The sequence below is a fragment of the Equus quagga genome, unplaced genomic scaffold (assembly GCF_021613505.1).
Source record: "Equus quagga isolate Etosha38 unplaced genomic scaffold, UCLA_HA_Equagga_1.0 73442_RagTag, whole genome shotgun sequence".
Taxonomy (NCBI): domain Eukaryota; kingdom Metazoa; phylum Chordata; class Mammalia; order Perissodactyla; family Equidae; genus Equus; species Equus quagga.
In genome coordinates, this window is record NW_025802777.1 from 13,399,290 (window position 1) to 13,471,378 (window position 72,089).

The 72,089-nt window shown below is 39.9% G+C and overlaps 1 protein-coding gene across 4 annotated transcripts; it reads right to left on the minus strand.

Annotated features, from left to right (window-relative positions):
- Positions 1 to 9,312: 9,312 nt before the first annotated feature.
- LOC124234334 (MAP3K7 C-terminal-like protein) lies at positions 9,313 to 45,135 on the minus strand. Of its 4 annotated transcripts, none has more exons than XM_046651656.1 (5): positions 45,030 to 45,135; positions 40,011 to 40,119; positions 28,290 to 28,351; positions 18,133 to 18,248; positions 9,313 to 9,809 (listed from the first exon to the last, which is right to left on the minus strand). In XM_046651656.1, the coding sequence occupies exons 1-5, from the start codon at positions 45,075 to 45,077 to the stop codon at positions 9,629 to 9,631; spliced, it is 516 nt and encodes a 171-aa protein (XP_046507612.1). In that variant the 5' UTR covers positions 45,078 to 45,135; the 3' UTR covers positions 9,313 to 9,628. The 4 variants fall into 4 exon arrangements, with proteins under 4 accessions (XP_046507612.1, XP_046507613.1, XP_046507614.1 ...); XM_046651657.1 differs by lacking the exon at positions 45,030 to 45,135 and adding an exon at positions 42,204 to 42,426 and having other exon boundaries at positions 9,316 to 9,809; XM_046651658.1 differs by lacking the exon at positions 45,030 to 45,135 and adding an exon at positions 42,084 to 42,165 and having other exon boundaries at positions 9,316 to 9,809.
- Between the last annotated feature and the right edge of the window lie 26,954 nt (positions 45,136 to 72,089).

Below are 72,089 nucleotides of genomic sequence, written 5' to 3' on the forward strand. Positions count from 1 at the left end.
TCCTGTGCAGCCCGCCAACTCTATAGTGAGAAGAATAATAACACTTTGTACAGCACGGTAAGGTTTTGTGCAGCTTTTCACAACATTACTTCATTTCTTTCCAGAAATAACCTCGTGAGGCAGAGAAGGCAGATGCTTTTATCCTCATTTTCCTCTCTGAAAAATCTAGGATAGTAGCTGCTTGGATGATAATTTGGTTTTAATTGATTCTTCATATTAAGCTAAGCAAAACTCGGCAATATCAAGTGGACAATCTAATATTTCATTAAATAGAATGCTATCACTTTGCAAACATTCTGGGGGAGATTTAAAACCTCTTTATAAGTGGAAATTAAGCCTTAAAGCAAGATTATGAGATAACAATAAAATTCTCTTTTAATGTGATGGATACCAAAATGACTTTGCTAAATGTAAAATGCATATCATGAAAGCCTATGGTCTCTGTGGAACAAAGGGCCTGTTATTTGTTGTGATCGTTTTTAAATAACCCAAAGAAACACTCTAATTGGTGTCACAATGCAGGTTAGCAAGAAATTCTAGGAGAAATCCTAAGCTGCAAGAAACTTTAGCTTTTTTAGACAGTGTTTCTCAAACTTATTTGACTATGAAACAGTTTTCTTTCTTTCTGTTTTTTAGGAATACTTAACATTTCAAACACTGGTGTTGCCAGGTCATGGTTTCAGAAATGCCATACCATATTCTACTCCTAGGACACTTGCTTCTCGCTAAACGAACTGTGGCAAAGGATGGATTGGGAGGGGCAGGGTTACACAGCTACACTTGCAGAGCCGTCTCCACACCACCTCCCTAATTGGGATTGCCAGATTTCTCCAACAAACATACAGGATTCCCAGTTAAAAAATGAACTTCAGATAAATAGCAAAATTTTTTTAGTGTAAGTATGTCCCATGCAATGTTTGGGACGTACTGAAACAAAAAAGTTTTTCTTAGTTTATCCGATTTCTGAAATTCAGTTTTAACTGGGCATCTTGTATTTTATCTGGCAACTTTACCCCTGATCGATCCCCAGGGAGGAGGAACTGCTGGTCCTCCTGGTTCACATTTCCAGATTTTCAAGGGGGCTTTCCATCTAGGAAGGCACACAGTATTCAAATCACAAGCCTGGCCCTCCTGCTTTCTTTATTAGCTTCGGAGGCATGTCCATCTCTTCGGCTTGTGGGTGGTCCATGCTGAGACTCTCCAGGTGCCCCTGCAGATCCGCTCTCTCCCTTTCCCACCCTGCTCTGTGCCCTGAGAGACTGGCTACATGGACCTTAGCAAGTAGGCTCCCTTGTCCTCTGGCTTATGGTTGGGTTTGGCCAGTGGGAGCCACCAGCAGAAGACGGAAGGACAGGAGGAGAGAAAGACTGAGGTATTTATCCTCCTGGCTTCTCCCTGCCATGCCCTGGGTAAGCTGTGGCCTCACTAGCCAACCAAGGGACAAGTTCTTGGGGAGTTTAGGGGGGGAAAGCCTCTCCCACAGACGCAGTTCCATTCAGGTCCTGGATCTGCTTCCTCCCACCTTTGCCCTCGAAGGTCTAGGAGAGACTGTCCTGAGGCTGCCAGTCCCAAGGGCTTCACCAGCCCTCCCCATTTCCCTTAACTCTGCCCCCAGCTTTGTAAATAGTCTCTTCATGAAGTTCTCTTTTCTTGGCCTCTTAGGAGTGTGCTCCTGTTCCCCGCCAGGCCCCTGATTAATACAGGGTCAGACTGAGATGTAGGGCAAATGGAGATTCCCTGCATGCACCTTAATCCTAAATCTCAAACTCCAGCCTAGGTTTGCAGAAAGTCTTGCTTTGGAGGTTTTAGCACCAACAATAAAGAGGTTCCTGGTTTCCCATCTCTGGATCAGCTAGCCAAAGATCAGTGATGCCATTCAGTAGGCTTAATAGAAGCTATGGCTACTCCCGCCACTGTTACTATTATTAGCACCCTAAATATCTACAATATTGCAGTGGTCATATAAGAGTTTGAGAGTGGAGGTCAGTGAATTCAAATGCCATCGACACTCATCTCTCTCTACTTTATAAAAAAGGAGGATGTACAACCAAATCAAGATTTGCATGCAGACCACAGTGACGCTGTGGTAAGTCTTGAGTCCTGTTTCTTGCCTGGGATCTGAGATCTGACCTCTGTGTTTACCGTGTTAGTTCCCAGAAATCATAAAACTCTGAAGTTTGGTTGGCAGACCAGATGTTCTCAGAATGCTTACGGCTACACACAATAACACATTAAATGAAAAACAAAAATGAAAACAAATTTTTTTTTAAAGAAAAGGAAAGAAACCACCCCAACTTACCCATGACCAATTTCTTGCTTTTTTCCAGCTATTTTTAAATAATCAAATCACCGTAGTATCTATGGCATTCTGGAGATTGCAGGGTTTGTGAGTCATATCCTTATTTACAGGAATGGTGGGGAAAGTCAGCATGTTCAGCATTTATTCCATTTTTGAGAAGTGAGCAGGCAATGAAGAAGCTGGGGAAAAAAGCTGTTTCACACATAATTTTACCTTGTCCTACCACCTCTTTGTCTTTCCCTCTTCAAGACTCAGACCTGAGAGAACAGCCACTGCCCAGACACGTTCAGTGACAGATAAAATGGGTTGCGTGTAGCAGATTGCAAATGCAAATTCTTTCTAGTTTGGCTATGGAAAAACTTGGTTCCTCTTTAGTCACACTGGCTCGGTTGTTCTGCTCAGAATTCTTGTCCTAAACTCCTTAGTCCAAAAGCAGCCAATACAAAGTTTTTAAAAGATGAGCTCCTTAGAGAAAAACTTTGTTTTCCGGCTTTCCTGGCTTAGGCAATAACCTCGTGGTCATTATCATTACCTCGATAAGCTACATTCATAAAACCTCCCCTTTCATCTACCTGCCCCAGAGCTGCTAAGCGTGTGCACGCATGATGACTGAACAGAGACGATTTCAGAGAACAAAATGAAATAGATATGATTTTAACACTACAACTTAAAACTCTGTCGAGTATAACACGTCTTTCCTTCAGGAAGCATTTGTTCATAACCAAGAGAACTAATATATTCCAGTTAATTAAAAAAACATAGGGAAAAAAAAAAACAAAAAACATAGGGACCCGTCCCAGGGCCGGTGGTTAAGTTCGTATGCTCCGCTTCTGTGGCCTGGAGTTTCACTGGTTCAGATCCTGGGCTCGGACATAGCACCACTGGTCAGGCGACGCTGAGCTGGTGTCCCACACAGCACAACCAGAACGACCTACAACTACAATATACAACTATGTACTGGGGGGCTTCGGGGAGAGGAAGAAGAAGGAAAAAAAAAACATTGGCAACAGTTGTTAGATCAGGTGCCAATCTTTAAAAATAAATAAATACATAAAATTTTTTTAATTAAAAAAAGTTAAAAAAACATAGAATGTTAGAACTGGAAAGATATTCAAAAAATCTGAAGGTTAATGCCATCAGCTTCATGGGCTATTTATTTATTTTTTTTTTGAGGAAGATTGGCCCTGAGCTAACTACTGCCAGTCCTCCTCTTTTTGCTGAGGAAGCCTGGTCCTGAGCTAACATCCGTGCCCATCTTCCTCTGCTTTATATGTGGGACGCCTACCACAGCATGGCGTGCCAAGCAGTGCCATGTCTGCACCCAGGATCCGAACCAGCGAACCCTGGGCCGCCGAGAAGCTGAACGTACGAACTTAACCGCTGCGCCACCGGGCCAGCCCTTCATAGGCTATTTAATCTCTGCCTGTGTACATTTCGCTTTCTATGTTCATGTGCGACGTGATTTGCACTCTAATCTCTGATTATTATCATTCTTTAAAAATAAAAAAGACAGGTGAAAAATATTGTCTTAAAAGTTCTAATTTCTTTAGGATATTCTCTTACCAGCTCTGGGTTTGGCTTTGAAACTTTGAAACATGAGAGAAATATTAAAAAACAGGTGGGGGCCGGCCCCATGGCCAGATGGTTAAGTTTGCGCACTTCCCTTTGGCCGTCCAGAGTTTCGCTGGTTGGGATCCTGGGCAACAACATGGCACCAGTTCGAGTCCTGGGCATGGACATGGCACTGCTCATCAAACCATGCTGAGGCAGCATCCCACATAGCAGAGCCAGAGACACTCACAACTAGAATATACACAACTGTGTACTAGGGGACTGTGGGGAGAAGAAGAAGAAAGAAAGAAGATTAGCAACAGATGTTAGCTCAGGAGCCAATCTTTAAAAAAAACAGAATATTTAAAAAAAGAACAGGCGGATCATAGGAATCTTCATAGAAAAGCAGGATTATTAATGTCACCCAATTAGATATGTTACTGGTGACAGTGGAAGTAGACTTAGTCTGTCTTTTCTTCTTCCAGCCGCATGATAAGGGTTTACTTATTCACTAAAGAGAATAATATTCATTAAAATGACTTCTCAAGTAAAATGTGTACAATATCCCTATATAAGTAAGCTAGCTAGCTATCTAAATATGTATAGTATAAATAACCCTATATAGCACTCTAAGCAACTTAAAATGCAGTAACTTAAAAAAGAAAACTCTCCAAACAAGTTACCCTAGAAGATAATGTGTTAACATTTTACCCCTGTGCTTCAAATTCTTCAATGGCTTACCATTGCTTTTAGGATTAAGGCCAGAATTCTTCAGGTGATCTTCAAGCTCCTGCCTTATTCTACAACCTCATCTTATACCATACTCTCCCAAACTCTTTATGCTCAGCCATACTGGCCTTCCTTCAAGTCTTTGAACATGCTCCAGGGCCTTTGCACATGTGTTCATTCTATCTGGATGCCTTCCTCCACCCGCCTTCTTTGCCTCCTTAGCTGTTATTCATCAGATCTTAGTTTGGTAGTCACTCCCTTAAGGAAACCATCCCAGACTCCTCATTTCAGTTAGATCCTCTTTCTTATGTGCATTCATAAACTATGGTTTTTTTTTTTTCTGTTTGGCACTTACCTCATTTATTTGGCATATTTTTTTATCTATTGCTGCATAACAAAGCACACCAAACTTTAGTGGCTTAAAACGGCAAAACATTTATCGTCTCAAAGCTCCTGCAAATCAGGAACCAGTAGCAGCTTGGTTGGGTGATTCTGGCTCAGAGTCTCTCACGAGGTTGCACTCAAGACTGTCAGCCAGGCTGCAGCCACGTAAAGTCTTGCCTTGGGGCTGGAGGATCTGCTCCCAAGTTCACCTGTAGGGCCTCAGTTCCTCACTACATCACCTCTCCCTAGGCCTGCTTGAGTCTCTTCAGAACATGGCAGCCGCCTCACCACAGAGCAAGTGATCCGAGGGAGCAGATGAGAGGGAGCTCCTGCGTCTCTTAGGACCTTGTCTTAGAGGTCACATACTGCCACTTCTGCTTTATTCCGTTTGTTAGAAACGAGGCTTTAAGTCCAAACCACACTAAAGGGGAGGGGAACTGGGCTCCACCTTTTGAGGGGATTTTTGGATATAGCATTTTAAGACTCCCCCGGTGGGTGTTTGGGTAAATGACTGCCTCCCTTACTAGTCTAAGGGTTCCTTGAGAACAGGACCCACATTCCCATTATTCATTGCTTTGTCTCTGGCACCTTCCGGAATGCCTGGTTAAGGTACAAGCATTCAATAAAAAAAAGAAAAAGAGGGAAAGAGAAAGAAAGAGAGAGAGAGGGAGAAAGAATGCAGGAAGGAAAGAGAAAGAAAGAAGGAAAGAAGGAAGGAAGGAAGGAAGAAAAGAAGGAAAGAGAAAGAAAGAAGGAAGGAAGGAGAGAGAAAGAAAGAGAGAGAGGGAGGGATGGAGGGAGGAAGGAAGAAAAAAAAGAAAGAAACTTTGTATTTGAATTCCAGCTATTGAGAACTTTGTACTAATTATGTAACCTTAGTTTCTGGTTTGGAGAAAGCGATAATTATAACTACCTCTCAGATTGTACACCTAAAACTAAGACAATGTTATGTGTCAATTAAATCTCATTTAAAAATTAATTTTTTAAAAAAGAATTAAATAATACAGCCTCTATAACGCACCTAGCATCGTCTGGCACAGACGGGGCTCTATAAATGTTACTTCTCCTCATCTTCCTTGCTGCAGTGACCCGTGCAGTCCATCCCAAGCCCTGTGCATTCCGCTTCTCAGTCTGTCCTCCCATCCCTGCGGGTCTGTTACTGCTTTTCAGTCGCTACCACTCTCTCTTCCTGCACGCTCCTTTCTACTGGCCTCCTAACAATTTCTCACGCCTCTGGTCTCTATCTAATATGATCCATCCCATGCTCTGCAACCATATTATCTTCAAGTCCAGTCCTGATTGTTCACTCCCCTTTGAAAATATTTATCTTGTCCAAGCTCCCCACAAAGCCAGGGCCTGGTGGAACTTCCCAACTTAATTTCTTGCTCTCCCTACACATACTCTACAGGAAGACCCTTTAGTGCCTCCAAGTGTGTGGCCGTCACTCTGTGCTTCCCAACCACGGTGTCTCTGCTCATGCCAGTCTTTCCTTCTTTGAACCCCTATTATAAAATTTATCTTACTGCACTTACGTTATTCTTGTCTCCCAGGAACTAGAAGGTGTGTGCTATTTCTGCTACTAAATTGGAGGCATATTGAAGACTGGGATTGTGTCATTCCTTTTTGCATCCTTTATTGTTGTTGCTCTGCCCTGCACTTGGTAAGTGTATAATAAACTTTTCTTTTAAGAATTTTTATTTATTTATTTGTTATTTATTTTTGTGGTGTGGAAGATTGGCCCTGAGCTAACATCTGTTACCACTCTTCCTCTTTTTTGTTTTTTTCCTCCCCAAAGCCCCGGTACATAGTTGTACATCCTACTTGTACATCCTTTTAGTTCTTCTATGTGGGATACCACCTCAGCATGGCTTGACGAGCAGTGTGTAGGTCTGTGCCTAGGATCCAAACCCAGGAACCCTGGACCACGGAAGCAGAGCATGTAAACTTAACCACTACGCCACTGGGCCAGCCCCAATAAACTTTAGTTAAATGAAATTTGAATTCCATATTCCTTTTAGTGCCTTAGTTGTGTTGTCTTAATGATATATCCAAGCCCAGGTGCCAGCATGATAGAGAAACGTGCTCTGCCAATACCAGTGATTAGAGATTTGACTGCTAGCCATGTGTAACCACATTCTTTTCATGTCTGCAAAAACTAAATGGCTCACAATAGCAAATTCTTTAGTAGAGCAACTGCAAAATATAATGTGGGTTACATTTTCCTTTAATTCTCTAAGGCAAGCACCCTTGCCTTAATAATATTAGGACCTCTGTGCTCTTTTTAATCCTCTATAACATTTTCATTATTGCTAATAGGAAGAATATTGTAAATATATTTGAAGACAGAAAATTCTTAAATGATTCTGTGTTATACAGATAATATGCAGTGGTAAATAAGACTGGGGGAAACATCAAATGAATGAAAAGATGAGTCCAATAATATAAGAAATTTTGCCTTTAGATTTCTCTGATAATGCTACAAAAGTAGATGATGTTTTCATATTTTTAATGAATAAAAGTCTGCTTAGAATGCATACACCTAGGGAAACGCTTGCTTTTGGGTCATGAATAGATATCTTTTGGAAACACAGCAAAATTTCAGGCTGAGACTAGCACAGATATGAGAACTATTTACTCTGTGTCTCCTTAATGTAATGCCAGTGGTGTGCAAACATTTTAACCCTGTTAAATTATTTTCATTCTGGTAAGCAGAGAGACATTGGAACTATATTTCCCTGCCCCTTATTTTCTATAAGGGGCATGACTGCTTGAATTCTGTAAATATATGTAACCCTCTCCAGATGGGCAGTGAGCAAAAAATAATCCATGTATTTAAAGGTTGGTAACTTACCCTTCTTCCTCCCATTCCATTAACCCTGGATTTATATAAATTTAGTGAACAACTCTCCTTTACATTAGTATTTATAAGTCTTGAGGTTGCTAAAAACAAATGTTCTTCCAGGATAATAGAGACTTTCTCTTTGGTCAAATGTTAAAACAGCTTAAGCGAGAATGGGCTCATATAACATTAAAACTCTGAGATCTATTGAAAAGCTTCATTTTACAAAAAAGGAAACTGAGGGTCAGGAAGCTTAAGGACCTCATGGACTCTGCACCACATGGCAAGAAACCCGTGGCCTTGCAGCGTGCTTCCCCTTGGCATTGCCCAGTGGTTAGCCTAGCCCAGAGGGTATCAACCTGGCACCATTGGCATGTTGGGCCAGACATGCCAATGTTCTTTGTTGTTGGGATGCTGTCCTGTGCATTGCAGGATGTTTAGCAGCATCCCTGGCCTCTATCCTCTAGATGCCAGTAGCAACCCTCATCCTAGTCCTGACAACAACAAAAGAAGTCTCTAGACGTTTCCAAATGTCCCCTGGGAATAAAATCACCTACTCCCACCCCCCGATTGATAACAACTGGTCTATCCCAGGCCATCTTATTGTTTTAATCAACTATTTATTCTCTTTTATGTTTCCTGGGCAAATACCTTAAGACTCTAATGCATCGTGTTCAGTATTAGAGCTCTGAGTGGTTTATATGAGAAACCACAGTCTTTCCAAGAAAAAGGACTTGGCTGCTTTTTTTTTGGCACATACAAATACAGCTAAGACAAAACTCTGGCTGGGGTTAGTCAACCCCAACTTTCAGCATCAGGGAGATTAAGACAGGGACAAACTACAGGCTGACCGTTTTGATCCATGTTTAATGAAAAAGAAGTTACCCGAATAGAAATTGATATAAAACAAAGAAATCAATTTGGGAAAATACGGTGGTAAATAGAAGTAGGGGAAAATCATTTCAATCTTGAATTTACTCATATATTCCTACTAGTTATTACTGACCACAACATCTCCTTAAATCCAAACCAAAGTAATAGTTATAATTATACTGATGTTTTCAGGGGAACTCACCAAAGTACTATCCAAATAATACTCTTCCATTTCTCCCATGTCCCAGAACACACACAAGCAAAGGCAGAGATGTTTACTGGGAGGTAACGTGCCATAAAGAAAATGCAGCCTTATCAGCTTTTTATTACACCGGCAAGTTAGCACTGGCAAATGTGCTATCGGCACCAACATCCTCTCTGTTAATATTTTCATGAGCAAGCTTTTGTGATATGCAACCATTTATTCTTAGTACAATCAATCATTGAGGAATTAAACCAACTCTGGTGAATGTAAATACATGCGGGGAGGTTTCTGACGGTTCAGATTTGAGCATGGTTGAAGTATCAAAGATGTGAAATTTAAAAATACAAGAGCTGGCACTGCAATGAGCATCTTTCTGCTTTATCTCACAGCTTCATTCCGTTCAGCTCCTGCTGCTTAATGGAGTCAGTCAATATTGTATTTTTATCATTTTCTACCCAGATGTACAACAGCATCATAGCTTCCTAAATAAGAAAAAAAATATCTTTGGAAAAGAATTATGATCTCTGAAAACATATACTGGTGATAAGTTCGCTTTAATTCTCTTATTTAAAATAAAATATCCCTTCTCTCAAACTAGATCTGGCCAGCATTAAACTCATTATAGACCTTTGCCATGCAGGTAATAAGAGAAGAAATAGATTTTATTCACCATCTCTTTAAAATAAAAATCTTTTGGCCAGTGCATGGCGGTCACCAACCTCTTAGGCTTACATTGAATAATTTAAAGTTAGGAGGAGCCCTGTCTCTTCTGATACTGTATTCTCAGTTTTTCCAGTTGCTCTACACATTGTGACTGGGCCAACTTCAACGTCCGGTTCTCCTCCGTCAGCGCCTCGAATTCCCGAGCCAGCTGAGCAGCATCCAGCTTCTCCTTTTCCGCCTGATCCAGCTTGGCAAGCAGCTCCTTTCTGAAGATTCAAGGGGGCAGATAAGGAAGAAGCACAAAACTGAATGCAAACAAATTCAAATATGCAGTAATAGCAGAATGGAAGCAAAATGTTTCATTCTGCTCTTCTAAATTTTGCCCATCTCTACTTGCCTCCAACTACTTTCTTTTATTTTTCCAGTTTCACAGGTTTTAGATCCCTTTATTTTACTCTAGCACCTTGACTAGGCACATCCAAAATACTAAACATACACAAAAAAAAAGCTCAAGAAGTCCTTCCACAGTCAAAACGGAGGATCCTTTTAGAAGCACAACAAATTGTAAAAATTACATATACACATATATATGCATATACAGATACGTAGATAAGTATGCCATCTCTCTGAGAGAGAGAACCTCAATAGTGTGTAGTGTTGGGGAAGGGAGACTAAAGCACACTGAGGAATGTTTTTAATAATTAGTGATATATGGGAGTTCTTTACACTATTTTTGCAACTTTTCTGTAAGTTTAAAACTATCAAAATAAAAAGTTACCCTGGGAAAAGGACAAAAAGCAAATCAGAACAGAAGTTCTAGTAGTTTCTTCCTGCACCAATGGACGGCCTCTAGTGACATCTCATTTGGTGACCACTGAGCAAAACCAGACATTGGAAAGGAAATACCCATCAGGGACAAAGGGAAGATAATCTGGAAAGTTGATATGCATATACTCAAAGTTCCCTCGGGCTCTTACTGATCTTTGAATCTTGCATGGTGTTTAGAATATAAAGGCTCCCAATAAATATTTGCTGAACGAATAATTGAAGAGTAAGTTATGTCAGAGACAAATAAGGTATATTTTAAAGATGAGGAAATAGAAACTCAAAGTGCTTAATTTAACTGAAGTTATACAGCTAATAAGAAAGAGCCAGCATTCAAACCTATCCTTCTGATGAAATGTTTAGGGCTTTTTGTCTCTAAGCATATTTTAAGGAATAAATGTCAACAATTAAATATTAGTAAATTTCCTATGTAACTATCTTAAAGAAATAGATGAATAAACTTATACAAATAAAAGAGACTTGCCTCTAAATCCTCCCCCCATCATATCATCTATTCCTGTTCTTTTTTTCCTTTCAAATTAACTGTGTCACACAAATAATTCATGTGGAAATAGATTTCTGCTTTCACATCATGGAACAGAAGTTGGCAGTATTGGGTATAACAATGACTATTGTCCTTGTTCCATATCTGAGTTCATTTAAAACTCCTGAGGACATCTGATATTAGTTTTGACTGCTAGGGAAAATAAATCACAAAATCAAGATTTTTCAACTAAAAGGAATGGTCAAGATTGTCTAGTCCAATCTTCTTGCATCAGAGAAAGTCAATAATAATTTCTTCCTTACTGGAATCAAGAAAACTCAACTGATAGGTTTCTAAATTAGTTTCATGTATTTGATAAGCAATTATACATGTATTCAGTGACTACTCAAGACATCTGTTGTCTCCAGTCTAGCACCTATTTATATAGACATATTTATGTTCCTCCATTAGCAATTCGTAATTAAACCCTGGCACATCAAGCTGCAGAGACAATCTTATAAATAGATGATCTGAAGAATAAATTAATGTCTATAATTGGCTAGAATGTGGTCTTGTCTTTGATTTCTCGTTTATCATGTCTCTCATTCCCTTCAACATAATGTAATATGGGGGTAGAAGACCACAGTTACAAGAATCTCATTCCTGAAGTCAAGAACCTGTAACATAGATTTCCACATGATGCACCTCAACAGTGAAAAGGCCATAACCTTGGGTCCACTGTACATCATCTCCTGTGCCCATCCTAAGCCACATGCCTGGAAAAGTTTTTATTTGCAAAGACAAATCGAGGAAGGGAAAGTCCAAGTGGGTTGCTAAAGAGAACTTTGAAACTTTCTGGAAACTAATTCCAAAATTAAGGAGATTCTTTATGTTGCAGAAGGTTGGGACATGGATTCATCATTAGAACAAATATTTCTTTGTTTCTGGAAAAACCACTACCATGGTTCTTGGGACTTTCAAAGTTGACTAAAGACTTTTATTTGGAAAAGACAAAATCCTAGGTTTCAATGAGCTAAAGAGTTTCAGGTAATAATGTAATAAAATACTATCTTCATCATAGGGAAAATTTTATTTTAAATAATGAGATAGACTGCACTGTGGGCGGTTCTTGAGAGATGTGTATTCTCGTACTAGCATTTATACACAGGAGAGAAGGAGTAGATGCCTCATGAGGACAAAAAGGAAGTGAAAGCCCACCTTCATTTTATACAGGTGGAGGAACAATAAAGGTCTCGAAAGGAAATTTCCGGAGCACAGTCTGGACTGTGGTGTTGGAGCCCTAAAAAGAATAACGCATGAAGAACAAATGTATTTCATCTTTTGGGAACCAAAAGGCAACACTATATCCTTGCAGGAAGAAGTGACATTTGCTCTAAAGTAGAGTTTCTCGCCTTGACACAATTGACCTTTTGGCCCAGACGTCTCTTTGTTGGTTGTGGCTGTCCTACACATTGGCAATATAGAAGGTTTAGCATTCTTAGCCTCTACTTACTAGATGACAGTAGCACCTCCCCCAAGCACACCTCCCACCCCTTGCATTCATTATAACCAAAAATGTCTCTAGACATTGCCCTTGTCCTTTGGCTGGAGGTTGGCAGGGGGAGGATTCAGCTTGGTTAAGAGCCACAACTCTAAAAGGAAGTGGAGTTTCCCACTATCCATAGCCTAAAAAGAGTTAACTCAGAGACAGGAATAAGGTGAAAGGCAAAATGTTTCCTCGGTCTGCTCCACCAGAGATTGGAGCCTCTTTCCTTAGCAAAGGAGACCTACTTAAAGCCATTCTCCTTGAGTAGAGGTAAAGATTCCGTCTGTTTTAATATGGTTCTTCAGACAGAGGGTTAGGTGGAGAGACACCTGGGAATGAGATTCCAGTTAAAAGACTGGACTGCATGTAGTCAGGTGGCATTAAAGGCCCAAATCATTATGATCGGGCATGAATGGAAAGTATGATCTCACAGCCTGATGACATTTGGGATATTGGGATTTCACATAAAACTCAATCCTAAAATGAAAGAATCCCTTTGGCTATGCCTCTGCCTCCTTAAGCAAAGAGAAGAACCGAGACAGTTCTTTGGTCCTTCCATTCATTCTCTCCACAACTATTTACTGAAATCCTATTGCAAACAAGGCACTGTCCTCAATTCTTGTTAGCCAAGGTAGTCTCGGGAAGCCTATCTCCACAGTTGAAAGATGAACTCAAATCCTACACCTTACCCATATCTTAGGAAAGAGGATGGAAAATTTCCCCCACGTTACTACAACCCTGCAAACACTTGTGGAAAAATATCTCCATTTACTTTTTTTTTTTTTTATGACAGTGGAAACCTAATTTCTGAGGACTGAGTAAATCCTTAAGAAAAATATGCTTGGAATAGAAAAGTGAGGTTTCTTTTTCAATGTTTTCTAGATGTGGGATCCTTTTTCAAAGAAAAGCATACCCTGAAGTGAAGTAAATAAAACAGATAAAGCTGGCCCTTCTCTGGTTGGTCCCTGTACACTGATACCTCTGATCCCAATCTTTGAGATGTTTCCCAGAACACAGTTTAAAACCTCTGCCTTCAGGAATGTCCTAATGAAATAAACGTTTCTGACTAAACATAAAAAGCTCTTGTTATTGGAAATTTCAGGATAAATTAAATACCATGACTAAAAACAAATCAAAACAGGGCTATTTTTAGACTATGCTTTTACAAATCACATATGCTCCCTTTTTCCCCATCCTGATATGTTCCCCTCAATGAGATGTTGCTCCATCAATCATATTTTATATATTTTTGAAAGACATGAAGAGATAGGTCTAACGTTGATTGTGGCATTCCCATAGGAAAACCCTTTCCAATGTTTTTCCTGAACCCACTAAAATTATATAAGGTTTTTTCAACTCAATAATAAATAGACAAATAACCCAATTAAAAATGAGTAAAAGATATAAATGGACATTTCTCCAAGAATACATAGAAATGTAAAAAAGCACATGAAAAGCTGCTCAACATTTTTAGCTATCAGGGAAGCATAAATCAAAACCACAATGAGACATTATTTTATACCCACTAGGATGGCTATAACCAAAAAGATATAATAAGCGTGGGTGAAGACGTGGAGAAATCGGAACCCTCATATATTTCTGGTGGGAATATAAAATTGTGCAGCCACTTCAGAAACTGTCTGGAGTTCCTCAAACGTTCACACATTGAGTTATCACATGACCCAGCAATACTACTCCAAGATACACACCGAAGTGAATTAAAAACAGGCATCTACACAAAAACCTGTACATGAATGTTGCCAGCAGCATATTCATCACAGCCAAAAATGCAAACAACCCAAATGCCCATCAACTGGTAAAGAGATAAATAAAATGTGCTCTATCCCTACAATGGAATATTATTTGGCAACAAAAAGGAACGAAGTCCTGATGCATGAGACCACGTGGAGGAACCTTGAAAACATCATGTTAAGTAAAAGAAGCCAGTCACAAAAGACCACATATTGTATGATTCTATTTATAAGAAATGTCCAGAATAGGCAAATCCATAGAAAGTAGATTAGGGGGTGACAGTGCCTGGGTGGGGGGAGGGAGGAATGGGCAGTGACTGCTCAAGGGTACAAGGTTTCTCTCCAGGATGATGAAAATGCTCTAGATTTGTGATAATGGTTACACAACTCTGTGAATGTCCTGAAAACCATTTAATTCTTTTTTAATTATGTAACATTTTTCAACTTGACTTTTCTGAGTTTACCTCTTTGCCTGATATTCTAAGTCAATCTTCTAACCACCACAGCACCTAGCACAACGTTTCATACATAGAGCAGACAAGTGGTTTTTCCTTTGGACAAGATCACTCTATCTGGAGCAAAGCAACCTTCACAGCTGATCTATTTGTAGTTTAATCATATACTTTAAAAACTTTCTGCCAAACAATTTGGCGATAAATTTCAAAAGTCATAAAATCACTATATTCCATTTCTATAAGTTTCTATTACATACACAAAAAACTGCAGGTGTTGCATAAAAATGCTTATGTTATAATATTTATTGAAAAACAGCCTGTACATGTTTCATGTTACTATATATGCAATTCTATAAAAATATCTATTCACATGTAAAAGGTCCAGAAAGAAACAGGCAAAAATGATAACAGGAGTTCTGTAAAGATGTCGGAATTCTTGGTAATTTTTTAAAGGTTTCAATAAAATTATCATTTTTTTTCAAGTGAAAAGAAAAAAAATTTTTCAATAAAAGCAGGAACAAGCTTTTCTTACATCATTGGTCAATAAGCCAGAAGTGATTCTTTAGACTAAATTCACCCCATGCTGAGTTTATAATCCTAGAAAATGTTTGACTGTATCCATCCAATAGAAATGATTTAGAATAATAGTTCTATCAACTCTTTTCCTCCTCGCTCCTCTGCGGCCTCCCAAACTTGATCCAGGGAGACCCCCTCTGGAGATGAGAGAGAAGTTCAGCTTAACCTACGTCTGCGTGACTCCAATAAAGAGAAACTCTTTAAAATACCTGAGTTAATGTCTAACTTACACTGGCCAATCACCAGAGGCAATGTGATCAGTCACACTCTATGAAATGATGGGGAAGAAATTCTCATCCAAATCACCAAAAAACAGAGGGCGAATTACTTGGGTCAAATCCATTTGGCCCAGTTTCTCTTGCTTAAAAACAAAGACTGTTCAGGAAAATATCTGTTGCAAAATGAATTTCCACTTCAGTAAAGTGTTAATGAAAACAGTGCTTATTGATAACCTTTGGAGGACCAACCTCATGCATTTCTAGATGTAAGATAGAATCACACTTCCTATTTTAACAATTTATCTCAGCAATCCTTTATTGCCGATATTGACTCTGTGTTTTAAATATAGACCACAGAAATTACAAATAAAACATGCGTGCACAGAGGATATTACTATGTCTATAATCAGCCACTCTAAGTCACCTTCACTGGTATTTGACCCTGTGCACAGCTACCTGCTTGGTGACTGGGTACAAAGAGATGTTTAAGGGTGTCTGTGTCTGTGGGGAACTGTACACAGTCAGAAAGGCACGACAGAAACTTAAATGGATAACTCTTGATAGTACTAGCTTACAATAACTGCCAAAAGGATCATTCCAGTGAATTTTCCTTCACTCAGGAGAAGAGCTGACCACTGCAGGACGGTTGAGGCAAGGATATGGGTTAAAGCTTCCCAAGGAAGGGTAGCATTTGCGCAGACAAAGAGGCAGGAAGGAGCGCTCTAGACTTCGAGCTTGGTCTGAGCAAGGGCACAGAGGCAGGAGGGTGGGCTCCTGCCCTGAGAAAAGTGAATAGGCCAGTGTAGCTGAAGATGAGGGAGGAGCTGGAACATTCCACAGAGGTACTAAGGCCATACTGAGGTATGTCTTGAAATCCAGGCCAAGAACTGGGTGTCTTTTTCAAGCAATGTGAAACTGAAGGCAGGGAAACCAGTTACAACATTACGTTGACCGAGATTTACAGCACTAAGTCCCGATCCCAAAGGCTAGAAGCAGGAATGGAGAAAAAGAAACTTGGCGTTATGAAAAAGAAAGGAAAAAAATAGTAAAAGGATTTGGCCTTTGCCTCACATCTAGCTGATTATTTAAGAAGAGAAAGAAAAAAAGACAATATTACAATTTCAAGAAGAGTCCAAAGTTCAAATAGGTTTGAGGAGGAAAAAAGATTAGATTTATAGAAACAGCAGGGATATGTTTCAATGAAAGACCAGACAAGTCACTCTCATAACATTACCCTATCATATTTTTTTAAATGCAACATACAAAAATATAAACTTACAGAACACATAATTTAGTGGATGAGTCTTGCATTGCCAAAAAAAAGAAGAAAAAGCCACACACAGGTTAGTTTAAATGGCAAAGTTCTCCAGTAACTGTGATCTGAAGAGCTTACAAATAAATATGTAATTACTTGCCTTTTTTCTGTCACGAAATCGCAGTTCACACACACACACACACACACACAACGCTGGAACATACATTTATGGGCTACTGATTATTCAGTCTTCTTTAACTTCATCACTGGTCACATTATGAATAAGCTTCTTCAGTTCCTTTATGAAACTTTTTTAGGACTCAGATTGTGTGCAATCTGAACATTCTAATCAATTTACGAAAACTCTTAGACTCATCTTCCCCTCATAAGTCTGAGACGTAGAGCCCTAAAACCCATACCACCCCACCATGTTATATTGTCCAACTGTCATTCTTGGAAGGTCTCCAAAGAGTCCCAAGAATTTCATAAATTTTTCAAAACAAAATATATTTCACTTGATTTGATTTAAAAATTAAGTCATGAATATATATCATGTGTCACTCCAGTAAGAGGAAGGGGAGAGCTAGAACATTAAAGATAATATGTTTGGATTATGTGTCACTTGTTCCACAAAAATTTCTTGGGCATCTTTATGCCATGGACTGTGTGTGGCTTCAGGAACACGATGGCGAGCAACACTTGACTCTCCCTGCTCTTATGGCACTTACCACTTAGTAAGAAATGCAAATATTAATCAAAAGATCTCCCTAATAAATAGGCAAGTGCCAGCTGATCATTGCTGTGACAGAAAGGTGTCTGATGCTTTGAAAGAATGAAAGAATGGGACAACTGGGGTGAACATCGGCAGATTAAAATTCAATTAAAAAGGAGAATTCTGAAACAAAAACTTATGCGTGAGTAAAATTAGCATGCTTTAATTAACAGAACTGTGTTATTCCCTACAGCAGAACTGTAACGTTAATAGAAGCTATCAAGATAAAACCTTTGACTATTGGACTATAAAATACAGTTAGTCAACAAATATATTTACATTATTCCAAGAGCTAGCCCAGCGGGAACTCCACCATGTAAGCATTAATTAAAATTCACCCCAGGCCAAAGTGCTCTGGGACCTCTGGGCAACATTCACAAGGAACATCTTACGGCTCTGGGTGGTATTTTGACATTTTTAATTTCCTGAACTAAAAATGCTTATTAAAAAATTAAGTTTTGGATAGGAAGTTCTCCTGCGGTCCCTCTCACTACTCTGTAAAGTATTTAATCTACAGTAGTTCCACTGGGATCATTTCTATAATCAAACATGACATACATGCTAGTTTCCTAGTAACCTCTCAACTCTGGAATGTCATTCCTCTTCCCTTCCTCCCTCCCCCTCACTCTCATGCTCACACTATCCCCTCCCACCTGTCCCCACTCCATGACCAGTAGACCGTGCTCAGAGGCGAGGGCACTACTCACTTCCTTTCCTCAAGCAGAGCGATTTCCTTTTTGACCTCATGGTATTCTTCCGCTATTTGGCAGTGCTGTTTGAACACCTCCATGGATTCCAGCGAGTCATGACAAGGCGGCAGAGGCTTCACAAACAAGAAGAAGAAATCAGTACATTTTCTTGCATCAGAATAAATTATCAACCATTTTGCTCTGCTGAGGTTCTTTAAAGGGAAATTTTTTGCGCGAGAATAGCATCATCAGTCAACATTGGACAGAATTCGGCTGATTCCACTTGACTAAAAATAGAGAGGCCGACTGATGTTCCCCACATTCATCTTCCAGTGTCATTCACGGGCATTCCCAGGCCGGAGCCAGAGCTGCGAGACCCATTATGTGTCAGTACCTGCCAAGCGTTGGAGTAAAAATAAGTCTCCTAATAATTCCACGCTTCTCCCTAGAAATCTTAAACTCTGCTTTAGAGAATGGTAGTGATGGGGAAATATTCAGTTGTCTGTTTCAATTACCCCTTGCTTTCTGTTCCTGTAGCCCAGAGGCATAAACTCATTTTATGTAGGGGAGTTGCTCTATGAGAGAGGCTCTCTTCTGAGAAATGCATCCAAACTAAAGAAATGATGCTGGGCAGGAAATAACACTTTCAAGGATTAACAAACCAGACAAAGACCAAATCCCAAGTAAAAAGATGCTTATAATATGTGAGGTCAAAGAACATGAATTTGTAGCTTTGCTTTTCTCCTATCCATGAAGAAAACAAAGGCCAGCATGGCAAGCCTTGCTAACCACAACACATTGAAAATCCTACTTCTGGAAATTAAAGAACTAGCTACCCCTGAGTTTACAATTCTAATTTCTAGTTAGCAACGCCACTAGAAGCATTATTTTTAGGAACACTGGTTAATAGTCTTTTAAAGAGTTTTTTAATCACTTTTTTCAATTATTTATGGAAAAAAGTGTTATATAATTTTGGAGAAATACAATTTCATTGTTAAAAGGGCTCTTCAGTCTAATCCTTTCTTCACAATAGTCTATACATGTAAGCTTTGTGTCTAACTCATATTCTCACTAATTTTATAGTAAATTGAGAACTAACGAATTTTTTAGTACTTGCTCCTTTCATTATATTCTTCAAGGACACAGATTTCTTTGGGTGTCATATTTAGCGACCCCACCAAAGATGCAATAGAAATCTATAAAGTGTATTGTCTGATTGATAGATGACCCTTCCTATTTATCATGAGGCTCTGAATAGAGATCTAAGGAAATAAAATGGTAAATAGATTCAGATGAAATTTACCTTCATGTGGAATATCCATTGTGTCCTAATTCCTGGAAAATCTAACAATAACTGTATTATGTAGCATCCTTCCCTACAGCCCCATGAACACGTTCACAGCATAAACTCAGCCTGGTGGTGTCATTATCCGTTTCGATAAAGAAATAAATGGAAAAGTACTGCCCAGGAGCATTACAGTATAACTCATCCCATGAGATAACGCTGTTGCCAAAGGAATTCAGAACTGCTGGCTCCTCCGAGTCTATGTCCTAGAAATCACTACCCCCTCATCAATTTTCACCTGTTACACTGGCAAATGACCAGGTATAACAGTAAGGGGAATGCAAGCAATTTACTCTGGGCACCCTAGCCAAGCCACTATTAAATCATCTGTGCCCTGTTAAAGGATTTGCATCCTGGAAGGCCCTAAGACTTTATGCATCCTATTTCCTGTCCTCATGAACACTCATAAACTACACTCAGTGCAGGCCATAACTTGCCGCATGGAGGTATCTAAACCATGGATTCAGCACAGTTACCTATGTGACGGTAAAAAGCTTCTAGGACTCTGTGTAAAGGATTTGCATGCATGAAGGATATAGAGGAGAGCTGCCATATAAAGGGATAAGTGTCCTTTGCTGCTATAATTAAAAAGGAAAACTAAAAATTACATATATAATTTTCCTAAGAAGAGAGAAGTCTCTTTTGCCCTTTAGGTTGCAACCTAATGCTTTTTATTAAGCGTAAAGTTTCTTCATTTGTTCTTTTTTTATTGGCACTGATAATTGTGGGAAATTTGAAGATATTACATATAGGTTGCGTGATCATGCTGCTAAGGGTACACAAGGATCAGGAGTATTTTAGCATATATTCAGTGTCCTCATATGCTTTAGGAGGATGATCGTACTACTTATACATAATATTTTCAAGATTTCTCATAATTAAGAAGTAGTGTCAATTAAAAAAGAACAAGCTAAAAAGGCTGAGTGTTCGGTGTTTCAGGGAATAAAAGGATTCTGGTTGTCACTTCAGCTTTCAGCTCCTGCAAGCACTGTGTTCACCCCAACCTGACATATAACCCAGCACCACTTCAAGTTCTCCCAATTTGGGTGAACACATTAAAGAGCAATATAGATCTTTTTTTTAAGCAGGGAGGGAAGTTATGTCACATAATCCAACACAACATTGTAAAATGATCTCATTAGTTGCCAGGGGCTGGGGGGAGGGGGAAATGGGGAGTTATTGTTGAATGGGCAGAGTTTCAGTTTTGTAAGATGAAAAAGTTCTGGGAATTGGTCACACAACAATGTAAATATACTTAACACTACTGAGCTGTACACTTTAAAATGATTAAGATGGTAAAATTTATGTTATGTGTTTTTGCAATAAAAAAAAGTTAATGCAAAAAAATTTATAATTAAATCTTTCTCTTGCTGCTAGCCCATCTTCTAATCATTGCTACCAGGATTCCTTATCTGAGGCTCACTGCATTCACACCCAGCCGTTCTCTGCAGGAAACTTAAAATTTCTCATCCCTTTATAATCAGGAACCATTCACCACTAATCCCAAATGTTGCTGGACAAATCACAGCACCCTCTGATCAGCAGGACCCCGTGTCCTTAGAAGGCATTTGACATCATTGGATGTTTACACTAGCCCAGAAAACTCATCAAATAATTTTTTAAACACATATGGTTCTCATCTCAACAGGAATTCTGGTGATTAAGAGTATTAAGAGATTTGGGTTTTAGAGCCAGCCCTGATGGCCTAGTGATTCAAGTTCAGTGCGCTCTGCTTGGGTGGCCTGGGTTCAGTTCCTGGGCACAGAACCACACCACTCATCAGTCAGCAGCCATGCTGTGGTGGCAGCTCACATAGTGGAACTAGAAGCACATACCACTAGAATACCCAACTATGTGCTAGGGCTTTGGGGAGGAAAACAAAAAGAGGAAGATTGGCAACAGATGTTAGCTCAGGACGAATCTTTCCCAGAAAAACAAAGAAGATATTTAGGTTTTAGACCTAATATAAAAAGCAGAACTATAGAGTAATGAGATGTGTTGCTCTGTATGACATTGAACACTCTCATTGCTTTATGATATAAGGTGTGTTTGTGTATTCACATGTATGCGTGTAGGGTCTTCCGCACCAGGGGTGACTCTCTCTTACCTTCTCATAGCTCCTCAAAATAAGAGACAATATATGACCAAGAGTATTCATTGAATAAATGTTTTTGCCTGAGGAAATAGAGTCCCAAAATTCAAGTGCAGGAATCAGGTGTCCAAATTAAAAACGGAGCTGCCAGTAGGCTTATGTCATGTGATACTTAAAACACTGGTGCTCATGAATTAATTGGCCATACATGGTTTAAGATACTGTTTAGCAGATAGTTACATTAAAAACTAAGAAATAACTCAAAAGATGCCTGTGGTAACCAGATGAAAAACATCTATTAACTTCTTGGAATAAAAATTAACACATTTATTTTTATTTCAATTCTCATTGCTTAATTTTGACTACTCTCGTCCAAGAAATCTTCATGGTTATAATCTCATGCTGGGAATGGATAAGCAATAAATAAACTCTTAGTGTTTATAGTAAATTTATTTTCTCATCAGGAGGAGAAGATTCCTTGTTATCTTCCCCACAATTACGCCACATCTTCCCACACTTTGGATACATCGATTCCACACTCTTGCTTAAAGAGTGAAATATTGCATTCCAAAGGTATTTGATTTGACAATGAAAAAGTAAAAGTATCCTCCATGCACTAAAACATCAATTCTGTAAGGTCACAGAAACAACTTTTCAGAATCACTCGACGCCATGGTATCTGGTCAACTCACAACACAGGCAGTTCTAAGAAAGTTAAATTAAGACATTCTCCTAACAGCATCGCAAGCCAACTTGGAAACACATTTTTCCAAGACACAGATTGGGGTTTGGATGAGGTCAGAGCCCAGGAGGGGGCACTTCCTCCTCACCCCCTTTCCTCCATCTCCTCCTCCTCTTGCTGCTGCCTGTGGACGGAGCTTGCAAGGGCTTTAAATTACATGGCAGTGCGAGTGAGTCGCTACTATCTCTGGTATCCACCCCAATCATCAGGACCAATTTAACAAGATGAAGTAACAGAGAAACCACAGGCTTCTGTTCCAAGAATGCCAGCTTGAGCCACACCATCCCATCTCCGCTCTTTGCCCAGGACCATCAGTTTATAGCAAGCTCCTCCTGAAATGGACTCCGTCCTCTGGAAAGGGCCCCGTGGGAGAGGACCCAGCCAAGCATCTCTCTCCAAGGGACAAAGCCAGCTTGAGCGTTTCCGTTTTCTACTTGGCTTCTTCAAATACTACTGGCCCCATCCACTTGAAAAATGTAAGAATTTAATTTTCCTATCCTGGCTTCCCACACACAAGATATATTTAGGAAGCTAAATATTCAACAGTTGCTGAGCTCACTTGTATTTGTTCCTTGATTCTCACTCAGTGTTATCTTTATTTTGGGGGGAGGGGGGATGAGAGTGTCTGGTTTAAATTTATGCTACCTTTTAATGTCCCCAAATTAATAAGCATAATTGGTTGAAATCAAGTGAAGAAAACATAGTCCAGACTAATTCCAATATTTGAAAACTCTGTTATCTTAGAATTTTAAATATTTTAGAAATATTTTAAGAACTGACATTTCTATAGTATCTATGTTAGAATCAAAGTCAGCACCAGTAATTATAATACATGTCTTTCTTTACACTATATAACAATGCAATGAAGTATATTTAAGTCATTTCTATGGAGATAAACAATATAAAAGAGAGTGAGAACTCAAGAGTGTCTCAAACTTTTTCAACATGGCATATCTTAATGACCACTGGGCTTCTCAGAAAAAATAGAAATATAAAAAGGTAGCATTGTAAAGTTCCAAGGTATCTATATATATTTTCTGTGTGGTCATAACAGCCAAGGGACAACTGTAAGATACTTTTCAACGTGTGTGAGAGAGAGAATTACAGACACTTGCTGTGCTTTCTGTGGAACTATTTCCTAAATGCATTTCCGGATGTTGTTCAAGACCAGTGTAGTGGAATCCTGGAAGGCTAAGACTTCATTTTCTACCACCTTCATTTCCCAGATATCAAGCGATATGTTGATGCAAGACCTAAAAGAAGTTTCTGGAGTGACTGCTCGGATAACAAGATATTATGGTACACAACTGAAGCTACGAAATTGTTTATTTGTGGAGGTGACATCAGTTTCTGGACTTATCAGAGTCTGTCTGAGAAAAGGCAAGTTCAGTGTGTACCACAGACACCTGTCACTGTCTTCTCAGATTAGATGGGAGGACGTTAGGAAGGATTGAACCTATTGCTCAATTTGGTTTTTAAAAAAAAAAAAAAAGTCATATTGTTTTCCAAGTGCTTTAGCTTAATGAAAAGAAATGGGCAACAGAACCTCTATCCCTAACCCCAAAATCCGAAGAGATGCTTCTTTTATTTCAGTTTATACATATAAAGATAAATTACTTGTTCTCAAATATTTTGTTCAATAAATGATTTCACTAGGGAAGGAAATTAACATTAATTGAGCAATTATCTTTGCCAAGCACTGTGCTAGATCACATTTAATTCCCACAACAACAACGCGAGACAGACATTGTTACCTCCACGTTCTCCAGGTGAGGTTTAGAGAGAGTAAACAACACGCCCCAAATCATAAACTAGTAGGTATGAAGCTGAGATCAAATGCACCCAATCTAATGCCAATGCCCGTGCTCCAGTCATTGAAATTCCCATTGGGGAGTTTATCACAATCTACTCGTTAGCATGTCCTCTACCAGATTATAAAAACGTATTCCTCATTCCACTGCGATTAAGACTACATTATAGGGTAGCTTTGGATCATCCATAGATCAAACCACAGTCCCAAAAACATAGCAACGTGGTTAAATTTTAAGACAAACTTGGTCCTGATCCAAACGCTGGGACTATTAAAGGATTGGACCCTCCCTCAGAATAGAGAGAAAGGTCAGTCATTACCTCTTTTCCAAATAGAAAGAAACTGAGGCCTAAAGAAAAGTAACGATTTTTCATTCATTCTTAGAAGTGGACATAGAATTGGGCCTCCCTTCTTTTGACTCTATGGTTGAAACCAGCTCTGGCCAAATACTGCATCTAAAAGGCATGGAGAATTTAGAAACCAAGTTCCAGGATAGGAATCTGCACAAAATAGAATCAACCTAACACCTGCCCCTGGGCTGAGGCCAAAGGCCCACAAATGAACATTATAATGAGATGTTCATTTTAACACCTACCTGACCCCAAAGTGTCTTGCTCAACATTCTGCATTAATAGAGACATCAAGAGAAATGTTTGTCGCTGCTATTCTTGCACAAGGCTTTTTATGGCTTCTGTGAAAATAGAAGCACGGCGAATTACATGCTCAAACATGTCCACATTCTTGGCAAAGCAACAGAAAAATCTTGGGGGTCAAATTGGTGATGGAGTATCTACCAAACAGATACTTTATAGCCGCATTTTATAAACTATGAAAGAATGCGTAATGGATATCAGAAAGTCGGAACAGATTTTAGAAGGTTCTTCTATAACTACATTATGGCAACGTTGTAAACCAGAAACAAAAAAATCTCCACCTCTCAAAGTAACTGAAGCAGTCCAGAAGCTCTACAAGAGGTGTAAGAGAAAGAAAGCGACCTAGATTCAGAACCAGAGAGCTGGTCTGAATTAGAAAATTTATTTAGACCAAACTTAGGCCTCCTGTTTCTCATCTCTAAAGTGGAGCCATAAGAGTTAGCTTACACAATGGTTGCAAGGATCAAATGAGATCATTTGCAGAGAAACACCCCTCACCTAGTCGAGACTCAATGCGCATGGGTGGGATTTAAATCTGAGGGTGTGCAGAGAGGAAGCCTGGAAAGAATGACCTGGCATCATTTATTTTTCACTAGGCAAGTTTTTAAGGTTCCAGTAGAGATCATCAAGAGTCGGTTCATCCTTAAGCAAAGAGTGACAACCAGAAGACACTTCATATGCCTTTGTAACCTAACTTTTATTCTTCCGTAGAGGATTCTGATGGTTGGTAAAATTCCAAGAGCCGTTACTTGGAGATGAAAGCACATGAGAATGACTGTAAAGACGGCCTGCTCCATGGAATGGATTGCTCCTCTCGTCCATAAAGCATTTTCATTGCTTTCAATACAGACACTTCCTGCTGCAGAATGGCTTAAATTTATACGTTTATCCCAAGCATGGAAACAAGAATCTGCATTTCCATGTACTTTTCTGGGTTAGCTTTCTCCTCTGGAACTTTGTCAGCTTTTTTGTAAACACTCATGCCTGGGTGCATAGAATAAAGGTAACAGGCCACAGTCTCAGACACAGGCAACTCTAACTAAGTGACTTGTCAACTGGCAAATGTTTGTAACAAATTCAATCATACCCTTCACCTAACAAACAAGCACTTAGTTAAATGCTTTTAGATGTAATGCTAGGAATGTTCTCTCGTTCATGAAGAGGTCAAGCAACATCATATTTTAAGGGGGAGAGGACCAAAGCTCATGAGTCAGAAACCAGCCCCTCAACTGGCTAAGTCATTAAAGATCAGTGAAGATGAAATCGTCTCATTGGATTAAAATAAACAGACAATTTCTAATATATGTCAAATGGAATAAAAGCAATAAAAGTCAACCATTTGATGCTTTAATAGAAAAACTATCTGGATAATTGCCAGGAGTGCTATGAATTTTGTGAAGAATGATCCATGAGCCAGGGAACACTGTCAACCTTCCCAGAGGAAAAAAATTGTGCTGTCAATACAAAAAAGTATACTTAATGATCCATTATTTGATGGAGGAACAAGAACCGGAATATGTTTCTAATGTTTTGTTTTCAAAACATGTTTACTCCTTCTTTTCATCTAACTTCCATGATAATAAAATAGCTTTGAGGTGACTGTTAAAATAAAGGCAAAAAAGAGGCCGGCCCTGTGGCCGGGTGGTTAAGTTCGTGCACTCCACTTTGATGCCCCAGGGTTTTGCCGGTTCAGATCCTGGGTGTGGACATGGCACCACCGCTCATCAAGCCATGCTGAGGCGGGTTCCCACATAGCACAACCAGAGGGACCTGCAACTAGAATATACAACTATGTGCTGGAGGGCCTTGGGGAGAAGAAAAAGAAAAAAGAAGAAGATTGGCAACAGATGTTAGCTCAGGTGCCGATCCTAAAAATAAATAAAAAATAAAGGAGAAAGAAACTGTGACTGGGGAAAGAATAGAGTTATTATTTTACAATCCCAATACATCACCAGCAGCACATACTCAGCCCTGCTGTGAGGATAGAGCCTAAGAAGGAAGGTTGTATGTCATGTGAGCATGCCAGGCGGAAAAGCAGGGGGACAGCTGAATTGTTCTCCACGATGAAAGGAAGTGATTTTGGGGATATGGTTAGACATTGGGAACCAGGACAGCTATTTGAAGACCCAGCATGGGGGACAGGAGAAGACGGAGATAAGATGGCTAATAGCTGCAGAGGAAATTTTAGAGGAGAACAAAGCTGTCTTTTAACAACACATGTGGTGATCAGTCCACCTTGTGGACAATCCTCAGTAATGTCTACACAACTGATATTGCTCTGTTGAGCAGGCTCTCTGTTGGAGGCCTGTGACAATGCCCAGGACTACAGCCGAGGTGAGAATGAGGGCTCCTGCAACAAGCCCAATCACACCTGTTGTGCTCGGTTGATCCTTAGAGGCCACTCCGGCAGTGGAGCACCAGCAGTGGAGCACCAGCTTTTCCAACCTCACCTAGTTGCTGCCAGGTTTTTAACTCAGTGTACTGGGTGCTGAGATAAGAACTGGAGCCAACACGAAGTGACCCCATCTTGGGCTGCATGACAGCTCATTCTGGCTTCTTCCCACCTCTGTCCAGGGCTGTTCAGGACCAGGGGTCCCAAACTCAAGTGACTTCAGGATACCAGGAAGACCTATAAATGGGAAAAACTACTGGGTGTAAGATGAAAGGGAACATCAGGGCCTGTTGGAGACTGGAGGCTGCAGACCCCTCCTAAAGTCTTTCAAAATCAATATTTAGGGGAAAAAGTGGTGACCAAGCAAACGTCTGTGCACAGGATTCAAAACTCCTGTTAGACTTGTCCAAATGTGCCTGCAAAGTGAAGTACTCAAGTGAACGTCTGCCCCAAGGCCAATTTCCAGGTATTTTAAGCAGAACCTCTTCCTAAAGCCATCTTTGCCTGGAATCACCATATGCCATCTAAAAAAGATTTAAATGTCATAAATTGGTACCTTTCAAATAATGCTAATGCATTAAAATGGGATATCTTGGATAGGTCATCCATAGACTACGCATATGAAATATTTTTCTCATGGGTCAAACCAGACAGTTTTCAGAAGGTTTAACTTAAAATAATTATATTCTGTGAAAAGTTGTTAGAGAACTGGGGAGGGGGTGGGGGGCTGGAGTAGAGAAAGGAAGATTCTTCTGAAATCTTGCCACACAAGACAAATCTCCTTTGCACAGTTGATTATTTAATCTCTACCCCCAAACAGGTCAAACCTGCAATGCTTAGAGACATGCACAGCAAAGAAGGGCAGGGACCAGCCCTGTTCCCAGGCTTCAGAACTCCTTAGAAGTGGGAGCTAGTTTATACTATAAATTTGTGGTATTCTGGTGCTGTAGTTGGATAACCTGGCAGGGACTTTGCATGAGGGCTTCAGCCTGACTTTGGAGCTCTAGAAACGCAAACCTCGATGACTTGAAGGCTCCCCTCTCTATCTCCAAGTCAGTCTTCCCTAGTTGGGCCGCTCCCCAGCTTACTATATTTTGTGAAACTGAGGAGGAAAGAAGAGAGGCTCTAGAAAAATACTTACCTGTAGATGCTGTTCTAATTCTGGAAAGACCAGAGGAATGGCGTCTTCAGGAGGTGCATCATCTAAAACATGAAAATAAAAGGATTCTTCACTATAGGGTCCTTTCTCTCACAAGAGTTGTCCTGCTGTTAAACCATCTTTAGACTTCGTCGTTAAACCCTCAGTATATACCGCTTCAGTTATTTCCATCACTTCAGTTGGGGACAGATAGAATGCAGAAGACAATTTTGCTCATTGTCACTACAAACAGAAGCACAGACAGCTTAGCTGGCCTCACCAAAATTTTGCAAACAAATATCAGCATCCTCCAATGTTCCGTCTGGGAGCTCTCCAGTTAACAAGTGCTGCTTGTCTTTCAATACTCCTACGTGAGCCAAAACCAAAAAATATGATCTGCAGGAAAGCACTTTAACAAGGTGCTAATGAGGTGACCAGCGCAGTCTCAATGGGACAAGAATGTGTCAGTGAAAATAGAAGCGTTCGTTCTGCTCTGAGTGACTCCAACGGTGGCAAGTTTTGACGGTTTTGCCCACTGCTCTTACCACAAACCACCACTAACAGGCAGCTAACCAGAGCCTTGTTCTGGGTTACTGTGGGTAACAAGCAGCACTCCCAACCTGGGGCTCAGTCCACTGCCTTGCTGTGGGAGAGCCTGAGCTCAGAGAGCGGGCAATTCTGTCTTCAACTCACTGACTCGCAATAGGCAGGTGTTGCTGGACGAAAAGATGCAGTTCTCAGAAACCTCAGAGGAAACCTGACAGAAGTTTGGCCTCAAATATCCAAGTCACCCACAAATCTCTTCCTGAAAATCCTACTGACCGAGCCCTGGCTCTAGGGGACAGCCCCCTTGTCAGCAGAACCTCTGTATCTCCAGGCAGACCATTGGCCATTCCTCTCCAATCCCCTCCTTGTTGACAACACCAACCCCAGGACCTAGGACGGTGAGAATAAGACAAAATACAGGCTACAGGAATAAATAAAGACCAAAGCTATTTTAAATTACAATAAAGAAAGGAAAGATAATAGGTTTTGTGCTCTCACTACCATAATCAAATTTATTTCTAAAAACTGTTGATGTTCTCTTTGAACTAGAGGAAGTGATACGGGCCATACACAGTGCAGGAGCAAGTATCCTCTCCCTACTCACGGAGAACACATTCCAGAATAAAATGCAGCACACAAGGAGCTCCTGGCTTCTAAGGGATTACATTTCTTTGAAGGCGCTGAAAATAATCACCAGAAAGATAATTCAAACAAGGACAGTATTAACCTCTGCCAAACACCTCAAGGGTCACGTCACTTCATAGCCTCTGGTATATTTTAGTCAATAGTACAATAACACTCCCATTTAAAAGTGGCTCAAGATAATGACAATGTCTCATGCAATGTAAATCCATTTGTCACTGTACCTGTGCCAGACAATGGATGCCCACAGGTTCACTGACACCGTTTAGCTTCATGAGCAAGTAGAAATGGGGCAATCTTCCCAAGACCCTTGCTGCAGGCTGGAGGACTGTCTTAGAGGCAACAAGGAGATCCAATCTCCAGGCCCTTTGAATGTTCTCTTCCTACTCAGAGTAGACGTGACAACTTCTGCCAATGGCTTTTTAAATTCATCTTGTTATTTGCAGAGAATTGGACAAAAGAGAAATATTCACTTGTTGCCACTGACCCTTTAGAGGTGGGCTTCATTATAAAACCTATAGTTTGTAAAACTGATTTTGGTCTGAGGTGCATTTAAATTTACTTCAATAAAGTATCAACAGCCCAGACATCATGATTGTTTTAGCTCATTGAGTTAAGGCCAGGACAATTTGGCATGGGTAAATGTGAACATATTATACTTTGGCATCTCAACCCTAATAATCACAGATGAGCAGGCATCCCTTAGGAGAGACCAGTTCTGTAAAGTACCAGAGCAGACAGTGCATTCTAGAATTCCAAGACAGCCAGGAATGCAACTCAAAGCTTCCTGGACTTAATCCACCTTGCTCCCTGTGAAGTCACACTCCTTCCACCTTAATTATAAAAAAGAAAGAAAAAAGTTACTTGTTTGCTTTACTATAGTAAAGTAAATAGCAAATACCTGGCCTACCCAGAATTAATAAAGCTCACTATAGAAATCTGTGTCATTATTTATAGTCATACCATGTAGCATCACATATATGTGACCTTGCTGATAATTTTGCAAATAAGTAAAGGCTTAAGACTGTATTCCTTGAGTTGAAAAAAAAAGTTTAGGGGCTGGCCCGGTGGCACAGTGGTTAAGTTTACATGTTCTGCTTCTCAGGGGCCCAGGGCTCGCCAGTTGGGATCCCAGGTGCGGACATGGCATCTCTTGGCAAAAGCCATGCTGTGGTAGGCGTCCCACGTATAAAGTAGAGGAAGATGGGCATGGATGTTAGCTCAGGGCCAGTCTTCCTCAGCAAAAAGAGAAGGATTGGCAGTAGTTAGCTCAGGGCTAATCTTCCTAAAAAAAAAAAAAGTCTAAATGATTGACATAGAAACAAACATATAATGGAATGTTTTAGAGAGACAAGCAAGATAAAAGTAAGGTTTTTGTGAAGGAAGGGATCAAGCTGGATTAATCCAAGTAGGAAATGGCAGTGGGAACAAGAAAACCAAAGACAGATGTAAGGAAACTACTCAGTCTGAAAGCCAGTCCCGCATGTCACTGCTCGATGCCATCTGCTTCAGCTGGCATCCCTGCCAGCCAGAAATTTCAGAGCTTGCGAAGCTGCTTACAGAGCTGCCCCAAGTTGATGTGTGGTGTGTTTACTTTTAAACAGTGGCTGCCTTCTTTGACTGGTTTTAAAAATAGGCAAATATTCTAAAAGCAGAATGATGAATCACAGGATTGGGCCAAAACGAAAGAAGGAAAGTGACTCAGGCAGACTAGTAGCACAGCTGTTCCACAAACATTTGGCCAAATCGTTGTAAAACATTTTGACAGTGATATTGGATCAGAGTTCCTGGGAGCAGTTAAGTTTGTTTTGACAATTCAGAAGCACAAAGTAGAGTGTAAAGAGCTATACACAGCAAATTTGGCTTTTTTTTAAAAAAAAAAAAAAAAGGAGAGCAGTTGCTAGATATGTTTATAATGTGCCAGAATTAGAATACAAGTACATTTTTATTAAAATTTATTTATTTACCAAATATTTATTGAATGCCTATTATTCATAAGGCTGGGACTGAAGCTCTATGCTAAATCGGCAAATCATTTTATTATATTTTTTAAAAACTTCAGGAAATAATTCATAGGCTTCCTTTTAAAATGGCTTGATGGACTAAGCAAAACATATCCTAAGGAATTTTTAAAGGATGAAATCTAAAGGAAAGAATTAAAGAGGAATTTTTTTTTAATAAGCAGATGTTCACTGCCTGTTTGGCAAACATGATATAACTAAGTCAATGGTACTTAAGATAGAACTTTCTTCCTGGTATCCCAACCATTATGACATGCCATAGTACATTTTATGATGGGCTCATCTCTGCATCTATTGAGCAGCTGTTGGGTTGTTTCTGTGGTTATTCTGTTTCAGATTTCCTTACATTGTCTCTCCATGAATCGGATAAGTGGGATCCGTTGGGTCTGTAATCCAAATGCACACGGTGATTGAGCAATGAGAGCTATGTGGGCAGAGTTCTCAGAGAATGCTGAGCTGGAAGGGGCTACGCACTCGTCTGGTCCAGAACTTTCCATGTAGAGTGAAAGACAAGGGCCCCCAAGAAGGGAAGCGAGTCTCGTAAGACTAAGGGGGCTCCCAGCCCAGGGCTCTTCACTATACCACGCTGCTCTCCCTCACCTTCTGATCCAAGAGCTCCTACACTTTTATATTTCATGAGCCCGTGAAATTTTCCCCAAAACATTGGAAATCATGCCGTAGAGTATTCAACTTTTTATTCAGCTAGTGGAGGTGATTCAGAAACAACTACCATGTATCATTAGTATCTCTTTTTGAGAGCAAGAACATTTTAACACCAAAAAAATCGTTAGGCAAACATGATCTTAGAAAAGAATATCCATTATATGGGATAAATTTAGCTTTATATTCAAAAACACACAAAAATACCTCACTGCCACGTCCTTATTTCTTTTGTTTTACATCACAGAGGCAAAAACTTCATCAAAGCCAGAATAGGTCTGTGAACCAGCATTTGAGAACCAGTGTTCTGGGCAAAATCTTGACTCGACTTTGGAGTCAATTTTCTCCCCCTTCCACTGTGCTCTCCATCCTAGACATAATTGGGGTCTAAGCTGGGAAACTCTAAGTCCACACAGAGAAGACTTCAAGAGAGGGAGAAGTGACATCACAGGACATTCCCAAGCCCCACCCGACTCCCCAACCAGGAACTCCAAAGGTAGTCCTGCCTAGAATCCATTCAATCTGTCTACACGTCCTGCAGTCCGAACCGGCCTCATGGGCATGCACCTGCGCAGACACACAGAGCCCTTCGCTCACACAGGCCACACTTGATTTAATGCTCTGCCTATACTGCCTTGAAATTCTTAATAATTTTTTAACAAGGAACCCCACACTTTTTGCACTATGCCTCCACAAATTGTGTAGTTGGTCCTGCCTGCAGGATGACCTCTGAGTGCTGGTGTCCTGGAGACCATCCTTCAGGACACCCAGAGAAAAACTGATACTTAAGGGGCAAGTGAGTTTGGGCAGTGGCCACAGTGCCAAGGCTCATGCAGAAAACTTTCCTGGGAACTGTTTGCCTGTGAAGGCTCCTAACCACTAAAGACACAGTGGGTCAGTGCCACGTTCAGTGGGACAGACCTGCATTTAAATCTCAGATTGGCCTCTTTTTAATTGGTGAATGTGGACAGTCAGTGTAATCTCTTTGAGACTCAGTTTTCCCCTCTGCAAAATGGGCATGATATTCCTTGCCTCAGAAACTTGTTATTAGTAAAGGAATGTGTATGCCAATCATTTAGCCTAAAGCCTGGCACCAAGGAAATAAGCAGGGATAATAATGAATGCTTGATATAACTGAGTTTACTTTCTGTTCCTTTTCACCGTAAACCCAACCAATGGGGTAATAGGCAGACAAGACACCTGTGTGTGCATATGTGAGTATGTGTGTATTGGAGAGGTTGAGGGTATTATTCTTCATCATCTGAATAATACAAAGAGAACAGGCAGGGTGAAAATCGCTGACTCTCATTACTTAATTCTCCCCATGCCAGTTAAGGGAGATTTCCCTGGTGCGGCCATAACCTCCAGTCCTGTGGGTTTACTCTCTTCATTTAAATCTAGATTTAGGAAGCATTTCTTTTTTACTCCCCTATCAAAGCAACCACTTTCCATATGAAATATTGTCCAAAAAAATTTAACTTACGCATGAAAGGTCTTTGAGTACTTTCATTTTAAATCTAAATTGAGATTAATACTAATTTATCAAAAAACTTTTAAAAACTTCCCAGATACCTAGGTTCTTGTTAGAGCATCAGTTTGTTTTGAAACACATCAAAGGCTTTTTTAAACTTTGCTTCCTGCTTATTAAGCATTAGCGTGTGAATTCTTTAACACACATTGGATTTTTCAGGGCACATAAATTTAAAAGTATAGACACAGATTTGGATATGGATATAAATACAAATATGGATACTGGTAGAGATTTGATATGATACTTAGCAGATTTTCAGTTCTTTATAATCAATAATAATCACCATGTTACCTCAACCAGTACCTAAAATTATCAGGCAAACAAGATCATACATCAAATAGACTGAATGATACTTCTCTGTATGGAGCTCTGATTCTGTTTAGAGACAGGTTTTATGTTTGTTAGAAACATTCATCTAGTCACTATTTTTGTAGCTATCATTTTGTGAATCTTATCGATTCATCCTTTTGTAAGAATATTTTTACTTATTTTGCTTATAACATACTTGCCCAGAAACGTCTGCTTCAGAAAGAGCCTGTTAGAAGTTTATTCTTCAACACACCACCAAATAAAATTTACCTCTCCTTTTCTTCTTCCCTACTCTTCAAAAATATATCAGAACTAACCTTCTTCCATCATTTCACATGACCAATGGGGAAGCTCTTTGCTGTCAGGAACATTCATGCTTCTCTCTTATTACATGGACCCTACCTCCAAATAGGTAATAAAGTAAAAACAGTCCCAAGGGCTCAGCTTTGAATCTTTTCTGACTATTTATTAACTGCTTGATTGGAGGTAAGCTACTTAACCTCCCTTAGTCAATGGTCCACATCTGTAAAATGGGTATAATAGCATCTTCCTGCAGAGTTGTTGCCAGGGCAAATTAATGAGATGATACAAGGAACAGCACCCAGGTGCTCAATAAGCATTCACTTCCTTTCTGGCCTTTCTTTACCATCTTAAGCAACAGATTTCAACTAATAAATCCAGTTGTACCTCAAAGAATCTTCAGTGATATCAGAATAAAGAATTCAAAATGGTTATACATATTGTATTATTGATTTCATAGCATTTGATAATTAAGTTTCTACCACAGTTTTCAACTCTGTGTTACTCTGTGCTCTGTAAAAGATGTGAACATAGGAAACCGCCCCACTCCTACCCAACCCGTGAGGGTTTTTTGACTGACTGTTGCCACTGCATACGGAGGCAGCTTTAAAGGCAGGGTCAGAACTGGGACAGAATGAGACTTGAGAGAGTTCCAAAAGGCTCACCCAGGCCATTTTGCCAAATGCCGTCCTTACCAAGGTCATTCGTAAAATTCCAGTGGGAACTTTATCCCTTGATTGCCTACTGATTCCCTGGGGATAGGAAAAAAAACACCCCAAGAGAGATAAAAAGGGAAACCTCAATATTCATTTACTGCTTAGTGTGAATGAGCTTTTCCCAGTCTTTCCAGAAAACACAGATAAACACAGATTGAGAGCATGGAGAGAAGAGCGTACTGGAAATTTTGGACCCTGAGGAGGGAGACGGAAATGCTACCAAGCGTAGAAAAAGTTGAAGGAAGAGGACAACATCAAGAGACACTTCACCTGCATCACAGTTTTGCTGAAAGGCAGTTTTGTATGTGTGCACAAGACATTCACACAATACCCGGTTTAATTAGATTTTAAGGTAGCTATTTCAGCTACCACACCTAATTCCCACCACCACACGAAACACCCAGATATGTAAGGAGAAAATGGTATGACTTAAAAGAGACACCAACAGAATGGGTCTTGGATTTTTTTTAACTAAATGTCATATAATTAATTCATGCCTAGATATGAAAAATCCTAATAGCTTGGAAGAATTTTTTAAAAACAAAATGTTGAAAGCTATCAGCTTGAGTTGATACCAGTATCCTTGACTCTTTCTAAATAAAAACTGAAAACTTAAAAAAAAAAGAAGAAGAACCCCAAAGCCAAGGTCTAAATTTACATGAGAGCTGTGCCAGATTTTAGCTCTGTTGAAGATAAAGAAAACTCTCAAGTAATTAACATGAAATCCTCACGTCAGTCCAAATTAAATTCTCTCTAATTGGAGAAGGGCCAGTGATTTTCTGTCCCAAGAGGTGGGATTCTCTTTTCTCTTCTGTATGTTTTCTATTGGGAAAACTAACTCCATGAAGGTCTCAATTTAGAAAGTTAACTCTTTGGAATTCCCAGTTTGGATGTAACGCCAATCATACCATTAGTTTATTCAAGACAGGCATTGCTGCCTCTGGGAACTGCAGTTAGCTAAGTGTTACTTAATGAAGGGTTCTGATAATAGGCAGAAATGGTGACTGTATTTTAAAGGGTTTTTCCCCCTAAAAACCTGCTTCCTTTATTTAAGCCCTTGGAGGTCCACGGTCTATTTGGAGTCTTGCCACTCATTCTGCTATCAATGAACAATGATCAACTCCCCATCTACCAGGGCCAGTCTGTCACCAAGTCCTTTCAACCCTTCCTCCAAAATGTACTTGAATTCAATCATCCCACTCCATTCTTTAATCCAGGCTCTCATCACCTCTTTTCTATATCAATATAAAAAGCCTCTCCCATTCTCTCATCTCTCCACATTCCGGACTATTCCACCAATTGAATATTTACCGTTTTCATCATATTACTCCCTTGCTCAAGAACTTTTGACACTCTATTGGTTCTGATCAAATCCAGACTCTTTTGTTGAACTTTCAAGATTGGCTTGGGAACGCTAGTCTACTGCTGTCTAAACAGATAGTCTGCATAGGTGCCAGCACAATGCCTAGCTCAAAGCAGGGCTCAATAAACAGCATGTTACTCTTCCACAGTTCAGACCTTGGCTCCAATTGACAAGAGTTTTAGTATTTCCTGAATATATCATGTTCTTCCTGACTCTTGGGTTTTGTTCATGCTTTCTGTTTGGAGGGAAAAGGAAGAATTGTTAGAAGATGTGTAGCTCCCTTTTTTTGTACCTGGTACCCAGAAATGGCATCTCTCCTATACTGCCTTTCAATGCCCTACCCACCTTCAAGCCCAGGTTGACTCTCATATCTTCCAAAAAGCTATTCCTATCTGCTCTGGTGACATAGAATTTTTCCCAAATCCCTTTGCCCTATAAAACCCGTAGTAGGAATCATGCACATCCCACTCACCTTTGGCAGAGTGTGGGAGGCACAGAAACTAAGTAAAGTTCAGCTAATTGATAAGAGGTGAAGCAGAGATAACCATAATCCACCAACTGGATAATTAGTCCCTAAATAATTGCAAGTTAGTTATACAATAAACTCCACCTTGACATCAAGTAGAAGTGTGAGACGTAGGTGGGATGCAAAACTGCTTAGTAGTTTATATTTTACTTAATATTCCAGAATTAATTATCCTAAATATAGGGACCAGTAGAGTACTTAATTTGTGTCAAGCACTTTGCCAAATGCTTTACCTATATAGTGTTATTTAATTCTTACAACAACTTTGTGAACTATTACTATACACATCTTACGGGAAACTGAAGTTCAGCAAAGTTAAGTGACTTACCCAAGATCATACAAATAGTGATGGAGATGGGTCTAGAAACTACGCCTCGCTGACTCCAAAGCTATACGTCCTTAACCTCTACACCAAATCATCTCAGAAAAATATGCAAAAAAAGTCCTAACATAACTGGAGGAATGAGCACTGGATTAGGCTCATAAGAAATGAATAAGTCAACATTCAAAGGCAAAGAGGACTCGCTTCTCATGGACTCTGCTTACTCCTCAACAATAAATCCACGAATAGGGAATTACTCCCCAAAAGTTCATCTTAGTTTCCCCATTTACTATGGAAGTCTGGGGTGTTTCCCCCCTAAATGTGTGGTCTGGAATGCACTGGAATTCGAAAGGTATGCACAGTGTGTGTGATGGCAAGTGTTGCTCTGTGTGACGTTCCACATGCTCCTTACTCAAGAATTCAGAGGGAGTGGCCCCAAATATTTGCAAAGCATCTTTCTGTGCACTCACGCTGCATGTGCAGGCAAAAATACAGATCACTGGGCCTCGATCTGGGCCTACCTCATCAGAATATACAGGAGGAGGGCCTTAGAACATATGTTTTTGAGGCGTGCTCTCAGGTGATTATTTTAAGAAAGGTTGATAAACGCAGAACCCCAGCTCCTGTCTTCACTCTCTAGTTAAGTGCCCTTTCTAGAGATAGGGGGACACTTTGATCATAAGAAAAACTTTTTCAATTTTCGCAGATTCTTCATAAGGCTTCCTGAGCATGGTTTTGTAGAACTAGAGGGTAGGAATTACTTGAAATAAATGACAACCCTTTTTTGAAGCTATTATATCAAAAAACATGAATTTCACAAGTGGGCATTCTTGGGACATTTGAAAGAGACTAGAACAAATCAATCTAAATTGATTAGTGAATAACATGCAGGAGCTCCCAGTCAGGGGCCAAGAGAGTTCAAAGGAGGATGGCAAATTAATACAAGTTATACATCTTATACTTCAAGGAAGAGTCTATTCAGGCAGGCTAAAGATAAAGATTCACCTCGCCAAGGCTCTTTTCTGTACATAAATTCTTTTAAAATAAAGATGAAGGAACAGTACCTTTATTTGTCCCATCCAAAATTATGATATAATAATATTGTTTGAAATAAACAAGCTTCATAGACTGAAATTTTCTTTGAAAAGCCGTTGATTGTAACAGGACTTGTTCTGCCCATGTGGGACATGAACACAAGCAAGAAAATTATATATCTTCTCTCTCCCTGGATTTTGGGTTTACATGTGTCTGTCTTGAGAACTAGTCACTCAAGCACTATTCCTCAAAATCTTGCATTTATGAAATACATAAAAACAGGAGGTGTTTTTCTTTTCCTTCTTGGAGAAACAGTATGGGATAATGGAGAGAGTTTGGATTGCCAAGTCTAGAGACCTACATTTAAATCATAACTTTGTTACTTACGAGCAGTCTCTGGACCTCAATCTCTGTCTCTGTAAACTGGGAATACTAATGCCCACATTGCATGGTTAATTTAAAGATCAGAAATAATGTACGTGGATGCCTAATACAAAAGAGAAATGCAATTAATGTTAGTTGTCATTTCTATGTTGGGATGGACTGGCTTGCCCATTGGGAGATTTCCCTTTACCACTATCTTTCAAGGCAACCTCTGAGCGGGAACATAAGACAACAGAAGGCCACGGGAACAGTGTTAGAAGAACAGATGATGAAGAGCCAAGGCTTCACTTCTTCCTACTCTAGAATAAATCCTCCAGTGGGGGTGTACCATCCAGGAAACCAGGGGATAGATGTGTCACCACCATAATCACTTGGTATAGTAAAGCCTGAATTGGCTGTGTAATATCAAACTTCACAGAGTCCAGATCCTTACTTTGCATTATTTTGGGGATGAACCTGTCTCTTTTCACTTATTACTTTTCAAAGCATTACCACTACACGGGCATTGTAGGAAGAAAAATAGCTAGATAGCTAGATAGTTGGATGGATGGATGGATGGATGGATGGATGGATGGATGGATAGATAAAGAGATAGGCAGATAGGCAGATAGATAAATAGATAGATAGATAGAATTTGTCCTCAAAAGACCCAAGGTTTAAATGGTAATGCTTTTGAGCATGTATTATATGATTTTAACAGACGACACTAGACTGAGAGCAAAGGCTGGCACCAATGGCAGAGATCCAAGCCTCCATTCCTCACCACTGTGACCTCACATCACCTGAGGCCCCCTGTCAAAGGTGGTGCAACTCAACATATGTGTTAAGAGGTCATTGAGGGGAGCCATGACGAGGAGCTCTACGTATGGCAGCCTCACCTCAGACCTTACTATTTTGAGAGGGTCCGCCTCACCTGTCCCATTCATTACGCTGGCTGAAGTCTGTTTGTTATCACCGGAAGTGTGGGAGCACCAGTGAGAAACCAGCTTTTGGAACTCAGGCTTCAGGAAATGCTGCTGGAACTGGGACAGTGATATTTTTATATTATCTAACCAACTGCCAACTCTTAATAAATGTTTCCTCGTGCAGTTTTAACAATGACATACTTTGCTATCATTAGAAATTGTCATACCTCCATGAATTTTATAATAAAAAAAGCTAAAATGGGGACAGTAAAAAAGAAGAAGAAATGTGCTAAAACAACCAAAGGACTGAGAAGCCACACTTGAACAATGCATGATGAAAGATCACATTCCCCATAGGTCGTGCCAGGCATGCATTTTTAAATGCCCTTTGTGAAACTAGAAAAGATGATGGTAAAAAAGGCGGCAGGCATGGAGGTGGCCCTTTCCCTTGGAGCAGAGCATACCTGAGGCATTATCAAGGCTGAAGGCGATGCGTACTGGCTTATCCGCAGGTACCCTGGCTGTGCTGATCATGTGGGCACCTGCGCCTTGGCCTTCCCCTGGGTCTTCCAGCTGTAGGGACAAGAGAGAGAGCTGTTGTCATTTTACCCAAGGTCATTCCTTGAACACTCAGAGGCCCTTGGAAATTAGAGAAGAAAGTAAGTAAGCATTGATTTCTTATGTTAAAGATACTTCTAGTTCCTAGCTTTCTTTCCCTACATTGAAAGTATTTGCCTACCCCATTTAAAATTATTTTTCTGGCTTATAAAAAATTGCTTTAGAAATATACATCTAGAATGAAATATACAAGATGGAACAAAATCTCCACCCCCTCTCACTTTTTTAGTATCCCTTCACAATGACTAGTCCAACTTTGGCCCTTCAAGGTCTTATATAGTGTTTTATTTTTAATTGAGGGGGATAGAGAAGTCTTAATGGGCGATCAGATGGCTCCAGGTTAGACTAGCTTTTCACACTCATAAACCTAGATTGGATCTGAGATATTGATCTGGGAGTGGTAAAGAATGAGTATCATGGAATCATTTCAAGAATACCAAAGATTATTTAAAAATATCCCACAGTTATATTATGAATATTATGTGCTTTAAATGTGTGATCAACTACCTGTAAATCTAGCAAACATTTCCAAGTTTGTACATCTTAACAACGTATAATACAAGAAAAGACAAAACTTAAAAACATCCTATTGATGTTCTACCTCACCCATTAAATTATCATTTAATTAACAAACTAAGATAAAATGAATGGAAAAACATCCTACAGATAAGATGGATTGGGATGGGCAAAAATACATAAATATACCTTTGTTATAATAAGAGAATTTAGCCCAAATACATTTTAACTAAGATATTTGATATTTTTGTCCAATGGGACTAGAAAAAGATATTGTTATAAATACATGACATCTTTATTATTTAAATACATATATTTAACTTTTCTATTTTTAGTGCTGTTCCCCTAAACCCTCTACTTTCCTTCTCATGGAATCAGTAAATCAAAAACTCTGAATGATATTTTAAGGAAAACATCTCTAAAAATGGCAAAATATAAATCATCTCTTTAGCCATCCTTAGCAGGATTCTGGGAACTGCTTTCACAGGAGATTTTCTCATCGCAAGGTTTCAGGCTTTTTCCCATAACTTTTCTCTATCTAAAAATAGTGTCTAGAACACTGAATTTTGTTTTTACAATTATTAATAGAGCCAAAGCAAATGCACATATATATATATACACACACATATATACACACATATATTTAGACACACATACATATGGAATCATCTTACCCAGTATATGAAAAGAGAACAAGTTTATACTAAACACCTAATATAGTTTTGGAGAAAAACCAGCAACTGTTTATTACCCAGTTAGAATCGTATTTGGCCCATTCATTTAACACTACAAATAGAATGAACCATAAAGCACTCCAAGTCATGCCATTCTAAGTTAGAAAAAAGTAGTAACGTGAAACATTCAATGTAAGAAAACGGTAACATAAGATCGCTGTTACTAGACTGAGGATTTGTTTTATCTTAGCTCTGACATACATTTCTGTGTGGTCTCGTCTGCTTAGAATCAACCTTCTTGTTAGCCACCTGTTCCTAGGGAATAGAACAGACTGTCTCAAATTTAACAAAACAAACAATAAAAATCCCCTCAGAGTTGTAGCTAAAAGAAAAATTCTTATTGTTACGCACTGTACCATCATCAAACCCTTTTATGATAACATCTAAGGATGAAAAGCTGGGCTCCTCTTTTGGCTACATCTCCCAACGCTTTCCTGCACCAAGAAAGCAAGCACAAGAGGTGGAAATTTGCCTCCAGGATTTTGTACAGAGATCTCTGGTATCGTTTCCAGCAACAGGAAATGGAATTGATAAACACAGCTAATTACAGCCCCTCCCCTCCACACCACCAAGAACATCTGTCTGCCTCCAAAAGGATGGCGGCGAAGAAGAGGGGTGGGTTTTGAGTCCCACACGGTGTGGACCATAAGAGCCCCTCAACCAACTTGCCTTTTCATCACACCGCCTGGGGAAATGGACCACTGGTTCCTCCTCTCGGCTGTAACAGAGCTTTGGTTAAGTTGCTGGTGCTCCGAGCGTTTAGTTCGGTTTTCACACCTGTTGCCTTACCTCACTTGGTTGAGTGTCTGCACTTGTGTAATCCAGGGCCAGCCACTGCCTTGGCCAGTCGTTGCCTTTGTGGAGTAAAGACTTAGCAAGAGAGCAGGCTGCACCTGCTACATAGCAGCCACTGACAATCTGAGGAGCAATGACAGCTGTCAGGGCAGCTCGCTGCTACCTGCTCTCCCCCAGACCCCAGCGTCCCACGGGGCCTCCCTGTTCTGCTTCCCTCCACAACCCCTCTCTCCTTTCCTTGCCTCTCCAATAGCCAGGATGTTGTCATGCTTCTAGAAAAAGCAAGAGCAAAAGAAAACCCTCCTCCTGTCAGAGGCATTGATAAACAGCAAGTTGTGGAGAGTCCAAATGTTTTAATTCATTAGTCCTGGCAAACTTAAAATACAAACAGACTTGCTTCACAAGACAGGAATGTCTTCAGCATGACCCAATCGGTGCCTGTGTCTATTCCAGCAAACTGGCAAAGATAGCATGACTCCAGTCAGCAAAAATGTCGGCAGCTCCAGTCAACTCAGCAAGACCCAGCCAACTTGGACGGGCCACAGGCTGACTCTCAGATGGTAGCAGCGATGATCCCCGTTAAGAACGTGAGGTTTGAGGTTGAGCTGCTGATGGGCTCAGTGACTTGATCCCAGCTACAAATGCAACTGACCACAAAATAGGTCAATGGTCAATAGCAATGGACCAGTAGGGTTTTCAACCCTGATAAAACAGCAGTTAACCTGAATATTAATAGTACTTTAAGATAGTTGGACAGTGAAGTTGAGGTTAAATAATTAAAGACAAAAAAGTATTAAGAGAATGCAAAGACGAGCCTCAGACTGGGAGAAAATCTGTGCAAAATATATACCAGAAAAAGGACTGGTATCCAAAACATAAAAAGAACTCTTAAAACTCAACAATAGGAAAACAAACAACTCGATTTGAAAAGTGGGCAAAAGATCTGAACAGACACCTCACAAAAGAAGATTTACAGATGGAAAATAAGCATATGAAAAGATGCTGGACACCACATGTCATTAGGAAATTGCAAATTAAAACAACCATGAGACACCACTACACACTTACTAGAGTGGTCAAAACCCAAAACACTGACAACACCAAACACTGGTGAGGATGCAAAATGGTACAACCACTTTGGAAGAGTTTGTCAGTTTCTTACAAAACTAAATATACTCTTACTATGTGATCCAGCCATCACTCTTCTTAGTATTTACCCAAAGGAGCTGAAGACTCACGGCCACACAAAAACCTGCACACAGATGTTTAGAGCAGCTTTATTCATAATTTCCAAAACTTGGAGGCAAAAAAGATGTCCTTCAGAAGGTGAACGGATAAATAAACTATGGTATATACAGACAATGGAATATTGTTCAGTGATAACAAGAAATGAGCTATCAAGCCATGAAAACACATGGAGGAGCCTTAAGTGTATATTACTGAGGGAAAGAAGCCAATATGAAAAGGCTACATACCGTACGATTCCAACTATATGACATGCTGGAAAAGAAAAACTATGGAGACAGCAAAAAAGCAGTGGCTGCCAGGGGTTAGAGGAGAGGGAGGGAGGGATGAAAAGGCAGAGCACAGAGGATTTTTAGGGCAGTGAAACTGTCCTGAATGATACTATAATGGTGAATACATGTCATTATACATTTATCAAAACCCATAGAATGTACAACACCAAGAGTGAACTCTAATGCAAACTATGGATTTTAGTTAAATAATGTATCTATATTGCCTCATCGATTGAAATAGATGTACCACACTAATGCAAGATGTTAATAATAAGGGGGAGAAATGTGGTTAGGAGGGGATATATGGAGATATATGACATAGATAAGAACTCTGTGATTTTCACTCATGTTTTTTCTGTAAACCTAAAACTGATCAAAAAATGTTAAATTAATAAGTAAAAGGACTTGGAAGGTTTGCTTAATCTAATGAATAAAAGGCTGATTTGTTATGGTATACACAGCAATAAGCTGCATAGATTCAGATGATTAGAGCACTTACATATAAACCTACTTGCATTTCTAACTGCAAATCTTTCCAGGAGTTATTATTACTGTTTTCGTGTTATTTTGTAGTTAATAAGGTCATCTTACATAATGCATTATAATTTTTCAAAAGAGGCTCATCTGCTACCTCATCTTCATCTTCTGAATAATCCTGTAAAGTAGTCATGGCCGATATTGTCACCCCTATTTGACAGATGAGCAAACTGAGACTCAGACAATTTAAGTAACAGGCTCAAGGATAAATGCTCATTATGGAATAAAGGACCCAGATAGAATCCAGGTTTTCTAATTTTCAGTTCACGCTATTTCCACTACACCAGGATGTACTCTGTATGAAAGACCCAATTGAATTGTTTCATTAACAATGTCTGACTCTCAGCTTTTGGCTTGGAGGAAACAAAGGTATAACATTCTTCAAAGGTCTAGCATCCAGGTTCATCTGACACTAACCATCTTTATCATGACACTTAAGTTCAACCCCAAGAAAATCAAAGTTGTGCATCTTATGTGTGCTAATGGGGAAGTGGATACCACATCCGCACTGGCTCCCAAATCAGCCCCTGGGTCTGCCTTCAGAAAATCTGGTGGTGATAGCAACATTGCCAAGGGAATCAGTGACTGGAAGCATCTGGATTCCAGTGAGACTGATCCATCAGAATGGAAAGACCCAGAATGAGGTAGCACCCTCCTCCTCTTCCCCCATCATCAAAGCCCTTGGGGAGTCACTCAGAGATAGAAAAGAGCCGTTACACATAAAACACAATGGAAATATTGCCTTTTATGATATTGTCAAGAGCACCTGACAGATGAAGCGTAGATCTTTATCCAGAGAATTCTCCAGCATCATTAAGCAATCCTGGGGACTGCCCAGTGTGTGGGCTGCAATGCCAACGGCTGCATCCTCATGACATCCAAGATGACATCAACAGTGATGTGGCAGATACCCAAGTGATACAGAGCTACAAAGGAAAAGATTTTGTGAAAGGATAATTTGACAACAGTGAGAAAGGAACAAAAAGAACACATCTTAATAGTCTAAATGTGCTCTGTCCAAGTCTAATCATATAAACTCAAGGTTTTAAATAATAATACTATTCACCATTTTTGTTCTCATAGGAGCAACAATGTATTTTTTGGCCGTTTATCTAAACACCTCCAAGAGAGTTACAAATCTGAAACCCAAGTGAAATCCCTTCCAGCTGTAACCCAAAATAATTACATGGTATTTTAAGAATTCAATAGAATTATACTAATTCAGTCCAGAAAGGATTATGTGTGTACATCAAAATATTAACAGATTAACAATATGTCTCTGGGTAGCAGCAATAGATACAATTTTTATTTTCTTCTTTTCAGCAATAAATGTGTTTTACTGTTATATGGAAAGTTGTTGTTGTCATTGTTGTTGTTTGGTGAGGAGAATTGGCCCTGAGCTAACATCTGTGCCAATCTTCCTCTATTTTGTATGTGGGTCACCGCCACAGCATGGCTTGCTGAGCAGTGTGTAGATCCACACCCAAGATCTGAACCTATGAACCCTGGGCCACTAAAGTGGAGCACACAAACTTAATCGCTATGCCACCAGGCCAGACCTGGAGAGTTATTTTTAATAGTATTTAAGGAGCTTTATAGATAATGAACTCTAGACTTGCTTCTGAATTATGGTCTGTAATACACACAGCATCTCATGGTATAGACTGTTATCACAATTAATGTGATCTCAACTTCTTGATATAATTCAGTAAGCATTTTGGGAAGAATTGGTATGTTCCAGGCTGGTGTTTCCCAAATTTGCCTCATTACTGGGTCTGTGCATTTTAAAAATACCCATTCCCAGGCTCTGCCATGGCAGTGACTCAGTGTGGCTGGGGTGGGCCCAGGGTTTTGTAAATTTAAACAAGAAATACTAATGTTTATACACAGCATTTAGAGAATGGTTTAAAAGACATTTTCACCAACACTAAAGCTGGCCCTCTACTGCTCTGTACCATGTGCAGCCCATAGTCTCCAAAAAAGAATATATCATGATACTGAAATAACCAGCCTTCCTTATAACCATTGTCAGCAATTTTTTTCTGTAAAGGGCCAGATGATAAATGTCTTACACTAAATGGGCTATTACCGTCTCTGTCGGAACTACTCATCTCTGCCATTGTAGCACAAAAGCAGCCACAGATGATGTATTTGAATGGATGGGCTCCAACTTTATTTGCAAAAACAGGAAACAAGTGGACATGTCTGAATTCCAATAAAACTTTATTTACAAAAACAGACAGCAGCCTGGATTCAGCCCACAAGCTGTAGCTGACCAACTCCTGCCTCTCCTTATCCCAAACTGAACGACCAGTGGACATGCTCAGCACAGCTTCACGTACAGTGCCATGTGGCACGGGACGAGTCTCTTTTTTTGCCACTCTCAGTTCCCTCTCTTCCATTTACTTCTCCCAACTCCACCCCCACCAAAATTTTAATGTCTGACTTTCTTCAGTCAGTGAAGCAAATGCCCCTAAGTGATTTATTAACCTGACTATTTCATAAAGCACTGACACATCTGTTTGAAACAAACACAAGTGAATAAATATTTAACTAACTAAGTAAGTAATTAAAAGCACTTAGCAGGTTTCCTTAGTCTAGTGAATGGAAGGCTAATTTGTGATGATACACAGCACAATAAAGCTGTAGAGATTCAGATGATTAGATTCTTCTAACTGGTTCCAGGGACTGCACATGCAGGCATGGGGGGAAAGCAACACAGGGACCTGTTGCATAACATGATCTCCAGCCATTGTTCTTTTGAGTGGCCTCTTCCTCTGCTCCCCACCCCAGTCAAGCCTCAGGTGAGATTTCCCATGCTCCCAAAGAAGTCTCTTTGTGATGCCTACTTGCAGCAATGTTGTCATTCCTTTGTAAATCTCTTCTCAGGGTGATACAGTGAAAGATCACAAAGCAAGGATAGAAGCTGTAAACCAAAATCAAGACCATTCCTCCCCAAGAACTTCTGATCATACATTGTTGAAGCCAGGCACCTGAGGGTTACTGTAGATATTCAATAAGAATATGGTTGCCTTTTGACCTTGTTCCCAACACGGACATAGAGGAAACTTGTCAATTTGCTGTTTTCTTATTTAACTTGAGGGGTGACTCAGGGGATGTATGAGTTTGTTTTGCGGAAGAAAGAGAATGCCTTTGGGAAGGGTGTGTTCACCAAATGGCCGGCCCCCAGCAGCAGTTGCATATTGCCAAGGGGCTTATCAGGGGTGACCTCTTTGTTTTTCCAAAGCTCCTCCTGCCAAGCCCCTTAACTCAGTAAAACCCCCTCTTTTTGCTCCAGTTAATGCAGATTTGAATGAATCCATGCTCCCACCTTCTTGTCTTGACCAACTCAAGTAAACCTTTCTCCATCTCCAAGCACCAATGTCTCAGTGTTTAGCTTACTGAGCACTAGGCACACAAACTTGAGATTAAGAGGTTCAGTATCATTGTCAGAGCCTTTCATTTTAAAGGTGGCAGGGAGACATTTTCCTAATCCAAGTTTACTTCAGGCTTCAGATAGCAGAACAATCAGCTTCATATCATTTTTGACCTAAAGTTCAAGAGAGAAGTGAGTAGGATTAGAACCATTAAACTACTCAATGGGTTCTCTTTCCTGGGCCTTGTCGTTCACTCAATGAGACAGAACAATGTACAGTGTTTAAGAGTCTGGCTGCCTGGGTCCCCAACCTAGCTCTGTCTCTTGCTGGTGTGGGACTTTGGTAAAGACACTTAAATAACCTGTGCCTCAATTTCCCCAAGTATGGGGGATAATTATAGTATCTATGTTATCTGCTGTTTCAATGATTAAAAGACAATATAAGTAAAGGACTTACAACGATTCCAGGAAGACAATAAGTACTATATAAATAGAAATTATTGTTTCAAGGGGGAAAACTATAGAGAAACACACCCCGCAAAGCGCACCTAGAGTTAGAAGACGTAGGTTTGAATTGTGATTCTGCCTTCAAAGGCTGTGTGAGTTTAGACGAGACACTTCACACCCCCAGGCCTCAGTTTTTTCATCCAGAGCAGGGGTCAGCAAATTGTTTCTGTAAAGCACCAGAGGGTAAGTATTTTAGGCTTTGCAGGCCATACAGCCTCTGTCACAATTACTCATCTCTGTTGTTTCTATTATCAAAAGCAGCAATAGACAGTATATAAATTGATGGATAGACTCTAATAAAACTTTATTTACAAAAACAATAAATAAATGCATACAGCTATATTCCAATAGAACTGTATTTATGGACACTGAAATTAGAATTTCATACAATTTCCAAATGTCACCAAATATTATTCTCCTTTTGATATTTTTAAGCTTTTTTGAGATATAATTGACATATATTATATTAGTCTCAGATGTACAACACAATGATTTGATAATTGTACACATTACAAAGTGATCATTGCAGTGAATCTAGTTAACATCCATCACCACACCTAGTTACAGATTTTTTTCTTGTGATGAGAACTTTTAAGATCTACTCTCTTAGCAACTTTCAAGCATATGATACAGTATAGTTAATCATAGTCACCATGCTGTACATTATATCTCCATGACTTACTTATTTTATAACTGGAAGTTTGTCCCTTTTTGATATTTGTCAACTATTTTAAAATATAAAAGCCATTCTTAGCTCATGGGCCACACCAAAACAGGCCCTGGGCCAGATCTGACCTGAGGTCTACAGTTTTCAGACCCTTAATTTATAGAATCAGCCATGGGAAAACTCAGGGCTTCCCAAACTAGAATAATATAATTGTGTCTGTGTGTGTGTGTGTGTGTGTGTGTGTGTGTGTGTGTGTGTATGTGTGGTCATTGTTTTGCCTTTTTAATTTGATTTATATGGAATTTAAGTGGTTTTATATTATATGTTTATCATTTATAGTTGACTAGATTTGACATATGTATTCCTATTTCTATAATATGTGTTCCTATTTCTAGAATAACTTAGACATCAGGCTCTTGGAGAGAGAATGACATTTCCTTTAATATTCTTGACCATGGTAAAATTATATTTATCTTATATTTCAACATTTGTATCTTTCCTGAGAATATAAACTAGAAGGACTAATAAAACCAAGTCTTAAAACTTGCTACAACAGTAAAGATATATTTATTTGATCATTTTAATATTATCCTAAGGAAAACAGGAATTCTTTATCATCTATAAATATCCCAGGTATACCCCAAAGGGCAAGAACACTCCATTCCTGCACACAATCAAACAGAACTATCATATCAAAAAACAACCCACAAGGTTCCCCAACATCATCAAACATCCAGACAGTATTGAAACCTCCAGTTTTCTCACAAATATCTTAAATTAATTTTTCAGTTTGTTTTTCATTTTTAATCAAGACCCAAACAAGGTCTAAATATATGATTGGTTGTTATTTTTTTTAAATCTACAGGTACAGTCTCCAACTCATTTTTTTTTTTTTGCAATTTATTTGTTAAAAAAAAAACAGGGACCAGCTTGATGATGCAGCAGTTAAGTTTGCACGTTCCACTTCGGCAGCCCGGGGTTCACCAGCTTGGATCCCAGGTGCGGACATGGCACCACGTGCCATGCCATGTTGTGGTAGGCATCCCACATATAAAGCAGTGGAGGATGGCCACAAATGTTAGCTCAAGGCCAGTCTTCCTCAGCAAAAAGAGAGGAAGATTGGCAGCAGATGTTAGCTCAGGGCTAATCTTACTCAAAAAAAATAAATAAAATGAAGTAAAACAAAATTTTTTTAAAAAACCATAGGGTTTCCCACAGTTGCACCTCCACATTGTTGTTTAATGTGCTTTTCTGTCCTCTAGATTCTCTGTAAATTGACAATTGGGTCCAGGAACTTGATCAGATTCAAGTGAATAATATTCTTGTAAAAGAAAAAACTGTCTCCAATATCAACTTAGATAATTTTGCTAATAATTTTACTTAAGTAAGTACAAGCATAAAATTATGTGTAAACTTCTTTTTCGTAATTTTAAATTTTTTTATTATTTTTTTTTTTTTTGAGGAAGATTAGCCCCGAGCTAACATCCACTGCCAATCCTCCTCTTTTCGCTGAGGAAGACTGGCCCTGAGCTAACAGCCATGCCCATCTTCCTCCACTTTATATGTGGACCGCCTACCACAGCATGGCTTGCCAAGTGGTGGCATGTCCGCACCTGGCATCCGAACCGGCAAACCCCGGGTTGCCAAAGCAGAACATGCACACTTAACCACTGTGCCACCTTGCTGGCCCCTGCGTAAGCTTCTTATGAAACTCTTATAAAACCAAATTTATAAAGCTCTTATAAAACCAAATTGACAAATTAGATACAAATAAAACAACAAAGTTAAAGTATAATTTATCCGCATTGATCTAACATGACAGAATGTTTTCCTGAAAATAAGCAAGTGCACACACACAACGTGAACATGGTACTCATTCTGTAGCGCAGACTCATTTGAGTCCCTCCTCTCCACACTAATACAGGTGTGATGACTGGTTCCTTGTGGGGCATTTTCTCCGTGACCTGCTTTGAAACTCATTTTTGATTGGCACGCATGACATCCATGGCCTTCACACAACAAGCATACACTGAGGAAAGTGCTGAGCACTTGGTGTCTGTAAACATTGGTCTCCTTTTTGTTTTCTAACCACAACTGCTTCTTTTGTACCCTATTAGCCCATGACCACAAGTCTGTTAAAATCAGAAGGCCTAAACAGATGTATCCTGAATGCCTTTCAGACATTTCTTGAAGGAACTTCAATTTTAAGGTCACGTCTTTACTGAAACTGTTAATAAAGCTCACTGAACTATTTCTAAAAATCCCAAAGACTGAGCTGTATGCTGCATTAAATATTGTGGCTCTCTGCCCCTTTGGTGTATGTCTTTACTTTGAAAGCCTCCCACTGTGAGAGAGGACCAAATGCCAGTCAAACCCTCCAAACAAATGAGGGGAAGGAAAAAAAGAAGTTTTAGGCCTGAATTAGTCAGGATTCTTTTAGTTTCAAGAGTCAAAAACCAATTTAACATTGGCTGAAATAACAACGGGTGTTTATTAGCTCACATAACTAGGAAATCCAGAGGCCTCCTCCTTTCAGACATGGATTTATCCAAAGGCATTAAAACATCAGGAATCTGTTTTGCTCCACCTTCCGGGTCAGCTTTCTCGTATGTTAACTCCATTCTCAGATGGAGTCTCACCATGAGGTGGCCACCAGCTGCCTAAACTTACATCCTACAAGCTCTACAGGCCTAACGAAAAAAGAAGATCTTTCTCCTCAAGAATACTTGGGTAGGATAGTCTTTGGCCAAGGTTGTGTGCCATCCATCACTGTGGACCAGGAGGAAAGTACTTAGACAGTTGAGGCCTATATCATGGTTAAGGTTGGGTAGAGAGGGAATTATTTCCCAAATTGATAAATTGATGTTAAGCATACCAAAAAAAGAAAGGAAGAAAGGAAGGAGAGAGAAGGGGAGGAAGAAAAGAAATGACAAGAAAGAAAAGGCCACTTAAAAACGTTATGCTATTGATGCGGGATTGGTGAGTCAGGGAGTCAAAAGAAAGATTTCTTGGACTCTCAAGGTCTGGCAGTAGTGCTCTTTTATTCAGATAATAGCATGGGGACAGGACCCATGGGCAGTGAAGAGCTGCTTCAGTGTGTTGAGAGTTGGGGCTAAATTTATAAGGCATGGCTACGTGACTTATTTTTACTAGACAAAGAAAAGATGATGTAAAAAGTCATTAAATGGTTTCACTGCAGATGGGGTCTGGTTATTGTGTGGTCGTATAACTTTAGACATGAATCTGGTCATACAAATCGGCATGTAGGCCAGGATGCCCTGGGCTTCTCTCCCTGGGGCAGCCCTAATCCACACCATAAAATCCATCAGGTCATGTAGATCAGCATGTGGGCCAGGTCACCTTGGGCTTCTCTACCTGGGGCAATCTTGATCCACATCACTATTATCCTCATAATAGGATATGTCATTGTCCCATGAGACATTCTGATTTCAAGACATTGGTGAGAAACGACCTTGATGGGACAAATACTATGAGCCACTCAGCTAAGCTCTTTTCACACACGACATAACTTAATGCTCATGACACCTCTTTAAGATAGCTGCTGTCATTCCTGTCTTATAGAGGAACAAACTGAGACTCAGAAAGTTTTAGGAATCTTCCCAAAGTTCCAGAGCTAATAAAGTATTAGACTAATTTGTTTGCCAAAATAAATCTCTTCATCTACAAACCAAAATCCTGTTCAAGGCATATGGCTAAAATTGCTTTTGTAGGAGATGCCTTTTCCTATTGCCAGACTGGGAGTCTCAAAAAGCCATTTCCTTATGAAAGAGAGATGTAAAATCTCAGGGAGTATGAAGACCTTTGCTTATTTTAACAAGCTAATACCAGCAGATACAAATCTGATCACCTCATGTGATGAATAAAACCATGAGTGATTCCTTGTGCAAGGAATTCCTGGAAGCATTTATAACCAGCAATCAGAGAAACAAGGAGTATTAGAGTGGAATTGGATCTTAATCCAATTCCTTCTTGAGGAAACTGAGGCCCGGGAAAAGAGAGTTATGCCTGTAGACTGGAGAACAAAAAGGAAGGAGATTAGCACTAAAAGTTCACATGTGCTTCAGCAGCACATATTAGCTTTAATTTATGCAGGAGTACTGATAGGCCAACAAAATATTACCTTTGAAAGCAGAATAGGACTCTGAAAAGGTAGGGATTTATAACATTCAAACTTTGAAAGAAACTATATGTGAGGTAGGAAAAATGTCTAATCTCACTGATCCTTCTCACACAGGATTTCCTCTCTGTCACCTCTCCATGCAGAATTGGTAACCAAATTGGGTGAATTCTTCCTCAGAAATGTTTCACAACATGCAGGTGGTGACTTCATCACCTAAATTCCTACTATGACTCTCTTCTAGATCATTCTCCACACAGCCACCGTTGGTTACCTTCCTTTAGAAGAGAGATATGGGGGCCAGCTCAGCGGCATAGTGGTTAAGTTGGTACGCTCTGCTTCAGCGGCCCAGGGTTCATGGGTTTGGATCCCAGGCACAGACCTACACACCACTCATCAAGTCATGCTGTAGCAGCATCCCACATACAAAATAGAGGAAGACTGGCACAGATGTTAGCTCAGGGAAAATTTTCCTCAAGCAAAAAAAGGAAGATTGATAACAGATGTTAGTTCAGGGCCAATCTTCCTCAGAAAAATAAAAAAGAGATGTGAATCACTATCATACCCTGGTGAAAAACATCTGTTGAGCAGAGGCAGCTTTCAGGGACCCTCACTTGTACAGACCCCTTCCAAGGACCTTGGTGGGGCTCTTGCAATGGGTTCACAAGGTCATATGTCTTTGTAAAATTTGCAAAAGTGAGATAGTTTAACTGCATCAGTTGAGACTTCCATCTCTTACCATTCCAGCTTCCTATGTGTCACACTTCCTCTTATGTTGGGTGGGAATGGAATAGCTGTGGGAATTTGGTTAAAGGGAAGCTGAGTTGGGTATACATTTACTATCCACGTATTTATGTGGTTCTTTGATTCATATAGAATATGTTGCTGGCTGAGCCAGTGTAGAAATGGCTTCCAGTATTACTCTACCACCCACTGTGCCAACTCACACAACATGACAGCAAGAAGGTACAGGGTTATCAGTCATCTCATGGTATTAATCTGTCCTAGAGGGCATTCATGATTTTGTAGGCTTTATCTCCAACAATACTTTCTGAGCTTCAAGCACTGCTAACCAAGATCCAAACCCATATCCCTAAAGGGGCTTCCAGGTAGAGATGGCATCTTAAATATTTTGTATTTCTAAAACCCTGCTAAAATGATAGTCAAGTTTTGTTGTTGTAATTGTTTTTTGTCTTTATTGGTTTTCTTTTGCTTTTAGGCATGAATCCACAAGAATGGAAAAGGACACGAGAGAAACAAAATTTTCTGAGCTGGAAAGCAGACAGAAGAAAGGAAAAGAAGTGATGAGTAGACTGGAGAGAGCTGAATCAAACTTAATGCAGGAAAAACTGAGAATCAAAACAGATTACAATCCTGTTAAGAAGGGAAGAAATAAAGGAGAGTCAGAAATATTTCTGGGGCTCCCAATAACACTGGAAAGCACAAGGAAATGGAGTTAGTCTTGAATATTCTAAAGGAAATATCATTTCCAACCTAGAATTCCACACCTGACCAAACTATCAATCAAGTCTGAGGATTAAGGTCTTAAAAAATAATTTACATCCTGTGCTCTTTTCTCAGAAAGCTACTGGAATAAACCAGGAAAGAGGAAGTCCTAGGTACAGGAAACAGAAAGATCCAACATAAGAGAGGGTAAAATAACACTTCAGGATGACAGTACAGGGGATTACAGAGTGACCCTGTGTGCCAGGAGAAGAGGCAGCCTGTCTCCAGTCCCCACAGAAGTAGGTCCAAAGGCTACAGGAATGGCTCCTTAGGAATAGGAAATGGTTAGACTTTATTGGGACAGTATGAGAAGAGATTTGGACATTTGGCAGAAGGGCAAAGACTTTTGGGGTTGAAGTGGTCACAAGCACATGAAATGAAATAGCAAACAAACAAAAAAACCAACTCTAAGGGCCAGCCCTGTGGCTGAGTGGTTAAGTTCACACGCTCTGCTCCAGCAGCCCAGGGTTTCACTGGTTTGGATCCTGGGCACAGACATGGCACCACTCATTAGGCCATGTTGAGGCGACGCCTCACATGCCACAACTAGAAGGACCCACAACTGAAATATACAACTATGTACTGGGGGGATTTGGTGAGGAAAACAGAAAGAAAAAAAAAAGATTGGCAACAGATGTTAGCTCCATGGTGACCCAAGCATCAGGGATGTTATCTATGAGGAACCTAGTGGGAGTCAGATAATACATTGCCTAAGCGGCACAGCTAACAATGGCCAGGCCAACAACTAAAAACTACAATTAACAACTGTCTAAAAAACTTTAGTTACTATCTACCCAATCATTAGTGGCTAACTGTCCACTGGTTTGAAAACCATCCTCTCTATCTCCTTAGGAAACACTCAATAAAATCCACATCATTCACCAATGCTTTTGGAATTGTGTATATTGAGAATGCAAAGAAGTAGTACATCTGAACTCAAAGCTGGTTTTGGGGAGACAACAGAGGTTACCCAAAGGGCGCAGTTACTTTTGGGTATGACACTATTTCTGAATAGTGTCACAAAGACCAACGACACAGAGAGTTGTAGCAATCATCCCAATGAGAAGCTGCTGGTGTGGAAACATTTTGTTGTTGATGATGGTGGCATTCAATTAATCAAATCACCAGCTCAAACTTTTCCATTTGATTATCAATTTAGATACACTCAATGTTTTCAGAGGTGGGGGCCAAAAGTAAAATGGTACAGAAGTGCAGTGGGGCAGTGGATATGCCTTAGCAATTCTTTTAGTGGAAAAAGTCACTGATGCAAAGAAAGAAGAAAGAGGACTCTCATTCCATACATGGCATCGAGCTGTTAGCAACCTTTTCATCATGGTTCATTTAGCCACATTGAGATTGTCCCTTCACGTCTCTGGGCCACAGTTTCCTCATCTGGAAAGGGGAGATTTAAAATTGATGCTCTTTACAATTCTAAATTCTTTCATTTTAGGAGGTGGAGCAGCCCCAAAATGAAAAAAATAATTATCCTTAGAAGTACTTCCCTAGTTTTGATTCAGTAAAGAGTCAACTGGTTTGTAATAAACCAAAAATACATTTTACAGCAATCATCAAGAAAAGAACAGAATGAAGATAATCCCTCTTCTTTTTCCTGTTGAAGCCAGTTACCAACACCACCCTCAATTTTACTGCCAAACCCACTTAGTCATCAGCTATTTCGTAGCCAAGCAGAATCCATTCAGTCTTGATTATACCATGAAACCCAAGGACATCCAGAGAAGTGACAAGGAAGAGATCCTGTTTTGTTCATCAAAACATTTTTCAAATTAAGCCATCACATCCTAAAATAGTGGATTAGAATCACCCAGCAGGACTTCTTCCTGAAAGCATGCAAATGTACAATCCTTGTTTAGATGTGGAGTGTCAATTACTTGTGCAGATACAAAAATGACTATTAGCTAAGGCCTAATGAGACACCTGTCAATTTCCCTTTTTTTAGCTTAGCTACTTTCAATTCACAGGAGTCGCCCAACACAAACAGCATTTTGCTGACAGTTCTGTGTGTGCTTAAGCAGTGATAGCATTCAAACTAAAATGGAGTTTCAGATATTTCCATCCACTTCTTAAAAATTCATTTTAAGAATTACAGTATTAACCACAAATGAATGGCTGCCCAGCCTCTCAAATGAGATACAGAAATAGCATTGTTAAGTCCATCACAGAAGGGACAGCTTCCCATCATTGCTCCAGCTAAACGAGAATGAAGATTTCCTAGAAGAGTCTACAAATAGAAACTGACATTTTCCTGGAACAGAAAAATCCCAACGAAGGACAGCAGATTATCTCCCTTTGAGATTTGTGAATATATTAAATATAAGAAACCTATGAATAGTTAGGAGAGAATTCACAAATGCTTTTGTGTTTGAAAAGAGAGCATGCATTATTAAGCAACAAAAACCTTACTCAAGGTGAGTACGATGACCAAGAATCAAAACGATATTTTTTACCAGTTGCCAAATTAATACAAATAATTTGACTTAGACAAGACTGTACTGCAAAACCCTTTACAGCCTGCGTTCCATGAAAATGAAAGTTATTTATCTACCGGGAAAACATTCCTGAACATAAGAAAAGTTTATGGATTTAAAAAGCCCTCTGGACTAACTATAGCTAATTCATACTTTGAATGATAAAATTATTTATATATTCAAATGTTCAAAGAACTCTCTGCAGAGCCTAATGAGCATGCTTTTAGAATTCTCTTTCCAAATTTAGATTTTGAAATTTGCAATGAATAAGAATGACATTGCCTTTTTACCAAGAAAAAAATAAATTAAGATTAATCAGAATATAGATAGAATAGTATTTTGTACGCCATTTAGGTTTTTTAAACAAATATTTTAAGAAAATTTTATCTACCATTGATCTAAAATGTTTTTAATAGTTTTCTTTAAGGACACAATAAGAGCAAAAAGCAGAGTAATTTTAACTAGGTCTTTCCAGTTGTGTCTACAAGGGCAGCAACAAGGAATTGGGGCATGTGTAATTATATTACTAATGTTAGAACTAGATTTCTTTTAGATAACCTAAATCATCCCCTGGTTTAACCCATGAGGAAATTCATCCATCATTTCTATTTTCATTATCTTTTTAATATAATTCACACTTTTTAGTTCTGTTCATATTTTGATGACAAGATCTCAATGTCATTTACTTGACTCTTCTAAATTCATATGGCTTCATCGGTAAGAATCCCATGGCCTATCCAATGGCAGAGTTAGTATATCTCGAGGTCTATTCTAGAGGGCTATAGCATTGTAAATAAAAAGCAAATAACAAACAAAACACAAAACTCATGAGCTGCCTATTGCTACTGTCTACTGCTGTGTATGGAACGTTAAAAGCATTCAAAATGCTTTTTGAGTCAGCCAATGCTGATTGGATGGATGACTTTCGTTGAAGAAAGCAGAGAGTATATGTAAATAAACTATGCAGGAAGCCATAAAACACACAGAGCCTAGGCCTCACTTTACCGCCAACTCACGGTGTTTCCCCAAGCTAGTGACCATCTCTTGGGTTCCCAGATTACCCAACTGTCATTTTCCAGGTTTATGTGCCAGGCACTACCTTAAGAACTTTAAATACAATAATTCATTTAATCCTCACAACAATCCTATGATCCTGCTTCACAGGCAGTGACACAGGGTCCCCCACTCAGAAGGACCCCACACTTGGTTTAATGTTCTGCTGTTGCCATCTTGAAATTGGAACAAGGGGCCCAGCATTTTCATTTCACTGACTTTGGAAAAGGGGGCTCCACAAAGTATGTAACCAGTCCTGTCTATGAGATTAAAACTATTATCACTCCTGTTTTACAGATGCAGAAACCGAGGCAAGGAGAGGTTAAATAACTTGCCCCGGGTCAAAGTTGTTATTAGAGCCAGGAGTCATACCCTCCAGCCACTGTACTCGAGGAGGAGAACTTGGAAGCCACTGTGCTCTGTTCCCAGCTAGTTCTGTAATTCCAACTAAGGTCGTTTACTAAAAGGAATGTTGATTTCGATCTTCTCTCCATCAATCAATGCTTTTTTTAGATGAAGAATTGCAGTGGATAAAGAAAAAGAGGTGGTGCATTCACACATAAGCCAAATTTGAAAAAAGAACTGCTTAGCTCAATGAAAGGTGAGAGGGTTTTAAATGGTGAGGGCAGGGGCTTAGCTATTTAAATGACAAGCTAAACAAGATACCTTTTGGGCTATTTCAGGCTCTGATCCCCAAATTAGAGCTTTTAGGAGTGGGATCCAGAGTCCTAGATGGGGAAGACCAAGTTAGGGCGATGCCACAGCAGAGGCGGGACACATCAAAGGAAGCACTCTACGCTGCCTTTTATAGATGTGAAAACAGCCCTACTGCCCTGTTGTCCAATGGGCACACATAAATAAAAGGCTTGCATCAGCTGAGGATCAAATACTAAAGAAAAGAGTCAAGATTTCCTGAGGGCTCTGAGTCAAAGGTCGAGTCCCCTGTGGAGAGAAGCATCTGGCCTCCTTCGCTCTCAGAATTTCCTGCCCCACCCTTTTCCATCCCCATCTTCTATCTAAGGTAACTGTGGGTGTTTTGCTTTGACTAAAATCTATGAGCTCAAGGGGATGGACTGCAGACATTCCCCATTAATCCAGGGCTTGATCCACACCATAGAGGCTCTGAGAATTATCATTATTATCGTGATTATTTGCTGTTGTTTAGTTTTCTGTTTGCATTCTGCTTTTGATTTTTAAAAATCAGAAAAAAAACTCTTCGGTTTTATTAATTGCACAACTAACTTCCAAATATAGATGAATAAAAAAGCCACCTAATTTAGGCAGAAATGATGTCTCCAAAGACACCCATGGAAGCTACTATTCCAAACCCAGCACACTTACCATTGCCAAATGCCCTTGCCCAGTGCAGACTAGAACCAACTGAGCAGACCCAGTAATCGATGGTGTCGCCTTATAGGAATGAATGGTCTTAAAGAATCTCAGAGTTCTCCGATAAAACTGCGTAATATTTCTCTCATTGGATTAAGTAAAGCCAATGGGATCCCACAGTTCTTAGACTATTATGATTTTCTGATTGGTCGATGAAGGCCTCTGTGCCTTTTAATATTTAGTTAATTAGCCAACAACAGCCTTCTTAGGAGGCCCCCCAACCTCTGCCTTCCTGCTCAGAACTATCAGGAACCAGGGGAAGATTCCCTTCCCTGTCCCCAAGTCCATTCTGCATTTGTGTGTTGTCAGATAACCCGTCACTGCAATCTGGCCTGGAATTTCTTTCAGAGGCATCATTTCTCTGAGTGCAAAGTCAGAATCACTGACCCTAAGAGAGCAAAGTTGAAGGTGCACCTGTGAAGGGCATGGTTGGCAGCAGGGGAGCATGGGAGGACGGTGTCTGCCCTTGCCCCCTGGACACAGAAACCATCTGCAACCACACAGCTCCCTGTCTACATTAGCATCCCTTTACTATTCCAGGAAACTTGGAAGATGAAGTTGCAAATAACTTGAGTGTTTCAAGAACTCCAAAAAATTTCCTTATCCCAACATTGGACTATTCACTAGCCCTCATTACAGTAAATAATCCCCTCTCAGAACAATAGAGCTCTCAACCAGACTCATCAGATGATTGTTTATGCTTCATGACTGGTTTCACAACTCTCATTTTGTCCACTAATTCTGAAGGATTATGAAACAAACTTTGCCCAATCCCAGTCAACCCAAGCCACATTGAAAGACCTGCCTTAAACCAGACCCCATATTTATCCCACCTTTACCCCCCTACCCCCAGGCAGCTACTTAGACTCTGCTTTGCCTTATCAACATTTTGATATTTGGAGGCTTTTTTTCAGAGAGTCAGTAATCAATACCACTTCCCCTCCACTACTAACTCCAATCTATTTGTCTCCCCTGACAAATGCCAAGTAATTAGTAACTGGATACAAGGAAGGCCTTGGGTTCTGTGGGAGCTGCAGAGGAAAGAAGTGGTGCAGGGCCTTCTCCCCCATGGGGTGGGAGAAGACCTGGAGATCAGCACCGGAGAATCCAATGGAGCCTGCAGGGATCTATGGTCCCCGAGGAATTGGTCTCCCTGTCCCTCTAGAGGTGAGCTAAGCCCTCACTGACCTGGAAGCTGGGAAAATAAAAGAGAAGAAGACGGATGTCTCAGCAATGGGTTAGCAGCCTGCCTGTGTCTACTTTACCTTCTCAGGAGCCTTGGCTGCCACCCTTTGGAGACTCCAACAAGAACTACACCACAGGGAGCAGACAAAGAAAAATAGACACATGTAAGAAGACTCAGTAGTCACAGCAAGAGAGCAATCAATCAGATTGTTCCCATTTAGCACATGCCAAGAGAAACAGTGGTGGAGGAGAATGCCGGGGAGAGAAAAGAAGTTCCAATTCAGGTCCGAAAACAGTCTGGTGTTAAAACTTATCATTTCCCAGCTAACATTTTATGAGTTGAGTTGGAGGAAAGGCAGGCCATGTTGAGATTCAAAACAGTGGTGTAAAATATCTAATGGAATAAATATCTTAAAGGACAAAGCAAAAATATAAATAGATGGAAATTATGAAGGAAAAGTACAGAATTTTGAAAGAAAATGGCTACAATCCAAGAATCCTATATCCAAACCACCTGCCAGTGTAAATACAATAGAGGTTCCAAGGCACAGAGGGAGATGAAAAGAGGAAGAAGAAATCAGAAATAAACCTTGACTATATACACACATACATACAGATAGATATAAATACTTAAACATTGTATATGTATATACACACACACATATATATACATACATATATATCTTGATAATATATTTGTTATTGAATAATGATATTCATGAGGATCAAGGCTGCCCCAGGGAGAGAAGTTCAAGGCGTCCTGGCCTACATACAGAGCTACATCATCCTCTGGGAAGCATAGGACATCCTGACCTGATCCGACCTGATTCCCATCCAAAGTTATAGGACCACCCAATAACCTGACCCCACCTACACTGATACCATTTTAACGATTTTTTTCATGATCTTTCCTTTGTCTTGTAAGAAATAACTCACATACCTATGCCTTATAAATTTAGCCCTACCCTCAATACATTGCAGCTCTTACTGCCCATGGGTCCTGTCCCCATGTTGCTCCATGCTATTCTTTGAATAAAAGAGCACTACTGCCAGACCTTGAGAGTCCAAGAAATCTTTCTTTCAATTCCTCACTCACCGAGCCCACATCAATATACTATGTAAGAATGTGTGTAGAAGTGTTAATAAGTTAACATTTATCAAACTCTGAAAGAGGCACTGTTTTTTTTTTGAACTATTTTTTTAAGGTTATAAAAGTTAACATCCTTGTGAAATTACAGTTGTACATCATTATTAGTCATGTTGTAGGTACACCACTTCACCCCTACTGCCCTCCCCCCACCCCCCTTTCCCCTGGCAACCACCGATCAGTTCTCTTTGTCCATATGTTAACTACCACCTATGAGTGGAGTCATACAGAGTTCGTCTTTCTCTGTCTGGCTTATTTCACTCAACATAATACTCTCAAGGTCTATCCATGTTGTTGTGAATGGGACGACTTTGTCCTTTTTTATGGCTGAGTAGTATTCCATTGTATATATACACCACAACTTCTTTATCCAATCATCAGATGCTGGGCACTTAGGTTGGTTCCATGACTTGGCTATTGTGAATAATGCTGCGATGAACATAGGGGTGCACGGAACTTTTGGAATTGCTGATTTCAGGTTCTGAGGATACATACTCAGTAGTGGGATGGCTGGGTCATAAGGTATTTCTATTCTTAATTTTTTGAGGAATCTCCATACTGTTTTCCATAGTGGCTGCACCAGTTTGCATTCCCACCAACAGTGTATGAGTGTTCCCTTTTCTCCACAGCCTCTCCAACACTTGTCACTCTTGGTTTTGGATATTTTTGCCATTCTAACAGGTGTAAGGTGATATCTTAGTGTAGTTTTGATTTGCATTTCCCTGATGATTAGTGATGATGAGCATCTTTTCATGTGTCTATTGGCCATCCGTATATCTTCTTTGGAGAAATGTCTGTTCACGTCCCCTGCCCATTTTGTAATTGGGTTATTTGATTTTTTATTGTTGAGTTGTGTGAGTTCTTTGTGTATTATGGAGATTAACCCTTTGTCGTATAAATAACTTGTGAATATTTTTTTCCAATTAGTGAGCCGTTTTTTTGTTTCAATCCTGTTTTCCCTTGACTTGAAGTAGCTCTTTAGCCTGATGAAGTCCCATTTGTTTATTCTTTCTACTGTTTCCCTCATGTGAGGGGATATGGTGTCCGAAAAGATTCTTTTGAAGCTTATGTCAAAGAGTGTGCTGCTGATATTCTCTTCTAGAAGACTTATTGTTTCAGGCCTAATCTTTAGGTCTTTGATCCATTTTGAGTTTATTTTAGTAAATGGTGAAAAACAATGGTTGATTTTCATTCTTTTACATGTGGCTGTCCAGTTTTCCCAGCACCATTTGTTGAAGAGACTTTCTTTCCTCCATTGTAGGCCCTCAGCTCCTCTGTCAAAGATTAGCTGTCCATAGATGTGTGGTTTTATTTCTGCACTTTCAATTCTGTTCCATTGATCTGTGCATCTGTTTTTGTACCATACCATGCTGTTTTGATTACTGTGGCTTTGTAGTATGTTTTGAAGTCAGGGATTGTGATGCCTCCAGCTTTGTTCTTCTTTCTCAGGATTGCTTTAGCAATTCGGGGTCTTTTGTTGCCCCATATGAATTTTTGGATTCTTTGTTCAATTTCTCTAAAGAATGACATTGGAATCCTGATTGGGATAGCGCTGAATCTGTAGATTGCTTTAGGTAGTATGGACATTTTAACTATGTTTGTTCTTCCAAACCATGTGCATGGAATGTCTTTCCATCTCTTTATGTCATCGTCAATTTCTTTCAAGAAGGTCGTGTAGTTTTCATTGTATAGATCTTTCACTTCCTTGGTTAAATTTATCCCAAGGTATTTTATTCTTTTTGTTGCGATCGTGAATGGGATTGAGTTCTTGAGATCTTTTTCTGTTAGTTCATTGTTATCATATAGAAATGCTACTGATTTATGTATGTTGATTTTATACCCTGCAACTTTGCTGTAGTTGTAGATTGTTTCTAAGAGTTTTTCTATGGATTCTTTGGGGTTTTCTATACGTAAGATCATGTCATCTGCAAACAGCAAGAGTTTTACTTCTTCGTTGCCTATTTGGATTCCTTTTATTTCTTTTTCCTGCCAAATAGCTCTGGCCAACACCCCAGTACTATGATGAATAAAAGTGGTGAAAGTGGGCACCCTTGTCTTGTTCCTGTTCTGAGAGGGATGGGTTTCAGTTTTTGTCCATTGAGTATGTTGTTGGCTGTGGGTTTGTCATATATGGCCTTTATTATGTTGAGGTACTTTCCTTCTATACCTATTTTATTGAGGGTTTTTATCATAAATGGATGTTGGATCTTGTCGAATGCTTTCTCTGCATCTATTGAGATCATCATATGGTTTTTCTTTCTCATATTGTTAATGTAGTGAATCACGTTGATTGACTTGCGGATGTTGAACCATCCCTGTGTCCCTGGTATAAATCCCACTTGATCATGGTGTATAATCTTTTTGATATATTTCTGTATTCGGTTTGCCAAAATTTTGTTGAGGATTTTTGCATCTATGTTCATCAGTGATATTGGCCTGTAGTTTTCCTTCTTTGTGTTGTCCTTGTCAGGTTTGGGGATCAGGGTGATGTTGGCTTCACAGAATGTATTAGGGAGTGCTCCATCTTCCTCTATTTTCTGGAATAGTTTGAGAAGGATAGGTATTAAATCTTCTTTGAATGTTTGGTAGAATTCTCCAGAGAAGCCATCTGGTCCTGGACTCTTATTTTTGGGGAGGTTTTTGATTACTGTTTCTATTTCTTTACTTGTGATTGGTCTATTCAGATTCTCTATTTCTTCCTGATTCAGTTTGGGGAGGTTCTATGAGTCTAGGAATTTATTCATTTCTTCTAGGTTGTTCAATTGGTTGGCATATAGTTTTTCATCATATTCTCTTATGATCCTTTGTATTTCTTCGGTATCTGCTGTGATTTCTCCTCTCTCATTTCTAATTTTATTTATTTGAGACTTCTCTCTTTTTTTTTAGTGAGTCTGGCTAAGGGTTTGTCGATTTTGTTAATTTTTTCAAAGAACCAACTCTTTGTTTCATTGATCCTTTCAACTGTCTTTTTTGTTTCAATATCATTTATTTCTGTTCTACTTCTTATTATTTCCCTCCTTCTACTGACTTTGGGCTTTGCTTGTTCTTCTTTTTCTAATTCCGTTAGGTGTCATTTGAGGTTGTTTATGTAAGATTTTTCTTGCTTATTGAGGTGAGCCTGTATTGCAATGAATTTCCCTCTTAGGACTGCCTTTGCTGCGTCCCAAATAATTTGGTAAGGTGTGTTTTCATTTTCATTTGTCTCCCAATAATATTTGATTTGTTCTTTAAGTTCTTCAATAATCCATTGTTTGTTCAGTAGCATGTTGTTTAGTCTCCACATTTTTGGCCCTTTCCCAGCTTTATTCTTGTAGTTGATTTCTAGTTTCATAGCATTATGATCAGAAAAGATGCTTGATATTATTTCAACCCTCTTGAACATATTGATGCTTGCTTTGTTTCCCAAGATATGGTCTATCCTTGAGAATGTTCCATGCGCACTTGAGAAGAATGTGTAACCTGCTGTTTATGGATGAAGTGTCCTATATACATCTATTAGGTCCATCTGATCTAATTTTTCATTTAATTCTATGATTTCCTTGTTGATTTTCTGTCTGGATGATCTGTCCATTGGTGTTAACGGGGTGTTGAGGTCCCCTACTATTATTATATTTCTGTTGATGTCTCCTTTTAGCTTTGTTAAGAGTTTCTTTACGAATTTTGGTGCTCCTGTGTTAGGTGCGTATATATTTATAAGTGTTATGGCATCTTTTATCATTATATACTGCCCCCCTTGTCTTTCTTTATCTGTTTTGCTTTGAAGTCTACTTTTTCTGATATAAGTATGGCAACACCTGCTTTCTTTTGTTCATTATTGGCTTGGAGTATTGTCTTCCATCCCTTCACTTTGAGTCTGTGTTTGTCTTTGGGGCTGAGGTGTGTTTCCTGGAGGCAGCGTATTGTTGGATCTTCTTCTTTGATCCATCCTGGCACTCTGTGCCTTTTGATTGGAGAGTTCAATCCATTCACGTTTAGAGTGATTATTGAAACGTGGGGGCCTACTCTTGCCATTTTATCACTTGTTTTGCGGTTCTTTTGCATTTTGTCCTGATGGAGAGCTGTTACTTTGTGTTATTGTCCTTCTGCTTATCTCCTTTGTTTTGGATTTTGTAACCCCTTTCCTTTTTTTGATTTTTCAGGAATGAATTTCTTCCTGAGCAATTCTTGAAGAGGAGGTTTTGTGGTGATGAACTCCCTTAACTTGTGTTTATCTGGGAAAGTTTTTATTTCTCCATCGTATTTGAAGGATATTTTCACTGGGTAGAGTATTCTTGGCTGCAGGGTTTTGTCCTTCAGAGTTTTGAATATTTCATTCCAATTCCTCTAGCCTGTAAGGTCTCTCCTGAGAAATCTGCTGATAGCCTTATGGAGTTTCCTTTGTTAGTTATTTTCTTCTGCCTGGCTGCCCTTAGTATTTTCTCTTTGTCATTGACTTTTGCTAGTTTCACTACTATATGCCTTGGGGTTGGTTTTCTTGCGTTAATAAAGTTTGGAGATCTATTGGCTTCTGTCACATGCAGTTCCATCTCTCTTCCCAAGTTTGGAAAGTTCTCAGCTATTATTTCTTTGAACAGGCCTTCTGCCCCCTTCTCCTTCTATTCTCCCTCTGGTATACCTATAATCCTTATGTTGCAACTCCTAATTGAGTCAGATAATTCTCGGAGAGTTTCTTCATTTCTTTTCAGTCTTAGTTCTCTCTCCTCCTCTGTCTGCAGCATTTCTATATTCCTATCCTCCAAATTGCTAATTCTGCCCTCCATATTATTGACCCTGCTGTTCAGAGAGTCCAGATTTTTCTTAATCTCCTCCATTGTGTTCTTCAGCTCCAGTATTTCTAATTGGTTCTTCTTTATAGTGTCAAGCTCTTTTGTGACATAGCTCCTGAACTCATTGAGTTGTCTATCTGAATTCTCTTTTAGGTCGCTGAGTTTTTTAATAATGGCAGTTTTGAAATCATCATCATTTAGGTTATAGATTTCATTGTCTTTGGGATTGTTTTCTGGGTGCTTATCATTTTCCTTCTGTTCTGGAGATTTAATATATTTTTTCATACTGCTTGATGGCGTGGATTTGTGCCTCCGCATAGAGATAGAGTTTAGTCACTGCTTCCACTTGTTGCGACTGGTGTGTGTGTGTGGTGGGGGGGCAGCTGTTTAGACTGCCCCAACCAGGAACCCTGTCAGCTGTTACTGACTGGGCCTGGACCCCTCCTTGTAGTCACAGTGGTCCTGTGGGGTCCCCCGTCGGTTGTGGGGGCAATCGCAACGGGGCCTCAGGCTGCTGGTGCCTACTGCTGCAGCCCACCTAGACGTGCACCCTCCTTGTGGTCTGCAGTGGTGCTGTGGGCTTTCCCAGCAGCCAGGAGCAGGATCACCTATAATCTCCAATTTGTCCCTAACAGAGCCCACCAGATCACACTTGTCCACTATAGGTCCCAGCAGAGCTATGGGTATCTTCTGCAGTCTGTCATTAGCTCACCTAGCTATGCTGCTTTTGCCCCAGGGCCTTCCCGCCTTGCAATTGCCAGTCGGGACCTCTCCACTAGTGCTGTGCAGAGGCTTTCAGTGAGGCTGCTGTAAGAACCTGGAGTTCCCCCTTGGGCTGCGTAGCCATTTCACTGGAGCTCTACTCTGCCCCACTTCACTCTCACGGGATCTCTGGGAGCCCCTTGCCTCGTCTGGGACATGGCCAGAGTCTGTGGGCCTGGCGGTGGCTTGTAAGCTGCTGCCTTGTGGGGAATTCTGCTCTAGGGAGCTTCCTGTGTTCTGAATGCTGGGCGGGGCCTCCCTGCCAATGGCGAGCAGAGGCCCTCCCTGCTGGGGTGGTGCGGGACCCTAGAGCTACCCCCCGGGCTTCAGAGTCGGGTGTTGGAGCTCCACCCAGTCCCCAAGCACGTCCGTGGAAAGTCCGGGCACCCCCTGCACCAACCCGTGTGCAGGAGACCGTGAGCCCAGCGGCAGCTTGTGGTCTGGAGCTGTCCCAGGGGATCCGCCCACCGAGAGCTTCCCTTTGTCCTGGATTCTGGGCATGGCCTCCCTGCTAATGGCCAGCAGAGGCTTTCCCTGCTGGGGAGATGCAGGACCCCAGAGCCTTCCCCTGTGACACAGAGCCAGGCGCTGGAGCTCCAACCGTGTCCCCAAGCACGTCTACAGGAAGTCCAGGCGCCCCCTGTACCAAGCTGTGCACCTGAGACCATGAGCCCAGCAGCAGCTTGTGGTCTGGAGCCGCCCTGGGGGATCCGCCCACCGGGAGCTTCCCTTTGTCCTGGATTCTGGGCCTGAAAGAGGCACTGTTTTAAGTACTTGTTATAGAGTAACTAACTTAACCCTCACAAAATCCTCATGAGGATGGTACCAGTATTAACCTCATTTCACCAGAGATAAAACTGAGGCACGAGATGATTAAGTAACTGACCCATAGTCACAAAACAAAAAAGGAGCAGATCTAGGATTCAAACCCAGGGCATCTGGCTCGGGATCCTAAGTTTTTACACACATTATCCCTGAATTGTCCTTAAACAGGGACTTCTGAAGAAGAAACATACTGTAAAGAGAAATTCTAGCAAGAGTATAGAATCAAAAGTTAACTATTTTGCCAAAAAGTATTGGAGCTGAGAGGTGAAGTTGGAGGGTGGGGAGGATTTAGAGCAGAAGTTCCAAAGGTCTCATTTGCTGGGAGGAAAGGCGGAAGGAAGAGTAGAAGTATTCTGAAGGAGTCAGCTAATCAAGATGGGAGGGGACACATGGTGAAGCATAAAGAACATCTTGATAAGGACAATAAATGGTATCTTGTTTCCAACAATGGTAGAGAAATAGATATATGATTATGAGGACCAAAAGGGAAGATAGAATGGAAAAGCATAGTAATTATTAAAAAAAAAGAAAGAAATGAATTGCAATTTGATCAGACCTACCAAAGAAAGGAAAAAGGGAAAATAGCAATCTAAAATAAATAACAAATATAAAATCAGATATAAAGAATAAACTCTAATGCATCAACCTTAAAGTACAAAGCAGAGATTGCCAAGAAACCCTAGCTGTAGACTAATTACAAGAAAGACACACAAAACAAAGTGATAAAGAAAGATACGCCTTGATAAGGATAGAGGATGGCATCTAATTTTAATCCTTCCAAAAGCTGCAGCAAAAGGTTTTGTAATGAATGAGCACAGAACCTAAAGGAGATGGAGAATTGGAAAGGAGGCAACACAAAGTCTGGGCTTGGAAATATCCAGGTGTGAGAATGACAGATGGCTTAGCACACCAGAGAGTATAAGCCCTCAACAGAGGAAAGTCAAGGACCAACTGGATTATAATGCAGAATCCTCCAAAGGCTCAGGAATTGGCGGCACTAGGTACCTGTGGAAGTGGGGACAAAGTGAGAAACTAAAGTAAAGAGGATGGCTTGAAATCTGTTTGAGACACAGTCAGGCCCTTAAATCCCTTTCCTACTCCATTCTCCTAGGAGAATAATGATGTTTTTTTCTCTGGAGAAGGGGGAAGAGAGGCAATGTGGGTACATCAGCCCGGAAACAGGGAGGATTAAGTGAAAAGATGTGGTCTTCCTGTGTTCAACTTCCACAATGCTGACAAGCCCCTCCTCTCCAGGCAGGCAGGAGTCTGGAAGATTCTTCTCAGGAGACTCTGACAGGCCCAAGAAGACAGATCTAAAGATATTGATATCAGGAGGAGAAGGAGCTCCCAACAATGCAACAGCCAGATCACCCACCAGTCCACAAGCCCACCAGTGCACTCCGAGCTTCCATCCAGCCTTTTCACTCCTTACTTTAAACAACAGAAGACAACTGAGGATCACCAGACACCTGAGGAACATCTGTAACATGGAAGATCAGGACCAAAAGAAAACCAACTTAGAGGAAACAGAGACTCCTGAGAGAGAAAAAAATACGCCTTAAAAAAAAATATATATATATATATATATATATACACATCAGATTTAATACATGCATTCAGATAATATAAATATATTCAGGTTTAAAAGAAGATACTGCATCCATGAAACAAAAATAGGATATCATAAAAGGAAAATTCAGGGGCCGGCCCTGTGGCTGAGTGGTTAAGTTCGTGCACTCTGCTCTGACAGCCCAAGGTTTCACCAGTTTGGATCCTGGGTACGGACATGGCACTGCTCAACAAGCCATGCTGAGGCGGCATCCCACATGCCACAACTAGAAGGACCCACAACTAAAAATATACAACTATGTACTGGGGGACTTTGGGGAGAAAAAGGAAAAATAAAATCTTTATAAAAAAAAAGGAAAATTCAGAGAAGAAAAAGAAGTGGGTTTTTTTTTAAAATTAACAACATAAAAGTAGAAATGAAAAACTCAATAGAAAGGGTGGAATAAAAAATGAAGGACTTACTAGGGGCCAGCCAGGTGACATAGTGGTTAAGTTCGCAGGCTCTGCTTTGGCGGCCCAGGGTTCACAGGTTTGGATTCCAGGTATGGACTGCTCATCAAGCCAAGCTGTGGTGGCATCCCACATGCAAAACAGAGGAAGACTGGCATAGATGTTAGCTCAGGATAATCTTCCTCACCAAAGGAAAAAAATGAAGGACCTACCAGCAAACAGAACAAAAAGGCACAGTGATGCAAAATGGAGCAGGAAGAGGATAAAAAAAAATTAGAGGACTAGTCCCACCAATATTTGAATATAAGAGTTCCAGAAAGTGAAAAAGTAGAATATGTACCTCAAAGTTAATGACTTTAGTTTAAATCTATAATTAAGATGGGTGATTAAAGTACACAATGGCAGAGAAATATGAATATATGTTCATATAATGGAGGTGGTTTTCTACGAAGGAAAAAATAGATTAATTTTGTGTTTAAAGTAAAATGCCTGATCCCAGGATGCAATGGAAGAGAGTAATAGAAAAAATTTGAATGAGTACAAGTTGTAGAGTTTTGAAGAAAAGTAAAAATGTGCTCAAATTTACTAAGAGTTAAGGGAATGCAAATTAAATACACAACATAATATCACTTTATACATCATCAGACTGACAACCTTTTAAAAACAGATAACATCTCTGTTGGCAGGGTTGCAGGAAAAACATAGAGTTATGCATTGCTAGATTAATGTCTTGTTGCAGAGCAATCTGACAACATCAATTAGAATTAAAATTATATATACGCCCTTTCACCCAGAAATCCCACTCCTGGGAGTCTACACTATAAAAAATGAAAGCAGCAGTGGAGAGGATGTACATACAAGATAGTTTATTGGAGCAAAGTACATAAAGGCAGAAATGGAGACTAAGTGAGCGCCCACCGGTAGTCGAACCATTGATTCAATCACAATATTTTCATATAAGGGAATGTTACACAGCCATTCAAAAGAATGAATTAGAGCCATAGAAGCTGGCTTGGAGGCATTACTACCAAGGGTTGTTGAGTGAAAAAAGCGAGATACAGAAAAGCATGTATAATATGATTTCTTTAAACATATACATAGTCATATGTGGGCTTATGCATATGTATGTTTGAATATGACTATACGAACATGGAGAAAAACGTGAGAGGACACTTTTATTAACATGGACTGGAAGAAGGAGCAGTGGGTAATGTGGGAACACCAGGGAAGGGGAGAGAGGAAACGAAGCCAAAAAGAAAAGCAATTCACTTAAAAACGGAGGCAAGATTTGATAACATTTATACGTTTATGCATAGGTGTTTGAAATTTTTTAAATTTATAGGAAAAAGTATTGTTTTGTTTTCTTAAAAGGGAGAGGATGATTGGATAAGATTAATGAATTGTCACTTTATGAAGCACAGAGAATCTCATGATCTGATATCCTGACTTGCTAAGTTTCAATTGTGAGGGGAAAGGCTGAGGATTCGGTTGAAGTGTGTAGGTCTCAGACGACTTCTTCTAATATTGTGGTCTACAGGATTCCCTGGGCACTGTGGATAAGAGGGACTATGAATAAAAGACGAGGAGTAGAAAAGACAAAGAGGAAACTAAAGTTGGACCATTTTACCATTTTGCCTCGGGCCAGCTCAAGGCACAATTGTTTATATCAATTGCGGTTTATTCCCAAATGCTCGGGACTATCGCTTATAGACATGCATCATTACTATATCAATCCCGTGTGTCAGGAAAGAAAAGTATGTTACTTGAGTTATATATGTGATGCGTAAATCAAGAAATAGATGTCAGTAGAGTGAAATACTTATGGGAGCACCAGTCAAAATCTATTCCTATATTTCTATCTACAACTATGACAAAGAGAGAACAATCGACTAATAAGATGGGGTTTTGCCAGAAGTCTCTCACATATAAAAGTCTTCACACCTCCTTTCAAGCATCTTTTTAAATCTTTCAGCTCTCTCTGATTTCAAGGGAAAAGAGAC

What these genes read in the sequence shown, in the direction of transcription:
- LOC124234334 (XM_046651656.1), bottom strand. Translation starts at nt 45,077, where the DNA reads ATGATGCTGGAGAATTCTCTGGATAAAGATCTACGCTTCATCTGTCAG. An exon ending in CAGCCTTGATAATGCCTCAG is followed by an intron (nt 28,352 to 40,010) that starts GTATGCTCTGCT and finishes TTCATGTTTTAG; the next exon opens with ATGATGCACCTCCTGAAGAC. An exon ending in GCTCTGCTTGAGGAAAGGAA is followed by an intron (nt 9,810 to 18,132) that starts GTGAGTAGTGCC and finishes TTGAATCTTCAG; the next exon opens with AAAGGAGCTGCTTGCCAAGC.